The 71,523-nt window shown below is 43.0% G+C and overlaps 4 protein-coding genes and 1 pseudogene across 7 annotated transcripts; all 5 read right to left on the reverse strand.

Moving 5' to 3' along the window:
* Positions 1 to 5,390: 5,390 nt before the first annotated feature.
* LOC147821055 (uncharacterized) lies at positions 5,391 to 6,431 on the reverse strand. Of its 4 annotated transcripts, none has more exons than XM_087202634.1 (2): positions 6,201 to 6,431; positions 5,391 to 5,795 (listed from the first exon to the last, which is right to left on the reverse strand). In XM_087202634.1, exons 1-2 carry the CDS (start codon positions 6,389 to 6,391, stop codon positions 5,465 to 5,467), a joined length of 522 nt encoding a protein of 173 aa, XP_087058760.1. In that variant the 5' UTR covers positions 6,392 to 6,431; the 3' UTR covers positions 5,391 to 5,464. The 4 variants fall into 4 exon arrangements, with proteins under 4 accessions (XP_087058760.1, XP_087058759.1, XP_087058758.1 ...); XM_087202633.1 differs by having other exon boundaries at positions 5,391 to 5,825; XM_087202632.1 differs by having other exon boundaries at positions 5,391 to 5,755; positions 6,101 to 6,431.
* A 9,156-nt stretch (positions 6,432 to 15,587) lies between these two features.
* Positions 15,588 to 16,799, reverse strand: LOC147821056 (uncharacterized). Its single transcript, XM_087202638.1, has one exon. It carries the CDS (start codon positions 16,681 to 16,683, stop codon positions 16,048 to 16,050), a length of 636 nt encoding a protein of 211 aa, XP_087058764.1. The 5' UTR covers positions 16,684 to 16,799; the 3' UTR covers positions 15,588 to 16,047.
* Positions 16,800 to 24,670: 7,871 nt separating this feature from the next.
* LOC147821057 (uncharacterized) lies at positions 24,671 to 25,773 on the reverse strand. The gene has a single exon (XM_087202636.1). It carries the CDS (start codon positions 25,599 to 25,601, stop codon positions 24,936 to 24,938), a length of 666 nt encoding a protein of 221 aa, XP_087058762.1. The 5' UTR covers positions 25,602 to 25,773; the 3' UTR covers positions 24,671 to 24,935.
* An 18,627-nt stretch (positions 25,774 to 44,400) lies between these two features.
* LOC147821058 (WW domain-binding protein 11 pseudogene) lies at positions 44,401 to 46,393 on the reverse strand (annotated as a pseudogene).
* An 8,167-nt stretch (positions 46,394 to 54,560) lies between these two features.
* Krtap4-1 (keratin associated protein 4-1) lies at positions 54,561 to 55,581 on the reverse strand. Its single transcript, XM_087202635.1, has one exon. The coding sequence runs from the start codon at positions 55,539 to 55,541 to the stop codon at positions 54,864 to 54,866; it is 678 nt and encodes a 225-aa protein (XP_087058761.1). The 5' UTR covers positions 55,542 to 55,581; the 3' UTR covers positions 54,561 to 54,863.
* Positions 55,582 to 71,523: the final 15,942 nt, after the last annotated feature.

The following is a 71,523-nucleotide window of genomic DNA, read 5'->3' on the forward strand; positions in this document are numbered from 1 at the left end:
AACAGTATTTGAAAGGGGCAGAGAATGTGACAGGGCACAGGGGGAAGATTTAGGTGAGGGCTGTGTTAGAGGAAGGAGACAAATGCCACTCTAGAGAAGTGACAACAGCTGTAGAACAGGGTGCGTTAGACACCTCAGAGGGCCGGGGATTTAGCTCAGTGGTTCCGCCGCCTGCCTCACAAGCACAGGGTCCCAAGTTTGATCCCCAGTTCCAAAAAAAAAACACATCTTAGAGAACTGAACCCGAGACAGTTTCAAGATGGACAATAGAGATAATGAGAGAACTCATCATCAGAGAAGATTCTTAATTTAATATGCTTTTTATGCATATGCATGCATACTTTTTACAATTAAGCTCCTCCTGATAGAAAACAATTACTTGTCATTTTAAAACATGCATGATAAGATACCATCCCAAAGTAATAACCCAAATGACTAATTGGAACCAAAACTTCTCAGAATTTATATTACAAAGGATTAATATTTTATAAAGGACTTCTAAATACTATAGCTTAGAAAAAATATCACCTGCTAATGGGGAAAAAAAGTAAATATTCCACATAATGATGCCCAATTTCATATACAGCAAGTGAAATGAAGTTACATGGGTTACTGAGACGACGTCTCATCTGTCAGATTGACAAACACTAAAACTTTGTCAGTGCCCTCTGATAGTGAGGCAGTGGAAAGGACATATTTGTACCTTTCTTATGGGAGCTTAACTATAATGAACAGCGATATTCTTTGACCTAGATATTCCAGTTCTATGAAGTATCTCAGTGATACTCAGGCAGAATAGGAAGAAATGTTCCACAGAGTTATTTATCAGAGTTCTGTTTGTAAAACCAAAACAAAATTACAGCAATAAAACTCGACACAACGTGGTTGCCCTGCAGTAGGACACTGATTCCTATATCAGAGTACTATACAGTTAAGAAAGGAGGACATAGCTCTATACGCTACTAGAAAGTAATCTCCAGGATACACCCATGAAGCAGATGGAGAAAAACATATATCATGCTCTACAATATGTCTAAAAGGCCCAAGAGACAAATATGAAAATATATCTCTTTACATTTAAAAATGATGAAGAATAAAGAGAGAGATGAAATGAGGAAATAAGAAAAGGGGACTTCCACTTCAAGATAGAGAGCAGGACTGATTTACCTCCTGCGTAAAGCAATTGAAAAAGCAGGCAAAATAAGCAACACACTGGTGGTTAGACATTGGCTGCCAGAGAGGGCAGGATAACGACTTCTGGGAGAGAAGAAGCACATGGTGTGATGTCTACGCAGAAGGAGCACTCCTTGGCACTGACACAGTTCCCCAAACAGCCCGTGTCCCCAGGGCCAGTGTGAAAGCCTTGTAACTCGTGTGTCATGGGTTAGTGTGCTCGGAAGAGTATCACCTCAGGAACAGGCCATTTTGCCCTCCACTAAAGGCCAACTTGATCCCATCTCTCAGAGCCAAGAAGCAAGTCTGATAATCACAGGCAAAGTGTCAGTGAAATAAGATTAGGAAGAGCTGCAGACCAGCTGGAAACCTTGTACCTACTGTCAGCGATGCTGCATTGTACACTACACTTGCAATTTTTGAAGAGGGTGCACCTCATAGGAAGTGTTCTTATCTCAGTAACATAAAATTCACTTTAAAAAGCAAGTCTGAAAAAGACTCAAGCTGTTAGTAACTTACTTGCAACCTCAAACAACCAATTAATTTGGACTAATTTATTGCATTGTGGAAGATTATTTTTTAACTTGTAAAGACACTTTTTTGTTTAATATGTATTTTTTAAACATCTCCCTGGTGACTGAATTCTACTTTTGCCATTGAAATTGACTCGAATGCCTCAAAACAGGTAAATATTGTAAAGTGCACATCTTCATCTCTCATGTGGACAGAAATGTACAGGGCAATTAAATTATTTTAACACATACAAATGCCCCTTTCTTCTGCTTTGTGATTTTCACCCTGTTTTTGTTTATTAAAAGCTTTTTAATTTTATTATGCTCTGCAATCTGCCAAAAAGTCAGGTCTTTTTAAAATCGTCATAGTTGTTTTTCCTATCTGATATGACCAGTCCTTTTAAAATAAGTTAAAATTATTTCTGATTAACAAAAAAATACATTATTTATAAAATTTTTTAAAAGGTAAATCACAAACTTTGAGAAAATACAGAACATTTACCCACAAAAGGCTTATATAGAGAGCATACAAAGCACTCTTACTACTCAGTCAGATTATAGACACCCCAGAAATGGGCAAAAGATTTAAACATGTACCCATCAAAGAAAGAAAGACAGTGTCACTTGAGCCCATGAAAAGATATCCAACATCATTAAAAATTAGGAAAATGCAAAATATACCACAACGAGGTAACAGCGTACACTCTCCAGAATGCTTAAATTCAACAAACATGGTCATACCAAGCACCAGGATGGTGTGAATCCCTCAGGGGTTTTGTACAAGGTGGAGATAGAAAGCCGCACTTTATAAACAGTTTGGCAGCTTCTTGAAGAGTTAAAGTTACACCTGCCATATGCCCAGCCATTCCCTCCAAAGTAATTTCCCCAAGAGAAATAAAAGCACATGTCCATTCAAAGATTTGTTCACAAATATTCATGGTAACTTTGTTTGTAATAGAAAAATCTGGAGACAACTGAGCAGGCAAATGGATAAGCAAATTTGATATGTCCTTGCAAGAAAATTCTCCATGATGAAAGAAATAATTATTGCTAATACGCGACAGCTTGCACCTCAATATATTTTAGTGAGTGAGAGGCCAGCATAACAGTGTACATAATGTACTTAATGTGTGCTTCTATTTATATAAAATTCTAGAAAACGCAGGCAAAAGGAGAGTGCCAGCAGATCAGTAGCTGCCTAGGAGTGGGTGTGGGGAGGGATTTTGCAGCAGGTGACAAACGTTCATTATCTGGGTGACAGGGTTGCTTTCCTGAGTATGTACATATACCAAAATATCAAGTTCTGCACCTTTAGTGCACAGTTTATTGTAGATCACTTGTAACTTAATGAAGCTGAGAAAAGAAAAAAAGAGAATGAAAATATCAACCCTAACATTTTTTCAGAAGGCTGACACACAGAGGGTAGAAGCAATGGGATGGAGAAGATAAAGATGGAGGCGGATGTTGCATTCTTGAATATGCCACGTTCTGCAGCTTTGACTCTGAATTCATGTAAATATTTTGCCTAATCATATGACAAAATTAAACTGTAAAAATCTCTCAAGATCATGTAAACAACAACCACCCCCACAACAGAACCTCAGTGTAGATCCAGGCATTACCTCGGAGAAAGGAATTAGCTCAAGACCAAAATGTTCTTTCAAAAACCTGAGATACAATCAAATCTCTTAAGTTGTTTTCCACAATCACATTGTTATTTTCAGTATTGGCAATGTTAGACCGAGATTGTTGTGCAAACATGGAATGAAGAAAATGAGTCATTCCATTGAAGAAGTGTTGCTTTTGCCATCCGAGAAAGAAGATGCGAAGGTAGGAGATAGAAAGTTACATAAAAACCCTGTTCTCAGTAGTTCTCAGTAGAAACTTCATGAAGTAGTGTATCTTTTGAATACATATTTTGTAACTGTGGCTACGGAAAGAGCTGGGATGGGACAGTGTTTAACTTGGAAGTAATGAGCATTCTTTCATTTCAATGTACGGTTTCCAATACCATGCTCCTCAAAGGAGCCAGGACTCCTGATTATGTCTGGGGGAGGAAATGTACACGGAAGTCTAGAGTATCTCGATGTATCCAAATGATAAAACCTTCAGCGTTTACTACATTCAGATCAAAAGGACTCAGAGGCCAGCTTCCATAGGGATGTAAGCTGTGCACCATCAAATGCCAAAATCCGTGAGTTCTTATTGGTAGGAATTTTTAAAAAGGAGGAAAACCTCTCTTTGGTCACATTTGGCTCATGCAAGCTGGTAAATAAATGGAGAGAATCGAGCATTCTTTTTGACTTTTCTGGAATATTATTCATCAGCATAACCGCATGTTCTCTATGGAATTATCCCTTCTCATCGACGGCAAAAAGGGATAATGGAATTGTAGGATCACAATTTTCCATGCCTCATGAAATAATGGCTCTGGGTGATGAATCCTGCTCACGTGATAGAGAGGTGAGCAAGTGGACAGTATGTGCCACCTGGTGAGACGCACACCACCACCCACGAGCAGTCATGGAGTCCTGCAGGCCTCCGGGGGTTGGGGGTCCCCTTATCAGATTCATCATCAGAGTGAAGTACCTTGTAATGTTATTGATGTGTGGCAAGGTAGGAGAAGAGAGTGCAGGAATCCTCTCTGATTTGCCTTTGAAGACTGAGGCTTCCGCATCATCTTTAAGGAAAGGGTGGCCCCAGGCTTAGTAAGGGAGACCAAACCATGTCTGCAGGTGCAGAGGGTTCAGGAAAATTCAGGAACCCATGATCCTCAGCTTCACCAACTCAGACGCTGCCATCCCACCTCTCAGGTCCTAGCTCCCTCCCCGCTAGGGCCTCGACCTGGGCATGGCAGAATGTTCCACGCAGAGGAAATAAGGACTTATGGGGATCTGCTAGTCTGTTCTTGAGTCCTAGGCTTGGCACTCAGCTTCTGCTACCCTCAGTTTGCAGGTGAGGAGGTTGTGTGCTCGCAAGCCCTGACTGTCTCACGGATTCTGCTTGATCACTTTGATCTTTCCTTGTGATTTTTACCAAATCACATTTCCTGCCAGATACAAACATCCAATTGCACTGTCTTTAGTTACTATGAACTGCTTTCATGAATACATAATATCAAGAGAAAGATGTTTCAGAAAACATCTAGAATCTTTCCAAAATAAATTTTTTTTCTGATTTTTAATCCATGAATTTCTTCCATGTTGTCTAAGAACCTAAGAAACTGTTCATGAAAACTAGGCTGGGTGATACATGACGCTTGATCTGGACCAAAACTGACAAAGCTCTGCTGTCTGTCCTTCAAGTCTGGGTGAAATGCAATGGTCCAGACAGAGTAAAAACTCATAGAGAAGAATATGATCACACTGAATTCTCTGTGTGGAAAGGTGATGGTTTATTTTGGCATACAGATGTAACACAGGAAGATTTGGAGATTAAGGATTATAAAAGACAACTTTCAGTTAAGAGAGAAGCTATAAAAATCCATAAGATAGGAATAAATATTGTGGATCCCTGACCTTGACAACTGAGCACTCAAAAATTTTTTAAAAGACACTGGAGAGAATTGGTCAGGTCAGTACCACAGCTGGTGCATTACAAGGAAATTCACACTGGGTGGGAGGGATATATCCACATGGAAGATGAGACCCAGGCCAGAATGTGCTTCTAAGACCCAACTCAGCCGAGCAGCATCTAGCCCTTCGTCTGTCCTAATGTCCAGCACAAGTCTGTGTCAGTGGGGAGAGGGCAGGAGGAGGGGGTGGGCGCAAGACAGGGGCTCAGCAGCAAGGGATGGCACAGCACATGGGGCGGGGGCAGGTGGAGATGACGCAGGTGGGGTGGTAGCAAGAGGTGTGGCAGGACACCTGGCCGCACACGGGGCGCAGGCAGCAGGACCAGCAAGGGCGGCGGCAGCTGGAGCCACAGCAGCTGGAACTACCACAGGAGGGGCGGCAGCAGCTGGAGATGCAGCACTGGGGCCTGCAGCAGCTGGGCTGGCAGCAGCTGGAGATGCAGCAGCTGGGGCGGCAGCATTGGGGTCTGCAGCAGGTGGGCTGGCAGCAGGAGGGGCGGCAGCAGCTGGAGATGCAGCACTGGGGCCTGCAGCAGCTGGGCTGGCAGCAGCTGGAGATGCAGCAGCTGGGGCGGCAGCACTGGGGTCTGCAGCAGGTGGGCTGGCAGCAGGTGGGGCGGCAGCAGCTGGAGATGCAGCACTGGGGCCTGCAGCAGCTGGGCTGGCAGCAGCTGGAGATGCAGCAGCTGGAGATGCAGCACTGGGGCCTGCAGCAGGTGGGCTGGCAGCAGGTGGGGCGGCAGCAGCTGGAGATGCAGCACTGGGGCCTGCAGCAGCTGGGCTGGCAGCAGCTGGAGATGCAGCAGCTGGGGCGGCAGCATTGGGGTCTGCAGCAGGTGGGCTGGCAGCAGGAGGGGCGGCAGCAGCTGGAGATGCAGCACTGGGGCCTGCAGCAGGTGGGCTGGCAGCAGGTGGGGCGGCAGCAGCTGGAGATGCAGCACTGGGGCCTGCAGCAGCTGGGCTGGCAGCACACAGACTGGCAGCACTGGGGCCTGCAGCAGCTGGACACACAGCAGCTGGGGCGGCAGCAGGTGGTCCTGCAGCACGTGGGCTGGCAGCAGCTGGGCTGGCAGCAGCTCTCCTGGCCACAGCCCTGCTCAGAGCAGACGGAGCCACAACAGGAGTTGACCATGGTGTCCGAGGTTGGAGGTGCTGAGTGGGTTTCCAGGAGAGTGAGGTTTGTGTTTGGAGGCTCCATGCTGTGAATCCCCTTTTATACCCAGCTGAGATGTTTCTGTGTTTATGAAATGACCATTTCCTTGTTTTGTTTACATGACAGAAATGCAATTAACAAATTGTGTTTTTCTACTGAAAACTCCCAATATGTAGAAAGTAATTATTACCCTTTCCTCCAGTTTCCTGGTTGTTCCCATGTGAATCACCTCTAAGGGCTCATCCCTGGTTGCAACATCACATTGCTTTGATCTCTGAGTATCATATGATGTAGGGAAGTCACTGTCTCTTGCCTGTTTCTCACTTTGCTGTGATTTGGGAACAGCTTCTGATGTGGTGAGGGTCCCCAGTGGACAAATGCATATTTCAATTACAGGCCATGTTGGTATGGAAAAGGAAGTAAATTCCTCTTTTTGAGTGTGAAAAATGAGGAAGCTCTGATTTGTGAGTGTATTCTGGGTGGTCATCAGGGTAACAACATTCCTAGGACATTCCGAGCTATGTTCATTCTCACCACCCTGAGGCACCTTGAAACAGTTAGCAGGGATTCAGTTTTTTGAGGACTGAAGAGTCTCCTGGAATTGACCTGTGTCCATCTTCAGAACTGTCCTCTAGACTCAGGTAGGGTAATTTAAAAAATAATTTTTAAACTACCTGCTGGAATATCACAACAAGTCATCTTTATGAATTATTGACATTCTACTAAAATATTTTCTTATGTTTTGAGATAAAAACCTAGCAGTTTTCTAAATTTTACAGAGACATTAAGGAGAATATAAAAGACAAATTCCTCAGGTCATATTTGACTAGAGAAAAACTGCATCCATAGAGTTTTTAAATCAAAGCCTCACATAATTATGGTCCAAAATAAGGACTCTCGGGGCAGAAAAATATTATTGAAGAAAAGAACAAATTGGCTTCAGGATATCCCCTTGTCCTGCAGAGGGGTCACTGAGGACTCTGCATCCTCCTGGTCATCTTTCCTAGCGGTGCGAGCACCACTGGCCTTTGGTGTTTTCCTTGGCTCTGCTCAAAGCAAAGTCCACCCTCCACTGGCCTTTGCTCATACTTTATATATGCGTGGATTCTATGATTTCATTCTCTATCAGAAATACATGTATCTGCTGGTTCCTTCTACAATATAAACTCCATTTGTGGAGGGACCATGCTTTGTTCCTCTCTGCCTGCCAAAGCCTGAAATAGAATGAGTTGCTGTTAAAAGAGATATCTGCTTAGTGAATGAAGATTTTGTGGAGGGCTTCAAGGGACACACTGACCTCTGAGAATATGTATCATTCATATACATGGAGAGAAAAGGGATTCCAAGGAAGGAGCACACAACTGGGTCTGGACATATCCCTGGCCTGCTATGATGAAAACTATTGCTGTTAGGTCTCTTATGAGAAGTACTGAGAGACAAGTTAATAGAACTGGGGAGAGATTTCAGGTATCCTGGAATCCTGAGAGAAATAGTGGGGAGCTATGAAAAGCCAGGAATAGTAATTTATATGCAATGGACAATTTATTTTAATTTTTGATCTGCCTCTAAAGTCCAAAAGCACTCTGGGATTTCTGGGCACAGAGATTGTTCAAAAGTTTAAAGTCAGGCAGGGTCAGACATGCTTTCGGCATCAGGTGATGGCAATAAACATAATACACATAGCTTGCTTGTTAAAAAATAATAAAATTTTTGGCTGGTAACAAATAGAGGTACAATGAAATGTGTTAATCATCTTTCCATCTCCATAACAAAATACCTGAGAGAGTCAATGTAACAAAGAGGGAAGGTTTATTTTGGTTCAGAGTTTGTAGTTTCCACTCCAGGATCTTTTGTTTTTGTGGCTTTCCAGGCCTGTGACCAGGCAGCACTTTAGGAGGAGTATGAGGCAGAGCAAAAGCCACTCATCTGTGGCCTGAAAGCTATGGGGTCCCACAAAATTGAGGCCCCACAATTTCTTTTCCAGGCCCCTAGCGACCCAAGAGCTCTCCTGAGATCCCAGCACTCTAAGGTCCCAGCTCCACCCAATGATACCACACAGGGTTACCAGCCTTTAGCACACAGGCCCTGGGGGGACCTTCCAGAACGAAATCATAGCACAATGGCTCTTTGTAAAAGTTATTTTTAATGTGTCAGTTTTTAAAATTATCACAGTAAGCGACACATTGCCGTGAATCCCCCTGGTTCTTGTAAAAGTCCTAAAAGGTATCCCAATGTAACTGTGTGTTTCTACACTTCACACTGGTCTCTGGGCATAATTCATGTCCCCAACCTCCTGAAAATAGATGATCTGAAACTTGTAAAGCATGAGCAAATTAGAAAGGCTAAGTTGCACCCCCGCAAAGAAGAACTTGGAAAAGTAAAAGGCAACCTAGGGTTGAGGAAGGAAACTAGACATCAAAAGATGAGCATGGTGTTGGGCATGGAGATGCTCTGGCGGCATCTGTCTCCCTGGGAGCCTGAGCCACGTGGAGACGCAGAGCTGTGGTTTGATCCCTGCTTAGCCAGCACCAGGCCCATGCTCCTCATCACTTGCCTTTCTGCAAAGTCAGATAGGAAAGAAACAACTTTTTAACTCTCATGTTCCTTTTTGATGCAGTTAGATTTTTTGGTTTCCGGGGCTGTGTCAGAGTTTGAAAGGCTTTTCCAGTTACAAATTTAAACAAACATTGCCCCATAATGTCCACTAACTTCAAGATGTCATGCTTTCTTTCTTTAAGTATTTAGGAATATTAGGAATGAATAAAGATATAAGATATAGGGTCCACATGTTTTAAGATCAGGTACGACCATAGCCCAACACCATGTATTAAACAAAACATCTTTCCCATTTCTCTGAATTCCTTCATGGATGTTGTGTATCTCCAGACTCGATTTTTAACTCACTAATGATTCTTCGTGCACCGGTACCACAATCATCGATACATAGTGTTAACTTGCTCAAACACAGGGGTCCCTGCCCTCAGAATTAATGGGCAACTGGTTGGCCTAGGTTGGCTAAGGGGTCACTCTGGAAAGAGCTCCTGGTAAAGTTCTTTTTACACACTGAGGCCAGCCAGAGCAACTGCAGAAACTACCTTGTGTATTCATCCAGGGCCCACTGTCAGCCTACAGGAGCTGTCTTCCTTATACCTTGGCCAGAAAGGACTATTAAGATGGATTTGTGGGATTAAAACTCCTGTTTTTGCTACTTCCTCAATGAAAACATCATTTGTTGCTGTATTGCTTAGGATTTCTTACCTAGAAGGGCTTAAGCATCTCCAAAGATGTGTACTTAGCATGGCCAAATGAAACAAAGTGAAGAGTAGACCTGATTGTGTTTTATTGACTTAAAATCCACTACCCTCGCTCTACATTTAGGTAAAGCTGATGTCACCACAAAATAATCAACCCCAGTCACATTTCCTCATTCATATTTATCTCTGTTCTGGCTTTCTGTATCTTAACTTCTCTAGTATCACTTTTGGACCTTTTGGGGCACCATAGTTCTCCCTCAAGGCAATTATCATGCTTGAGTGCCTGGTCTTACTAAACCTAAGAAGCCTTGCATGCTGTGCCTGGGCTCTCCACCCACGTTCTGACAGAAGACTGCAGACCAGCGCTCCTTGTTGTTACGAGCCCTGGGTGCTGAGCATCCCTTAACTCATTGAAACCTATGCAAATAGTCCTCTCACCACACAGGGTGCCATCTTGTTCTCTGTCTTGTAAAAGCCAGAAATTACACTATAGCTCGTATACTATAAAATTGAAAGGGCCATGTAAAGTCCCTGTGCTTTGATTGAGTTCCATCTAACAATGCATTCCATTAAAACCAGTGTTTGTATCTTGTAATTAGAAGTTGTCAAAGAAGAACATAAAGGAAGATGAAAGATTTGCGAATCTTAATGAAGGAAAAGCAGGTCTGTACTCCGTAGAACAATCTAGTGCAATTGGAAAGGGGTAAGCCTGAAAGTGTCCGAAAACATTTGAATGATATTTGAAGCATACGTCACCCAACAATGTTGAGGTGGAACCCACGTTATGCCAGTTTCTCTTCATTTTGTCCCTTGACATATTAAGACACTTTTTAAATTTTCAAAATAAAATAATCAACTTAGTACACTTGTTATTGGGAAATATAACACTACTAGTATAAAATATGGAAATTTGAGTTTAAAGCAGTTTTAAAACTTATACAGCTAACGCTGGAAGAAGAAACACAGTCAGGTGAAATTTAGGCAACTTCCGGAAGTTCACCTGACTGGAATTTTAAAGGACGTTTAAGGCCTATATCAAAACTTAGTTTTGGTAAGTGAAACAGCTATACAAACTTTCCTGGTGTTTCGTCAAAGAGAATGCTATTCAGGCCCAAAGTAGTATTTCAACAGCAATAAAGCTACATTTGTTGAGAACTTATATGCCAGGCCCTGTGATTGGTGTATTACATGGATTAGGTCCTTAAACCTTTGAAGAATGCAATGTATTTCTCTATTTCACAGAAAAGAAACCTGATGCCTGAGGAGGTTAATAACTTCCCCGTGTCACAGGCCAAATGGTCGGTGCATCCTGATTCCAACACTGGTGACATGTATCCCCTACAGTGGGACAAAGGTGGGTCTGTGTGTGAAGTGACAGGTACACATGCACACCCCCCCACATAAACACACACCGTTAACAAATCAGGAGATTTCAGTATCAGGGAAAAGATGGTTTATTGAGAATACAAAGAAACAATGCTCTATGAGATCATCATAATTAGCATACACTTAGAATGAAGAATTGCTTGTCTAAAAATAGATGCACTTGGGGTGTGGCTTCAAAATCTTTTAACAAATGTGTTTTCATCTACTGTTTCCCAGAAGAAGTGAATGCAACTCCAAAGGCCACATTGGAAGAGGGTTTGGTAATCACTGGGAGGCTATGATGTATGTTACGTGACTAGGGAATAGTCACTCATAATGGGACAGAGATGACAGCCAGAGCTCAGCAGCAAGGGATGGCACAGCACATGGGGCGGGGGCAGGTGGAGATGATGCAGGTGGGGTGGTAGCAAGAGGTGTGGCAGGACACCTGGCCACACACGGGGCGCAGGCAGCAGGACCAGCAGGGGCGGCAGCAGCTGGAGCCACAGCAGCTGGGGCGGCAGCACTGGGGTCTGCAGCAGGTGGTCTGGCAGCAGGTGGGGTGGCAGCAGCTGGAGATGCAACAGCTGGGCCTGCAGCAGGTGGGCCTGCAGCAGGTGGTCTGGCAGCAGGAGGGGCGGCAGCAGCTAGAAATACAGCAGCTGGGCCCGCAGCAGCTGGGCTGGCAGCACACAGACTGGCAGCACTGGGGCCTGCAGCAGCTGGACACACAGCAGCTGGGGCGGCAGCAGGTGGTCCTGCAGCACGTGGGCTGGCAGCAGCTGGGCTGGCAGCAGCTCTCCTGGCCACAGCCCTGCTCAGAGCAGACGGAGCCACAACAGGAGTTGACCATGGTGTCGGAGGTTGGAGGTGCTGGGTGAGTTTCCAGGACAGTGAGGCTCTGGAGTTTGGAGTCTCCTTGTGGAACAACCTTTTATACCCTTCCCATTTTCCTGTCATTAATATGTTTTCCTTGTTTTTATTTACTGAATACCTACGTAATTATTAAACTATGCAATAGTGTTTGTACTTTTAGTTGTATAATTTGTTGGAAATGAAATCTTTGTCCAGTTGCAATCAATTCTCCTGATGTGCTTTTCCCCCTGACTTGTACTGAATGGCATCTAGCAGACCACACTTGTCACTTCTTCCACCAGGGCTGTCACGTGAGGCTTTGCCTCCACAACTCCATCCCTCACACTCTCCTCCCAGATCCCCACCACCAGGGCAATTGGCCACTCATATTTCCAGAAATCTTCCACTGACCAATGGGGAGGGAGTCCATGCACTTAGGGTGGTGTCCGCTGGGATAGGAGGACAAAGCTCTTGTGTGTGGGTCATCCCTGAGCAATGAGGAAGCTCTCCATGCATGTCATGTTGGTGACCTCTTCGTCCCTGGAATGGCTTTCCCTGGATGTGTCCTGGGCTCAGTCCTTAAACTTCGGTCAGGCAACTTATCTGTGTAGATGTGACATCAATTCCACATTGTTTCTTAAACTGCTACTTTGCTGTCTTGTGTGCTTATATCCTGTCTCTCCATCTGGCCTCTTAGATTCTGGGACATTTAATATCATTTTTACCTCTTATCTCATTAATTAAAAGTATTTCACGAGTAGAGCCAAAAAATTTTTTTTGAATAATCAAAACCTGCATCTCTTCAGAACTTACTCTCAGAGCCGGATAATCCATGAGCGCATTTAGGGTCACTCTGAAATGCCAGTGGATTTTAATAAATTCCACCTCACTGAATTCCAGTCTTCTTATCCTCTACTTGGGGTGCACTTTGTCAGACACTGGTGGCCTATGCATCCCTGAAGCGCCATTTGGGACCTTTCTGGTACAATGTAAACGTTTTCGTAAATGTTCTGTGTCTCACATCCATCTCCTGTGTCCTGAGCATCCACCCCGGTCATCTAGAGGCTTGTGAATCCACAGGTGGCTGGGCATCCCCCAGAATTTCTGAGTATTGGGGGAGCCTCGGGCCCTGGATTTCTAATGAGCACTCAGAGATGCTGACACTCGAGTTCTGAGGGCCACACCGGGAGACCTCCTGCTTGCTCTATTCATTAGATACCAAGTTCCTGCGTTGTTTAGAAAGCTGACAGATTGAATAAGTCATCTAGAGACACCTATTGCCAGTGCTGGGGTTAGAAGTGCAATTTAGGCTGGCAATGTAGCTCAGTGGCACTGCGCCTGCCTTGCAAGTGCAAGGTCCTGAGTTTGATTCCCGGTACCGGGGCGGGGGGCGGGGGGCGGGGAGAAGTGCAATTTAGTCTCCTCCTGGGGAGGAGGTGGGGGAGCAATGTCAAAGCAGCTCCTGGTTGTGCTATTTCAGTGAAAACCATTGTGCTCGTAGGCAGTAAACAAGTTAACACGTTAAATATATTCCAACATTAACATTTCTCATCAGGTTTTACTCTTCACGATCAAGTAAAATTCACATGCACTGAAATGGACACCTGCTAAGTTTATTGAATGAGTTTTAACAAATGGATACATCTAGCAAACTTCCCTACCTGTGAAGAGGCACATTTACATTTACATTATGACATTTAGTTATACCAGAAAGTTCACGACCGTCGCAGTGAACCCCTCCAACAACAGGCAGTGAGTACAACTAATAATTAGTTGTAACCTAGAATACAAACAGCTGGTACATAGTACAATTTCTTTTCTGTCTGGCATCTTTAGTCTGGCATATGTCAGAATTTCTGTGTTGATGCATAACTCCCAAATTCCTTCAGAGCTGCACTAATGAGCACCAACCCATCCATTTAATTATCTAACCAATTTCAGGGCAGGATGACCAACTATCCGTGACTGCTTAGCACTGTGGGCATTCCAGAACCCAAGGCTTCCATTGTAACAATTAGGAAGAGCCAGGAAACAACAGAGGAGTTGCTAATCCTAGGATATCATCCTTAATTTAATTAAGACCGTGACTCTTGCAATAATTGCATCACACTAAACTGCTTGGCAAATGCTTGATTTACATGTTTCCATTTTATGTGCTGCTGCTTGCAGAGCTGGAAAATATGAAAGATATCAATAGTTAGATTATGAGGCCAGGTGATACCTGGAGTGGGAGGGTCTCACTGGATTTGCTGTCGATGAGGAGCTAGGACGAAATCACAGCCTCAGGCCAGTGATTCTCAAAGTTGCTGCATGCAAACATCACCTGGGGAGTGACGGAAATTGTCTGCCCCTGGTTTCTGCCTCAGAAATCTTGATTTCTTTGGTCTGTGGTCCGGCCTGGGATCCAGGGAATTTTTTAAGCTCCTTTAGATAAATCTAATGGGCAGCCAGGGTTCGAAACCCACCCCTTTAAACTATCTGTACTGTGTGCTTTTGTATAAGAATAAATTAGAACAAAAGTAGCTAAAATAATTAAAGTATAATTGTTGGTATCTAAATAATAGAAAATGATGCAGAATTTGAAACGCAGAGCTCTGAGTATTGCAGACAGAAACACTGATGGTTATCTCCACTCTTTAGGTCACTTCAACATCCAAGTCAACAATCCCACCTCAGGGTGCCCATTCAGAAGCTCATGTGACTGCAGAGTGCACACGTCCCTTGCCCTGTTCTCCAGTCCTGTCCTCAGCTCTCGGGAGCAACGTCATCTGGAGCTTTGGGCCCGACCACACCCTCTGCTCCTGTCGCAAGTGGCCTGCAGCTGCTGGGACGGAGGAGGAGAGCAAGGCGCAGCCCCTGGCCGCTAGAAGCAGCAGATCTCAGCGGCCACACCCCAGATGAGGTAAAACCACTGAGCCACATTTTGGCCCTGATGCTTCTACCTTTCTGACTTGCTTCCTGCGGTTTCTTCCAGATTTGTCCTGTAAGGATTAACTCACGAGACTTTTGAACTGAATCCCTGTTTTAGTTTCTACGTTTAGTGAATTCGACCAAGCACACCCGCATACAACGGCAATCCTAACAGTCACCTTCTGGGTGGGAAGCACTAACAGCGCCACTGTTCCCGGCTGCGGGTGCACTAATGTGACCCAGAATAGGAAGGAGGAGGAGAAGGGAGAAGACTAGATAAGAACAGTGCTAAAGCTGCAGCAGCAGCAAAGTGCTCAGAAGATTTTCCAGGTTAGCGCACAAAAACCCAAGAGTCAATCTTGATGCCCTGGCAGCCACTGCTTCCAAACGGAACCGGGCTGGAGGGCAGCAACCCCGGGAATAGGAACTCGGGTGAGTTAGACCTCCTGTACTCAGGACCAACCCATATACAAGGGTTTAAGACCCAGTGGTTTTTTAGGAAATGAACCCTGGAAGTGCTGCAGAAATGAACTTGGGAAATGTCCAGGACCAGGAAGGAAGCCAGTGTGGGTGACACAATGAGCAGAGTGTGGGGGGCAGCTGTGGCCTAGTCCCACTGAGGACTTGTAGGAGGTGCTCTTGCTGGAGGGGAAGTGAGCGAGGGTATTTGCTCACCAACCCCATGGCACTGGGTGAGCTCTGATCCTTCACTGTCCTGCCCAGAGCTGGGTCCTCAACCAGAGAAAGTCCCCAGGCAGAGGGCAGGTGCTGCTGAAGACCCAGCTGTCCTGCTGTATCAGAGGAAGAGCACTGTGGGACACAGCTGGCCAGCCTGAACCCAACTGCCATCTTCTCCTTATTCCTTAGGGATGAGCTACAGATAAATGGACAGAGAAAGACAACTGAGGAAGGGAAAGTAAAGAGGTGCAACAGCTTTATCTTTATGTGACTGCAAAAATTAGGATTTATTGAGATATGGAAATATTTCCATGTAAGAAAATATGACAGAGCAATTTTTTTAGAGCAAATATTTTGATGAGGGTGACGTAAGAGTCGAAAGATTTCAGAGAAATTTCAAATCGTCTTCATTTGAGAGAGATTAACTTGGTGGATAAGGGACAGTATATGTGGAGCCCAAAATCACCCCAGGTGGAACTGAAGCTTTGTAAAGGCTCCACATGACTCAGCTGCCCCATGGACTGCATCGGGGCTGACTGATGGTGAAGAACAGGAGCGGGTAGGGCAGAGCACTCAGCAGCAAGAAGAGCTAGAGCAGCTAGGGTGGCAGCAGGTGGTCCGGCAGCAGGTGGGCTGGCAGCAGGTGGGTCTGCAGCAGATGGGCTGGCAGCACTGGGGCCTGCAGCAGATGGGCTGGCAGCACTGGGGCCTGCAGCAGCTGGGCTGGCAGCAGCTTGGGCGGCAGCAGCTGGAGATGCAGCAGGAAGGTCTACAGCAGCTGGGCCTGCAGCAGCTGGGCTGGCAGCACACAGACTGGCAGCACTGGGGCCTGCAGCAGCTGGACACACAGCAGCTAGGCCTGCAGCAGCTGGGCTGGCAGCACACAGACTGGCAGCACTGGGGCCTGCAGCAGCTGGACACACAGCAGCTGGGCCTGCAGCAGCTGGGCTGGCAGCACACAGACTGGCAGCACTGGGGCCTGCAGCAGCTGGACACACAGCAGCTGGGCCTGCAGCAGCTGGGCTGGCAGCACACAGACTGGCAGCACTGGGGCCTGCAGCAGCTGGACACACAGCAGCTGGGGCGGCAGCAGGTGGTCCTGCAGCACGTGGGCTGGCAGCAGCTGGGCTGGCAGCAGCTGGGCTGGCAGCAGCTCTCCTGGCCACAGCCCTGCTCAGAGCAGACGGAGCCACAACAGGAGTTGACCATGGTGTCGGAAGTTGGAGGTTCTGGGTTGGTTCTGAGATGGAGGGTCTGTGAGGTTTGGAAGCCTCCTGTCCCTGGTCCCCTTTTATACCCTGCTAAGCAGCTGTTGTCACTAGGAGCAGCGCTTTTCCTTGTTATTGTTTGTGTTAATAAACAGACAATTATCTAATTAGTTAAGTATATTTTCCTGATGAAATTTTCATGGTAGGTGCAAAGCATTATTTCCTTTTTCTGATGTGTTTTGATTCATCCACCATTCTTCCTCATTGACTTCCCAAGTTTCTTCCTTGCTTCAACTTCTTCAAAGACAGCAGACACATGAGGTTACTCTTCTTGGTACAGTACGTCCAGTGTCACTGTACAGCGCTCCGTGCCTACCCTTGAGTAATGGTGATAGATCTGTCTGGTGACTCGGGAGCAGGAAGCTGCATTTTAGTCTGCTGCACATTCATTTCGGGTTGGAGTGTGAAACATAGACCACTGGCATAGAACAAGGAGGCCATTAGGACTTGCCCCTTCCCCACTGTCAATGAGGATCCCCATTCCAGACATTTTTGGGAAACACAGGAGTATTTCAAGATGGAGACCACGTTCTGGTCCTGAGCATTTCCAATAAGGGATGCTGCATTTGTCCATCACTTTCACAGCCCTACTTTAACCATAAACCTATCACATGATTAGATGAATTTTTAAGGTGAAATTGCATAATGTCGGCATTTGGGGCAATCTCTAGGTCTAGCATCATGGTGGGGCTTCCATCCAAGAAGATGAATATACACTTTTATAATGTGAAGACACAAAGCTGTTTCTAAGAAAGAAAGAGTGCCCAGTGGCTAGCTTGTGGTTATTTACCTTCCTCCTCCTGTGCATGTTTTGTATCCTTACATTGTAAACTTCTTGAAAAAGAAACAAAAAATGATCTCCAGGTAAAAAAAAAGAGTTGAAAAAAAAAAAACCTGAATGATGGTGTTGATGTTTTTTTCTTACCAGCAACAAACCTTCAAAACTCATTTCTGCAGCCTTTTGGGGGAAAATGACTGCAGAGCCCAGCTATACAGTAGGGTGCTGGTCCCTGAATTCGGCGGTGTGGGCTTATTTTCCTTCTGTCCTTTACTTCCTGTCTCCATGGCCTTAACACCTTACATCAACTCGTGCTTTCTTTCCTCAGGGTCTATTTGAGCCAGATGACCCAGCATCTTTGTCTCGGACTTTATTCACACCTGACTTCTTGCTCTCTCTGTTGAATTACTGAGCTCTGTACCGAGATCTATAGTTCCTCACATCATTCAGGTAGTTATTAGACTTCATTCTTTAGGTTTTTGTTTTTTTTTTCAAATCAGTATAGAATAAAAGGTTAAAGGATGCAAATAGACCCATCCAATTGTCTGGGTGACTAGCATTTCAAAACAGGAAACGCTGCCAATTTACCATTTGGCTGCCTGGGGATCAAGAAACAGGCAGTCCCGGACTAATTGGCTACTGTGTGATGAATCCTTAAATGCTTAACTAAGACCATTGGAAGACCAGCTAATAGGTATATGCTTAGCACGTTAATGTGCTTAGCAAATACTTGATTGATTTGTTTCCATTCACAGGTCTATGTTTGTAAATCTGTAGAGGTGAAAGATTTCGATCACTGATGTATCTTGAGTGGGGAAGCTCTTACACTGGGCTTGCTATACAAGAAAACGGGCTAAATAAGAAAGACATAGAAGAGAGACTTTTTCATTATTAGGAGAAAGGTTTCTACATAAATGTAGAAGGATTGAGAAAACCCTGTCACCATAGCTTCCGAGGCAGAGTGTGCTGTCATTGTCCACCGGTGGAGGTGGACGCAGCCCCAGCCCCTCGCCCCGGGGCTGAATTCTCATCTGACTGTTGGGGTGAGGGCCTGGGGTCAGAAGTTTCTAATGGTCCTCAGGTTACCATGACAGGCAGCAGACTTCGAGACCTGCCTCCTTGAATTATCTACATCGTGTGCATCCGTGTGGAATTCAGTTGAGAAAGGAGATGGCAACAAAAATTAAGTTTCAATGGATGGCTTCTAAAGAAAATATCCCAAAGGAGAAACACTGAACTCTGACTGCTGGAGACTGCAACACTGATAATCTTCTTTATTTTATACCACTCTAACACCAAAACCAGTTCCCCGTGGATGAGGACTGCCCCAATGGGGCAGGAAGCACAGGGGAAAATTACTGTACCAGTTCCCTGAGGCTTTAAATAAACTCGGAACCAAGGGAGACAGTGCTCTGTGTGCTCCGGGCTAAACGCCACGCGTGATCTAGTGAAATAGGATGGCTAATTCATATTAAAGCTATGCTCACAAATGAAAGGAAACCTGTCCAAACTCTTCATTTCTTTAAACACATGGCATAGTGGGGGGGGTGTATTTTTTTCTGTTATGTAATTTTTTGTTTTCAAATTGGATGTTTTTGTCTTTTAGAAGAAGTGACATAAAAGAACTAGGTTAAACAAACCCTGGGGAAATTTGAATGGAGTGGATACATATTTACCGTCCAAGAAATGTGTTATGCTTGCCATTAACCTGGACCCATCATAATAATCCTTTTTTAAAAAAGCATGTAAAAAAGGGGTTTTATTGTCAGGTTTTATGTTAGTGCACAATTTATTTTCTAAATACCTGGTATACATTTTGCCTGTAGGGGGCCAGGGATTTAGCTCAGTGGTTCTGGCGCCTGCCTTGCAAGCGCAAGGTCCCGAGTTCCATCCCCGGTACCAAAAAAACAAAAAACAACATTTTGCCTGTAGGTAAAATGTACTATTAGTTGGTAAATTATAGAGTTTTAATTATAATAGCATGATCTTAGTAGAGACACCTGCAGTATCATCTCTGATTAATAGGAAAATTCACATGTATCAATCCAAGGAAGCAGTTTCACAATAAAATCAAGCTCAACCTAAGTATCTTAAAACATGTATTAAACAGTGTTGCCAGTCTTGGCATGAAGTGGGCAAACATCGACATGCGAGACACGGGCTGGGAAAGTCTAGGGTGAGCAGTAAAAGAACTTAGGACTATGGAAGAGTTAGGAGTTTCTGACACACACTAGGAGAGAACAGCAGCTGAGTTCCAAGACAGCACCGGGCCAAGAGGGCGACAGGGTGGGGATTCTTTTTCTTTTCTTTTCTCTTCTTATTTTGGTACCGGAGATCGAACTCAGGACCTTGTGCTTGCGAGGCAGGTGCTGGAACCACTGAGCTAAATCCCCGGCCCCTAGGCTGGGGGTTCTTAAGGGATCGCAGACCCGGGAAAGAGATAGGGCATGCAGTTATCTCAGAAACCATTTCCCAGGGCCCCGTGTGCCCTCACCTTTCAGGAGCATCTGCACAGTAACTAAGGTTGTACGTGAAGGTGCAGGTTGTTTACTTCAGCCTTGTGGAAGGGCCCTCTCTGCCTCACTGGACCCCACGGTGTTTGGGACACTGTTAGCTCATTGTCTTTCGGCTGCTTAGCGTGCACTGGGCAGATTGCTTCAATGGTGGAATTTTGCTTTTGAGAGTTTTAGCCACCACCCCCTTTTTGCGGTGATGGATAATCACCATGTGTACTGTGAGACCTAACTAACTCCATTTTAAAGTTTGACTCCATCTTAAAATAAGACAGTGAGGTGGCCTTGACATAAATTCCACTTCACTGAAGTCAACTATTCCCCTAGTCTCCTTTGTGCCCATAAAATAATGATAAAATGTCCTTGCTGTGGGACAACAGATAAAAAGACACAGCTCCTAACTCAATCCTCTGTCTGCCCAGAAAACAGATGCTCCCGAGCCCATTATCTATAGAACATTCTGTCAATGTGCTGATTGTTCCTTTTTCCTATAAACTACATGCAGCCACCCCTCAACCCCCCATGCTTGCTAAACATCAACCAATCATGTAACTGCTAAATGGAACATCCCCAAACCTTGCAGCAGCCACAATAAAAACCCTGCTGATTTGGAATTCGGGGCTCTCAATCCTGATCCGCTGCATCGGTGACGGTTGAGTGCCCCTGCTCGAGCTTGAATAAACAACCCTCGTGTGTTTACATCGGAATGGGCTCCTTGGTGGTCTTTGGGGACTTCGCAATCTGGGCACAACAGTACCGGAGCGATATTTAAAGTCAGGGAAACCCCGTCCACCACTCGCTGAATACCGTTTTGTTCTCAGATGACCTTCAGTGACCGCTTCCTCTCATCTTAAATAAGCATTTCAGTTCACTGGAAATTTTTAAAGCCTTTGTTAAGAAACACATACATAAACGATACATGAAATATACATGGTTAATATAATAAATTATTATTGAGTAGTCAAAGGCCCAGGATAAGGGCACAACTTTTTAAACACCAAGCAGACCCTATGTGTATTTCCTCGGTCATATCTCCCTGCCTTCACCCAGAAACAATCACTACAAAGAGTTTCAAAGTAGCCTTTCTTATTACTTTTCAAAATATGAACACGACCTAGGTACATATTCCTAAAAATAGTTTATTTTACATGTTTTTGGATTCTATGTAAATAGTATCTCACCATATATATATATATATATATATATATATAGACACACACACACACACATTTTATATTTATACACTGTGCTCAATGTTAGGCACTCACTGTGACAGATGATCTATAAAGTGGGCCCCAATTATTGAATATTCTGGTGTTCACAGCACGAAAGTTCTTGGTTAGCGACTAACTGCTAACCCACAGCATAGGCAGCATTCAGAGGCTAACTGACACGGAACGGTGACTCCTCTCGCTGCCCCGCTGTCTCACACGGACTCTGTCACTGTCTGTGAGGACCCCCGCTGCTGTGGGCGAGAGGTCCATGTGGCAAAGCTGAGTTCCGCCTCCACTCGACACCCAACAAGGCACCCAGACTCTCACCCCAATGATATTAGGAACCTAATACTCCCAGCAACCCCAGAACTGAACTTGGAAGTGGATCCTTCCAAGATGAGACCCAGTACCAGCCAACACCTCACTGAAGCCTTGTGAATGACCAGGAAGCCCAGGATGCAGCCAGCTATGTTGATCGTTGACTCACAAAAACAATGGCATAATGTATGTGTTGCATGTTAACTTGCTATGCTTTTTAGTAAAACAACAGGTGACTAATCCAGATTTATGTGGGCCTGCATAACCCACAGAAGAGGAGGAGGAAAGGATCAGAGGGTGCAGAGACACAGGGGCACAAGAATAGATCTGGCCCTCAGGCCTGAAACACAACACACTGTCTTTTCTCCCTGCATGCCTCAGGGATGGGGCCAGGCAGTCAGCAGCATCGCTGAGAAACTCAGTAGTGTCTTTTCTCTTAAAGTCAAGATGTGTGGTAGATACTATTGTTGCCAAATGTAGTTACCCAGGGATAATGGGAATGATAAGGTTACAAAGTAACAAAGCTTAGATTGAAGCATTTTACTATAAAATTTAATTGAGTGTAGTCCTATGATGGACAACAATTTAGGAATGGCACCATTGATATTGGTGACCCTCTCAGTAGGACCTATGAGTAGGTAGTAAAAATGGTCCACTCATGATGTAGAATCCTGTGGATCCCTACCTGTATCTGAATATTTTAAAGAGCTTGACAATGAGTGGACGAAGTGTGAGATAAGCAGTTCCAATGGAAAGCCATGATCCCTCGTCCAGATTTTGATCATAACACAGGTCTGAGAACTATGATCCATCAACTAAAAGGAAGCAAGTCCTCCAGGAGAAAGAGCCACAGCAAATCTATAGACACTGATCTCTCCAATCCAATTCAGAAGGTACCTGCAGCAGTGTACTGGGAGAGTGAGCTACATGTCTGTCGGATGGTATCGGATACCAGATCTAGGTCTACACTGACAATAGGACACCAAACTACCAACATGGCCCCATAAGAATACGGCAGTGGTTGTGATAAACTAACAGCAGTCTTGATCCAGGTGAGGCCCATGGTCTGCTCATTGGATGTACAGACACCCGGGTCATTGTTTTCCCAGTTCACAAGTGCACAACCAAGCACTTTCTTTTCTTAAGCTATGCACTAAGAAGTGCTACTTTGGAAAGTCCAAGCAAAGCCCCTGAAGATACCTAATCCACCCCACCATCCCCCAGGTAAGCTAGTAAATAAAACCCAGAGATTAACACCACCTGCAGACTTGAAAATGCAAGGCGGTGATCCTGTCATGTTTCTATGGAATGCTCTAGCTCAGTTCCCAGAAAACCAAGGAGATCCTAACAGATAACAGCAGATGATCGCAGGTCCTTCAAATAAGAGATCCAGTTGTAGCTGCTGTGATCTATGTGCAAACTTGAAGAGAACAGACTGACAGTCTGTGAGGTGGGATGTGTGGAAACTGAACTGGCAAATGGAGCCATTAAAAGAGGTCAAAAAAAGTGTGGAGAGGGAGAGGCAGAAGTGGATCCTGTTACGCGGAACCCATGGAAGTATGGGTCCATTGTCTAGCCCAGGGCCATGTAGTTCTGCCTTTTGTCACAGTAGAGTCCAAAGGGATGTAGACCTTCTGAACACTACATAGCATCACAGTGACCAAATGCTGGTGACATTGCATTAGCCACACCTGACGAACTGGAAACATGGACTATGGATTCCTCTGGACAAAATACCTGCACTCCAGGAGATAAGTCTGGCAAGGATCCCAGGGGCTGCCACATGGCATGCTGTTCAGGAGTCCAGTGTGGAGAACACTGGGATGCTGTGCTGAGCACCTGCCCTGCCCAAGGGAGCCCAACTCAGAGGCTCTAGAAAGTCACCACCCCTTGAGGACATCAGCCACTTCCTTGTTTTGGATTAGGGTAGTGTGTGTGTGTGTGTGTGTGTGTGTGTAACAGTATTTACATTAGGTTTCTGGCTGGGTAAGGGTCTGTTTTTTCAGCTTGTGGTGCCTCTATGAGCACCATTGTATCAGAGCTGAAATAGGAGATTCAGCACCAGGAAATCCTGCAAAGCTGCTCTGGAGATCCGAAGGCCTCATCTGTAACAAAGGACGAGGGACTGTAAACCCAGGGCCTGGGAACTGACAGTTCTTCCTTCATACGACACCATCCAGAAAGGGTTGAGCAGAGGGTGTGATGGCACCACTCTGGAAGCCATGACTGTGGTGGCAGCTTGGGGAGGACCCCTGTGAGGAGGAAGCCCATTCCTCGAGGTGTCATGCACACCTTAAACCGGTGGCCATGAGGTGGGGTGGTGTCCCCTACCACCAATGCACTAATACAGAAAAGCAAGGCATCCAAAGTTCCCTTTTTCACCCACATCCCCTGTGAGCCGTGGGGGATCCCACCCACCCCTGCTGCACAACCTCAGGCTCCAGGATTGAGACTTCCTGTGTCCAAGAGAGAGGCGCCAGCTCCAGGGGACAGAGGAAGGTCTGAAGGGGCAGACTGTTGTCACCATTCCTTTCTCACTCTGGGCTTCTGTGTGCTGGGGAGTCACAGACCCAAAAGAAAGAGCTATTCCCACTGGCATGCGATCTCCTCGCCCTGAGGAGGTAGGAGCTGTGCTGTACATGGGGACAGGTAGGAACATATTTATCGCTTAGGGGACGCTCTGGGGTGTTCCTGGTGTTTCCAGCTCGTTTCCGCTGCAAGGGGGCATGTGCAACCTCTATGCTTCAATAAGAACATAGCAGCCCAAGGCTCTGAACCTAGGTAATCCCACCAGGCCAGTCAACAATACTAGCAAAAGCACTGCTCAGTTGCAGTCCTCTGGTGAATCTTTCCCGTCACTGTGAGCATCTCATTGGAGTGAGCTGAAGAGAAGAAATCCGTGGATGTGCACATTGTCCAGGGTGGGTGAGCACTGTGATATCTCCCCGGCTGGAGGGTGGATGGCCCCTGAAGATGCCCATCCCAAGCTTGGGTGAGTGAGGGGCAACCACATGCAGGGACTTGAAAGTAAGTAGTTTATTTGGGAAATGATCCGAAGACAGAAGGAAGAATAAGGACACACGAAAACATTTCATTTCTATGCTTGCAAAATTTGGATTTATTTTAAATGAAGGAATATCTCCATTTGAGGAAATAGGAGAGAAAGCAAGTATTTCTGTGGGAATAATAATGACAGTTGACAGATTTCAGAGAAAATCACAACTTTCATAAAGGAAAGAAATATTAGTCTTAGGGGAGAAGAGAATATATCTGGAGGCCAAACCAATCTCAGCTGGTCTCCCGTGAGCAGCCCACACATGACCTACATCTGGAATGTTGGTTGGAGAACAGGAGCTTGCGGGTCAGAGCCTCAGCAGCAAGAACTACTGGAGCAGGTGGGACGGCAGCAGGTGGTTCTGCAGCAGGTGGTTTGGCAGCACTGGGGCCTGCAGCAACTGGAAATGCAGCAGCTGGGCCTGCAGCAGGTGGGCTGGCAGCACTGGGGCTTGCAGCAGCTGGAAATGCAGCAGGAAGGTCTGCAGCAACTGGAAATGCAGCAGCTGGGCCTGCAGCAGTTGGAAATGCAGCAGCTGGGCCTGCAGCAGCTGGAAATGCAGCAGCTGGGGCGGCAGCACTGGGGTCTGCAGCAGATGGTCTGGCAGCAGGAGGGGCGGCAGCAGCTAGAAATACAGCAGCTGGGCCTGCAGCAGGTGGGCTGGCAGCACACAGACTGGCAGCACTGGGGCCTGCAGCAGCTGGACACACAGCAGCTGGGGCGGCAGCACTGGGGTCTGCAGCAGATGGTCTGGCAGCAGGAGGGGCGGCAGCAGCTAGAAATACAGCAGCTGGGCCTGCAGCAGCTGGGCTGGCAGCACACAGACTGGCAGCACTGGGGCCTGCAGCAGTTGGACACACAGCAGCTGGGGCGGCAGCAGGTGGTTCTGCAGCACGTGGTCTGGAAACAGCTGGGCTGGCAGCAGCTCTCCTGGCCACAGCCCTGCTCAGAGCAGACGGAGCCACAACAGGAGTTGACCATGGTGTTGGAGGTTGGAGGTTCTAGGTGAGTTCTGAGGTGGAGGGTCTGTGAGGTTTGGAAACCTCCTGTCCCTGGTCCCCTTTTATACCCTGATAAGCAGCTGTTGTCACCATGAGCAGCACTCTTCCCTGTTGTTGTTTGTGTTAATAATTAGGCAATTATCACATTAGGCAAATGTATTTTCCTTGTTAAGTTTTTGAGGTGATGGAAAGCAGAACTTCCTCTTCCTGGTGTTTGTAGGATTCCTCCTGACCCACCTCCAAGGTGTCTCTCTTTTTACTGTGTGCCCTCAGGAAGCAGTGTCTCCTGCAGGCCTCAAATTCTTTTCAAGGCTCCACTTCCCTCTGATGACTCCTCCATCATGGGTCAGGTGGGCTGAGGTTTTGTGGAACACAGACCCCTGGCTGAAATGAGGCCACCAGACATGTCCCCTCCTTGCTGTGAATCATGGTTTACTTCCTAGGTCATTCTGTGCAATATACTGAACTCAAAGGTGTGAACCTAAGTGTTGGACATTTGTTTGTTCATTTCCCCCAAACAGTCCTCCAGAACTCATTTTAGGGCCTCATCTGAGTGTGGGAAGGGTTAACTGCCTAGATCACTTGTACCATGAGGTTTAGATCCCTCAGCTCGCCACCTTGTGGGGAAGTATCTCCTTGTGCCTTTGGCCTCCAGCCTTTCTGGCTTTAACAGACCCTATTGACTCAAGTCGTCCATCCAAGATTCAGTGGCTGACCCAAGTAGACGGTTAGTTGTCACCTAACCATAGTTCACATCCTTCCATCTCACGCCATTGAGTTGCTGGGCTCTGAAGAGGCAACACACATTCTTTCCTCATGAGTCAGGTCAATGGTTTGGATCTAGGTTCTCTTGTTTGGATCTGGAAGTTCCTCCCAAACTCTCATGCTTGCAGAGGTGGATCTTTTGAAGGGTGGCTGGATCAGGAGGTACTGTACTCATCTGTGCGTTCATCCAAGTTCAAGGGGTGAGGGTGCTGCTGGAGCTGGGCCCTGGTTGGAGGCAGGTCACTGGGAGCGTGACCTGGAAGTGTTTATCTCCCTCCCCAACTCCTTCCTTCTCTCTGCACTTCCTGGCTCCCATGGCAGGCACAGTCCCCCTCCCCCTGGGCCCTTTCACCATGCCACTTCTGTGTTGGAGCCAGCCAAGCATGGACTGAAAACATGAACCAGATAGAGGTCTCCTTTAAGTTGCAGGTGCCGGGCATTTTGTCGAGCAATGAGGAAAGTGACGACAAGTAGTTTCATTTTCCAAAATATACAAATAGAAACCAAAGAAAATCAGGGAGAAAAATGGAAAAAGGTGGAAACAGATATCTAGCTCAAAGACATCAGCTTACATGTATCCATAGTGAGGATGGAGTAAAAGCCTAAAGCACGCGTCCAATTGGCTATGCGATGCCAGCTGTTTAAACAGGAGTTGGTTTTCCTGAGGGTCAGAAAACAAGGTGAGACTGGTTGGCATAGATGACGCCATCCTTAAATGTCTTTGTAACACTATTTAAAGACCTCAGCCTTTGCCATATTTTTATCATGCAAAGTTGCTTGGCTAACACCTGATTTTCTTGTTCTTATTTTATTTGCGTATATCTTTGTAAACTGGATAACAGGGAAGATTAACCACTCTGTGTGCTTTTGGGGGGACAGTGACACTGGATTGGCTTCCAAGAGAGGCAGAGGATGAAGTAGACATAGAAGAAAGACTTCTGGATTATTGGGAGCTAGCTTTCTGACACAATGTACCCTTGAGTTATGACCACCCTCACATAAGAACAACTTGGGTTACGACTGGAATTTTAAAATTCTTGAGTTACAATCTGAATGCCAGTCTTTCCTTTGTGGGGTTAATTGAGAAATCCTGAGCCAATGTCTCTAAGGACACTGAGATCTGTCTGGAAGAAAGTGTAGCCTAAAATTATGCAGGAGAGAGACTTTGAAGGCTTTGTAGAGGAGCCTGAGCCTTCAATTGACCCTGTGGTTGATGACATTGTCACTATAGCAGAGTCCATAGGCTTGTTGGTAGACAGTGGTGATGTTGAGGAACTGGTGGAGGAACACTCAGAGGAACTGTCTACAGAGGAACTTCAGCAACTTCTGGCTGAGCAACAGTGAATGGCAGCTGAGGACCTTTCTGAGGAAGAGAAGGAGTATCAGCAATCAGTGCAGCAAAGTTCTTCTTCTGGAAGAAAGGAAATCCTGAAAAAATGGACAGAGCTACAAACATTCGTAGAGAAGACCCACCCAGACAGAGGAAAAGCCAATTGTTGCAATCACTTGCTTAATGACAACATCATCTCATGCTATAGAACAGTGCTAAAGAAAAGACAGAAACAGGCAACCTTAGACCATAGTTAGTTCTGAAAAGGTTGAGACCTAGTGAGCCAGAAGCAGGTCCTAGTGGGCTACAGACTCTCCCAAGGAGAGAAAGGAGACCAGGGAGCCAGATTCCTGATGTTCTTATGGAAGGGGACTCTCCTTCAAAACCTTCCACTTCATCCTCCCCTTCTCCAAGCCAAAGATGTCAACTTGAATGTTCAGTACAGTATGAAATTGTTGGTTCTGGTAAACTCGGCACATTTTATAACAGTTTGGTGAATATACTAGGAAAATTATTGGTGCTTTTGGTAAATTACGCACATTATACAACCCTTTTTATTATGAGAAGGTTAGTTAAGGGGTGCTTTGGGAGGTTCAGAATGCATTATGGGTATTTCCATTATTTCTTAAGGGATAAATAATCTTGACTTGCAACCAACTTGAGTTACAACCAGCCCTTGTGAATGGATTGAGTTCATAAGTCAAGGGTCCACTGTAAATTTAGGGAGATTAAGAAAGCCCTTTCACTGAAGCTACAAAGACAGAGTGTGTTCTTCCTGTAGACCAATGTATGGAGCAGTGATGGGGAACCTTGTAGAGATGAGTGCCCAAGCTGCAACCTCAAACCCATGTATTTATTGCAGAGTGCCAATACTGCAATTAAACCTGAATACTGAGGTTTAGTTTAGAAAAAAAAACCTCATACATTAACATCCCTTGTCTTAAAAGAAAAACACAATAACAGAGCTTTCAATGATACAAACGGCTTTTTATTGAAAGGTAAAAGTTTGCATTTGGTGTGCTTTTGCACAAATCCTGTGATCTTCGCTGCTGTGTGCATGCTGATCATTTGTCAAATCTTGTCTAGAGCGACTTGGCTTGCGTGCCAACAGAGAGGGCTGTGCATGCCCACTGTGGCCCCTGGGCAGTGCTACTAGCTGCCAGTACTTGACTCCTGCGTGGAACAGTTCTGATTTAACTGGCATGGTACAGGGCCTGGGTCAGAAGTTTTTACTTGTCCTCAGGTAACCATAACAGGCAGCAAATATGCAGAGCCATCTCCTTAAACTGTCCTTATTATGAACACATATTAATTTCAGTTGAATACAGAAGGCAACAAATAACTAAATTTCAATTAGTGGTATCTAAATAATAGAGAAAATGATCCTGAAATGGAATCACTCAACCCACAGAGTAAAACATTGGCAATCCTCCTTACCATTTTAGTTCACTCTAACCCCAAAACCAACAGTCTCCCCTGGAAATGACTATGGACAGTGCTCTGGATTTTGTAAAGAGGAAACCCCAAGCCAGGAAAAATATTGTTCCATGTTCTCCTCACTAAATCCTACTCAAACTCTAAAGAATTAGAATTGATGATTAACATCTAGACAGTACGCACAAATTATCTAAAGTTGACCCAAACTCTCTTTCTTTTATTACATAGAATAACAGGCGGATTGTAATTTTTGTGTCATTTTTCTTTTTAAACTGTTTTTTTTTTTAGAATCCTACCAGATAAAGAAACCAGGAAGTAAACACCAAGGAAATTTGAATGGAGTGCATCCAGATATCATTCAGGAACTGAGTTATATCTGTCAGTAACTTGGACGCATCATAATAATACATCCCTCAAAGGGTGGCATGACCAAGGCTTATTGTCTAGTATCACGTATTATGCATAATCATTTTAAAAAAACATTTGGTATGTATTTTGTCTGGAGCTAAAATATACTACTATTAGGTAAATTATAGTGTCTTGGATATAATAACACGATCTAAGTTGAGATACCTACAATAGCCATAGCTAATTGATAGAAAAGTTAACGTATTTTTGTTTCAACCAGGTTAGTTCACAATAGAAATTAAGCACATTTAAATATATGAGAGTGTATATTGAACAATATGATGTCTTGCTATGACATGGGATATGCGATCAAAACAATATGAAAGTAATAGAAACATCCACCTCTCTTTGCTGGAATTTCTCATTTGTCTTGAAATCCTCTAATTTATTGCCTATTTAAATAATTTTGAGGTCTTTGAGAAATATTTCAGTTCACCTGAATATTTTTAAACTACTTGTTATTATGAAAAATCTGTATATAATGAAATGTGTATAAAATAAAAAGATATTAATAAATTTAATGAATAATTCTGAAGCAAGTGTCTATGTATCCAAAACTCAGGTCCTAAGCTGTCATCGTGGTTTTGGGTTTTTTGGGTTTTTTGCGGAGAGGTTTGGTGCTGGGGATTGGACCTAGCGGCTCACGCATCCTCAGCAAACATTCTGCCACTAACCTGATTTTTTTTCAAATAAAAGAAGACAATTTATTTGAAGGTGGGAAAGGGAGGAGAGAGAGAGAGAGAGAACAGATGTGGTGGACAGCTGCTCTGGACGAGTAGGGAGTATTGGAAAGTCTCCTGGATTCTTGCCTGCAGATCCTTTTTATGGAGACCCTTGTCCCCCGTAGGTGCCTGGAATCTGATTGGCTCCCTGGCTTATCTGTCATCCTAACCTTGGCGTTTGGGATATGGCTTTTCCCTGTCCTTTGGAGGCCTCATAGAATAGCAGCTTAGGCTTAAATAACCTGATTGGGGGGAGGGGGTACCGGGGATCGAACTCGGCTCCTTGTGCTTGCGCAGCAGGTGGCAAAATCTCTGAGCTAAGTCCCAGGCCAAATAACCTGATTTTTAAAGTTGTTTTCTTATTGCCTCTCTTTATACTTCAACCACCTCGATACACAATGCTAAACCATAACGGTTAGTTTCACAGGTTTTTGAACTTCTATAAATAGAATATCACTATGTATCTTGTATTTTTATTCTTTTGTTCAGTATGAGCTACTAGCTGAGATGGCCAGTCTACAAAGCGGATGCCTCTTATCTTTTTCTTGTGTTCATAATATGTTTAATTCCTTATGTTTCAGCAGCTTTCTTCTAACCCATAGCAGAGGCAGTGTTCAGTGGCTGAGTGACATGTGATGATGACTCTCCTCTTGCTGCCCCACTGTCTCACACAGACTTTGTCACTGCCTGTGAGGACCCCCGCTGCTATGGGCGAGAGGTCCATGTGGCAAAGCTGAGTTCCGCCTCCACTCGACACCCAACAAGGCACCCAGACTCTCACCCCAATGATATTAGGAACCCAATATTCTCAGCAACCCCAGAACTGAACTTGGAAGTGAAGTGGATTCTTCCAGGGTGACCCTCATGAGACCTAGCCAGGCAACACCCTGATGAAGTCTTGTGAATGACCAGGAAGCCCAGGATGCAGCCAGCTGTGTTGATCACTGACTCACAAAAATGGTGACATAATAAATGCGTGTAGTTTTAAGCTGACAAATTCTGAAGCAATTACATAAAAATAGACAAGTCCACAATTATCATGGGATGAAAAACTCACAGAAGAGGAAGAAAGAATCAAAGTGTGCAGAGAGGTGAATATGCTGGGTTGTACCTTGTCACAAGACCTAATACTCAGCCTGACTGTGAGCCTTAGGTGTCCCAAGTGGTGCTCGGTTCTCTAAGGTTACAGAAAGGTCCAGGAAAAGGGGACACAGAATCACTGATAATTTCAGTAGTGCCTTTTCCCTAAAGTAGTAGGAAATATTGTTGCAGAACTTAGCTCTCCAAGGCTTATGGGGGTATCAGATCATGGAATAGAAAGGCTCAGAGAAACCATTTCATGATAGGGTTCCATGTAGATATAGTTGTGTGATGGGCAGGAAGTTAGGAATGGTAATGACGGTGGAGTAGTGTGAAACTCATAGGGGTCTGTGGATACTGATGAGAGAATTAGGTGTTCTCACAGTAGGATGGAGAAGCCACAGTTGTGGGCTCTATGGATATATCAGTGTTTATGTATGCACGTAGATATAAATTTAAAAGAGTTCAAAAAGCAATGCCGAAGTAATTGAGATCAGTTGCTGCAATGGAAATCCATGATCCCTCCTCCAGATTCCAATCCTGACACAGTTCTCAGGCCTATGACTCATCAACTGTTAAAAGAGACAAGTTCTGCAGGAGAAAGAACCACAGCAAAAATACACAGCACTGGCATTTCCTGTCCATAGCTGAAGGTGCCTATCTCCAGCAGGGGAATATCAATCTATTTGGATGTGATTGGATAGCAGATCAGCGCTGAGAATGAAAACTGACTATCAATATGGCAATTATTTTCAGAAAACAGAAGAAGTCATAGCACTTCACTGGGTTCACAGTAACACTTTGTCATCATCCACCTACTGGAGAAATATAAGATCCAGCATAGTCTTTCCTCAAGTGTAGACTAAGAACTATCATACTGAAAAGGCCAAGTGAAGCTCCTGGAACTGCATAACCTTCACCACCATCCCTCAAGAAAGCTAGTAAATAAAAATTAGAGATTACCACCACCTTCAAAGAACTAAGAAATTCACCAGAAGTGTATGCCATTATGTTTTCATGGACTTCACTAGTTCCAGATGGGTCATAACAGATAATGGATAACCACGAGGGCTGTTAAATAGAAGATCCAACTGTAGCTGATGCGATGGGTGTAGGAATCTTGGCTAGAGCAGATTCATGTAGCTTCTGGTGTGGATGAGTGGATACTAAATGGCAAATGGAGCCTTGGTAACACTCAAGGAAGGAAAGGGCAGAGGTGGATTCAGTTCACGTGGAACTCACAGCACTGTAGATTCCCTGACTTGCCCCAGGGCTATGTGAATTCTTCTGCTCTTTGTCACCACATAGTCCAGAAGGATGTAGGCCTTGTAGACATGCTACACACATCATGGTGACCACGATGTGGATTTCATGGTAGTCAGATCTGCTGAACCAAACACACGAATCATATGGTTAAATAATTAAAACATAAGAGGTGTGATCAAAAAGTACAGTGAATGGTTTAAAGTTATTACAGTAAAAGACACATTGCTATGAATCCCCTTCAAAAAATGTGTTCCTTGGAACACATCATCCCATGATCCTTGCCACTGTTTTTTTGCTTAAATTCTTTTATTGGTACCTTTTAGGTATACAATAAGTTTACACTTATCACTGGGTGCTTGTACCTGTACATGATGTATCTTGGTTCTTATTTTTTTCCCATTACCTGTGCACCCTTCACCCCTCCACCCTTCCCTATTTACATAGATTTCGTTTCCATTTTTTCCTTTTCTCATAATTTTTCCTTTCCCTTCTTTCCTTTCCCTTTCCCTTCTCACTTCCCCTACCCCTTTGGAACTTTTCTTCCTATTTCAAATTATCAATTATTCATTTTAATCATTTTAATCCTTATTTACACTTTCAGTTTCGCACACTAGAGAAACTATTCAGTATGTACACCTGTGTGTCCTATTTATTTCACTTAAGAATATGGCCTCAATATGCATCCATTTAGCTATAAATGTCTCTAGTTTCTCATTCTTTATGGCTGAGTATTACTCCATTTTATAAAAAAAACCCCACATCTTCTTTATCCAGTTTCCAGTTGATGGGCACTTGGGCTATTTCCAAGCTTTAGCTATTATGGACTGTGCCACTATAAAAATGGGTGTACATATATCGCTCTGGTATGATTCTTTTAATTCTTTTGGGAAGATACCCAGCAGGGGAATAGCTGGGTCAAATGGGACCTCTAGTCCTAGTTCTTTGAGGTATCTCCACACTGATTTCCACAGTGGTTGCACCAGTCTGCACTCCCACCAACAATGGAGAAGGGTTCCTTTCTCCCCACACTCCCACCAGCATTTGTTATTGGTTGATTTCTTGATAGCAGCCATTCTTTGTGGGGTGAGGTGGAATCTCAGTGTTGTTTTCATCTGCATCTCTCAAATGACCAGTGATTTTGAACATTTTTCATATGTTTATTTGCTGCTTTTACTTCTTTGTCTGAGAAATGTCTGTTCATTTCAGATGCCCATTTTTGAATTGGGTCTTTCAATTTGAGGGGGTCTGATTTTTTTTAGTTCTTTATATATTGTAGACAGTAGTCCTTTGTCTGAGTTACAGCTGCTAAATTTTTTTCCCACATTGTAGATTGTCTCTTAGCTCTGTTGGTGGTTTCACTTGCAGTGCAGAAGCTTTTTAATAAGATGAGATCCCAGTTGTTGATTCTTTGTGCTAGTTCCTGTGCTACTGAGGTTTTGTTCATAAAGTCTTTTCCTATACCAATGTCTTTAAGAGTTCTACCTAACTTATCTTCCAGCAAGTTTAGTGTTTCTGTTTTAATATTTAGATCTTTAATCCACTTCGATCTTAGTTTAGTGCATGGTGATAGATATGGCTCTAGTTTTAATCTTCAGTAGGTTGAAGTCCAGTTTTTCCAACACCATTTATTAAATAGGCTATCTTTCCTCCAATGAAGGTAGTTGGCTCCTTTGTCAAAGATGAGGTGGCTGAGTATGTCTGGAATTGTTTCTGCATCTTCTAATCTATTCCACTGGTCCTCCAGTCTGTTTCTTTACCAGTACCATGCTGTTTTTATCACAGTAGCTTTGTAGTATAGTTTCAAGTTGGGGTTTGTGATACCTCCTGCCCTGTCTCTGTTGCCTAGAATTACTTTTCCTAGTCTAGGTCTCTTCTGGGTCCAAATGAATTTTTGGATTGTTTTCTCTAGTTCTGTGAAATACATTGTTGGAATTTCAATTGGCATTGCATTGAATCTATACAGTAGTTTTGGAAGTATGACCATTTTCACTATATTTATTGTTCCTATTCTGGAGCAAGGGATGTCTTTCCATTTTCTTATATTCTCTTCTATTTTTCAGAGTAGTGTAGTTTTCAGTGTAGAGGTCTTTTGCTTCCTTTGTTAGATTGATTTCTAGATATTTCATTTTTTTGGATGCTATTGGAAAAGGAATTGTTTCCCAAATTTCTCTCTCAATGAGTCTATTATTTGTGTATGAAAAGGCTATTGTGTTTTGAGTGTTGACCTTGTATCCAGCTACTCTACTGAATCTGTCAATTAAGTCTACAAGTCTTTTGGCAGAGTTTTTTAAGTCTTCTATGTAAAGTATCATATCATCAGCAATTAATGACAGTTTGATTTCTTCCTTTCATATCTTTATTCCTTTTATTTCTTTCTCTTTTCTAATTGCTGTGGCTAATGTTTCCAGAACTATATTGAACAGGAGTGGTGATAGTGGGCATCCTTTTCTTGTTCCTGATTTTAGTGTGAAAGTTTTCAGTTTTTGACCTTTTAGTATGAGGCTGTTGATGTGTCATAGATAGTCTTAATCAGGTTGAGATAAAGACATTCTATTCCAATTTTCTGTAGGGTTTTTATCATGAATGGATGTTGGATTTTGTTGAATGTTTTCTCTGCAACTATTGAGATGATTGTATGGTTTTTGTTCTTCATTCTGTTGATTTAGTGTATTACATTTATTTTCCCCTCCTTGGGAAGTTTTCTGCCATCACTTCTGTGAAGAGTTTTTTTATGTCATCTGCACTCTCTCCTCTTTCTTCATTGATTCCAATCAGTCTTATGTTATTCTTCTTTGCATCGTCTAGCAGCTGCTGGATTGATTTCTCGTGTTCCCTTACAATTTTAAAGCAATTTTTCTTTTCCTCCTCACTAATGGCAATCTTATCTTCTACATCTGAAATTCTATCCTCACATTGGTTCATTCCGCTGTGCAGACTTTCAGTGGAGTTTTTAATCTCTTGGAAATCTGTTTGTATCTGTTTTATGGATTCCATTTGTTTCCTATGTTGGGATTCCATCATATTCCTCAGATCCTCTATTTGTTTATCTGTGTCCTCTCTAGATTTATTAATCATGTCTTGCACCATGAGCAAAATCTTTGCTGTTATCTGAATAATTATTTCTGATTTCATTTTTCCCAGATCCTCTTTTGTTGCCATTTCAGAGAGTGCAGGTGGTTGAGTATCAGAGTGTTCCATCTCATTTCCCTTTGGGGTTGCTGTAGGTGATCCAGAAGTCTGTTTTTGAGGCTTGTTTATGTGTCTTCTCATTTCCATGGCGGGGGGGGGGTCCTTCTGGCGCCCATGCGGCTCACCTTCTCTGCCCTAGGAGCTTGGGATGGAGGCAGGGAGCTTCCTTCTGGGTGCTGGGACTGGCTGAGCTTCTCTGCCCTAGGAGCCTGGGATGGAGGCAGGGAGCTTCCTTCTGGGTGCTGGGACTGGCTGAGCTTCTCTGCCCTAGAAGGCTGGGATGGAGGCAGGGAGCTTCCTTCCGGGTTCTGGGTGGCTCGGGATTTTTATAAGAGTCCTCTGTCAAGAACTAACCAGGATCCCACAAGATTCCTTACTCCCTTTCAATGGTATGGCCCCAGTAGATCTGAGACTTCCCTCTAGGCCCTGTCATTGGATACAATCTCCTGCCTCTAGCACCCTGGGGACCAGGCCCCCAACACATGAACCTCTGGGAAAAAAACAACATCCAGAACCCCAGGAGTGCTCAGGATTGTGATGGTATGCAGTACAGAGTTTATCTCCAATCCTGTCCAATTCCAAAGTCAATGGGCCATCCTCTGTATAGACTCTATCTGTTCAAATTCATAATGCTTTACTAAGGACTTTTTTTTGTTGACAGTTGCAATCCAAAGCTCTCACATTATGTGTTTTAGGATAAAAGCTTTCTCCTTTTAAACCTTGTTTTCTCTGTTTCTGCTGTGAGAATAAATTCTACTTTGGATCAAAATCTATTTTGGATAAAAATCTAATTGGCATTCACCAATTTAATCTTTTTGATTCTGAGCTCCCCTGATAACTTATAATCTAAGTTACACAGAAGAAGAAAAAGAATGAATAGATAATTTCATTAATAATAATAATGAGAGATGAGCTCTTTTAGTGTCTTTGGATGCAAAAAAGTTTTATTGGGAAACATCAAGCAATTATGAGTGAAAATAGATTCCACAAAACAACACGAGAGAGAAAAAATCTACAAGTGGAACATTTGGGGACTTTTGTATTCTGAGTCAGAATTGGGAATCCTAAAACAATTAGATGCAGAATTTGACTATAAATTCTGATTCTTCAATAATATTTCTATAAAACTTCATAAATAATATAGAGGCCAGAGTTTTACAGATGACTTCATGTATCTGCTTGTAAGTTCATGCCATCAGAAAGTCCCTGAGTTCCATAGATAGATGCTCTCTTCCTGGACCAAAGGATAAAGGCACGAAGATTTGTGGACCTAGATTGGTATACTCAGCAGCAAGAACTGCTGCAGCAGCTGGGGTGGCAGCAGGTGATCCTGCAGCACGTGGTCTGGCAGCAGCTGGGCTGGCAGCAGCTCTCATGGGCATAGCCCTGTTCAGAGCAGATGGAGCAACAATAGGAGTTGACCATGGTGTCAGAGGCTGGAGGCTCTGAATGGGTTTCCAAATGAGTGTAGTTCTTGAATCTGGAAATCTCTTTCCCCAGGTCTCCTTTTATACCCTGCTGTGGGAGCTCTTCCTTGTTGTTATTTATCCTAAGTAAGCAGTTGCTGAATTGGGCAATTATGCTTCGTGTTTCCTCTTCCAAATGTATTAGGCTTTATCCCATTGACTCTTCCCGCAGCACATCCTAAGTGTCTTCCTTTGTGTTCACATGCTAGCTAAATATTGCAAGCTAAATGCATCAACTCTCACCCCTCTGCTCTTCTTCCTGAATCATCTCATAACCCCTTCCTTGTGAACATTCTAGGTTTCAGGTACTCTATCTTCTTAGACAGAGTAGAGGTCATGTCAAGATTGACAGGTTGTCTGGGTGTTATTTTTCCCTATTTGTGGGTCAGACCATATCCACAGGTTCTTTTGAGTGTTTCTTGTGATTAACAATCTAGTTGCAAGTTCAATAAGACAACGACATCTCAGGAGTACAGAATGTTAGCATGAAAGGCAAGGTAAAATTCCATCAGTGTGGTCAGTTGTAACCAAAAAGAGTGGACAAAGATAAAAAAATTCCCCAAACACCCAGACTATTACCATCTCATTTCCTACACTGGAATATAGTGACAGATTTCTTCTTTTTAAAAGGCAAATATGTACTGGGGATGAACATAGTCCTTCAGGAATCACCATTGGAATTGGTAACAGTATTTACGCTACTGAAAACATGTATATTTTATTAAAAAATTGAATAAATAGTACAATGTTGATTATTTTAAAATTACATAGGAAAATATTGATGTGAAATAGTATTATTAAGTAATTAATAATTGGCAGTTAACTCTGGTTGGTAAGATTATGAAATTTAATTATTTCTGAATCTTTCTCTTTCGGTTTTGACCTGTTTTATAATGATTTGCTTTTTCTTCTATAAAAAAACTTTTGTCATGTTTTGCAGCCTTCACCATGGCCTAGAGCTGGGGGTTGGGGTGTTACCAGTTTGGGGGATGCTGGAATCTCCTTCTAGAGGTGGTTTTTAGGTCCTTTCTGTCCTGAGCAAAGAATTGGTCAAGACAAGCGCAAATGGTAACAAAGTTTAATTAAAGAAAGGAAAAGAAACAGGCTCTACAGAGCAAGTTTGGGCCAAGTAAAAGTAGGAAAAGAAGTACACGCTGCAGTATGAGGGTGGCCACCATGCAAGAAAGAACACGGGCAAAAACTCAATGGTGACTGTCCTTTTTGTATTACCCACTCCTCAGGCTGATGTCAGGTCCAGGCCATCCAATGGAAAACCCTGTCCAATTCTCTGAAGAATTCCACATGCAGGGCTTTGGGGACTGTTCTGTGCAAGTGTCCTTGTCATGCCTCCTTTCCCAGCCAGTTGTAGCGATGCCCTACCTTCCTATCTCAGTGGCATTGTAGGCCAGCCTGATACTCAGCCAGCTCCATCAGTCCAGCTGTCCTGGGTGAGATTGTAAAGCTGGGTTGGTAAACAGCCTCATCCTAAGTTCCCTGAAGATTTCCTTCACACCACATCCCTGGGATCCAGCAAGAGTTAAGGCCAAGAACCACAGGGGAGTTTCAGGCCACTGTTCCAGAGCTAAGCCTGATGCTCATTCTAAGTAGTTGGTGCTCTTAAACTATTGGTTTTTAGATATATTGTATCTCACTCCTGCCATAAAACCCTGACTCACAAATCCAAGGCTCCCCACTGGTGCGTTTCATGAGAGAGTATTCTACAATGACACATACATTTAAACTACTTAGCACACAAGAAAGTGGCTGCTAATGATGTAGCCAGACACCAGAGGACAAACCCTAGGGCTTTTAGCCTGTTACACATTGAGAGCATAATTTGTGTTTTCTTCTGAAGCAGTCAGGGACTTAAAAATGGTTTTTGCTTAAAAAACTAAACAAAACAAAAACACTGACTCTTCACTGAGCAGAACAAAGCTTGGCCTTCACCTTGTATCTGTCTCCTTTATTGCCTTAAAACTCGGGGTCAGATCCCTCACAGCTCTGCATATAGCTACGTTAATCACTTAGCATGTATCTGTCAAAAAGTTGGCAAAACAATGTCGATTAGTCCTGCATTCACATAGCCTGTGTTATCTTCTTTCAAGACCAAGGTGAGAGATTACAGGGATACTCAGCTACATGCAGAAGTCTCCAGTCATTGCTCTAAACCAATGGACACCTTGGATTCCAGCAGAGGTTCCTGAGACTCCCTCAAGCAGAGACAGTCACCTCAGGGAGACTGAATTGTCCCCTCCAGTGTAAGGACTTCTCCTTGGAGCGATCTTGAGAAAGCAGAGCTGAGCTCATGATCAGACTCTAGCCCACTGCAGCAAATCCACAAAACCTGGCTTTGTTCTGTTATGAATGGGCCAATGTGATCCCCTTCATCAGAAATGTGCCCTCTTTGGGTGTATGAGCTCAAGTCCCTTCCCAGTTTTCTCTTACTTTCTGCCTAATAAATATACCTATGCCTCTCACTGATCTGTCCTGAATTGCTTTTTATGACAAAAGTCCACCAACCTACTCCATTGGTGATGGCGGAACTGAAGTCTCCATTTCCTCTTTGGGAGGAAATTTCTCCCATTTTCTTGGACCCTGTCTGGTGACACTGGAGAGGACTCCACAGTCTCAAGAAGGAGGCCTGACTCAGGTTGGAAAAGCATAGACCTTCCCTGTTCTTCATTTCTGTACTAATTCCAATGCACAGCTAGATTTTCATGTCCAAAGTTGGAGATGGAGCTGGAGCAACTGGACAACTTAAAGATGGAAACAGAGATACATGTAAACCGTCAATATATGGAGCAAATCGACCCGGGAGTCAAGAGGACAGGATTAGTAAGACCTCAGGGAGACTGAATGTGTACGTGGGCGCTTCCCCAGCCCTCTCCTCCCAGCTCACTCCAGCAATGAAAACAAATCTCCAAGCTCTACCAGGGAAGACACTGTGCACACACAGAGCCCTGGGACTTCTACAGTTCCCACCAAGGGAGCTGGCTCCTAAATCACATGACTCAGGGAGTAGCCAGATCTGTTCGCCAGTGCCCTGGGGCCAAGTGGTGGCTGGAAATAGGCAGACAAGCCCTCCCTACTCCGCCCCCAGCCCCACTGAGTCAGCCCAAAACCGACAATAACAGCAGGTCCCAGTTTCTCCCTGGAAGGAATCAGATCACTTACTGTGCTGGCTGTCCTCCCAGGCTCAGGCTTCCAACTAACCTACTTCTGGGAAACAACCAGCAAGGTAGGTAATTAAAAGGACCTCTGCTCCCCCAATAACAACAAGTCTCCACCCTCTCCCTGAGAGTTTGACCACATATAAGCACTCTAACTTTTATGGCTCCTGTCAAAAGGAATGGCTCCTAAATCCCCCAGCTCTGAAGTGCATGGAGCTTTCCATTTGAGTCTCCGTGGACCACAAAGATCAGAGGGAATTTTAAACAGGCTATTTCCTCCAGCTCAGTGCAGAGCTAGCAAATAAAAATACCCCGCTGCCTACTCCAGAGCACTGTGAGGCCACGCCTTCCGGTCCTCTGCTTGGGCAGCGTAAGAGTCCTGCCCCTGAATTGCTGTCTCCTACGTGCTGTGGCATAAGAACAAAACGTTGTTCCTGTGTCACTGGGTATCTACCTGGTTCTTCTGATAGAGAATGTGAGAACCCATGGAATCGGGGACACACTTACTATTCTCTCTTGAGCCTCTCACTGCCACACAGCCTGCTCCATATTCTTTCATGGTATATTTAATGTTTTCAACATCATGTGAGTGTGAGTGTGTGTGTAGTAAAATCTCCCAATTTGGGAGGGAGGTGTCTGCCAAGTAATGAGTGATGGCCTCAACATACACATTCCCCAGGAATGAATAATGCCCTTAGGATGGAGTCACTTGCCTAAGAGTGAAAGTGACCACTGACCCCACAGTCACCAACCTTTGAATGTTCACGGGGTCCTGAAGGGATTGGGCTGGGGCCTCAAGGATCCCCAGTGGCTCACAGGTGGGATCATAGGAGAAGGCACAGGTTTGCAGATGAGCTTTTTGTTGGTCATAAATGATCTTAGAACATCTTTGGTGTGTTTGACAGAATCCTGAGAACTCTATTATTCACTCATGTAGTCAACAAATGGTGTCTGAGACTCCGCCTCCCATTCAACTCCAGACACAACTCATGAGTCTCCTACTCCTGTTCTTCAGGATGTTCCCTCCTCTTGCAAACTTTCCCCAGTGCTGTCTCTCCAAACCACCCTAACCCTAACCCTGTGCGATATCCTGGTAGCATGCTCCTTATGTATTTCATATCGTTGGGGGAAATTGTCTTGGATTTTTTGATATATCATTGTCAAATAAAATTGTAAATATTCACAGCATATGTGATGTTCTGATACAGGTATATACTGTGAAATGATTACCACAGTCAAGCTAAATAACATATTTATTCCTCACATAATTACCTTTTTATTTATTGCTTTTATGGTGAGAATATTTCAGATCTTCTTTTTTAACAAGCTTCAAATATACACTACCGTATTGCTAACTAGAGTCACATTGTGGGCATTAGATTTCTAGGACTCAGTCATCTTGCATAACTGAAACTTTACACACTTTAACCAATGTCATCCCACTTTCTCCCCTCCCTATCCCTCCATCCCCAGCCAGGCACCATTTTTCTCTGGCCTCCAGATTTATCCATGTTGTCAAAAAAGACAGAATTTCCTTCCTTACTAAGGCTGAATAATATTCTGTACATGTTACATTATACACATATCACATTCTCCTTACCCATTTCACACCCATGTATGGACACACAGATAATTTCCATATCTGGGCTTCTGTGAATTATGCTGCAGTGAACAAGGGTGAGCACATAGGTCCTGAAGATAGTGGTTTTGAGGCAAGAGATTAGGGTGTAGCAAACCACCTGGCCAAGGGGTCATGACCTGCCAGTCACAGAGCTCCAGGAGAACGTACTAAGCCCTGCACCTGGGACTCATCAGAAAATACTCTCTCCAGTTCTCCTCAGAGAACTCAAACAGATGTTTGATAGGACTGTTGGAGTGGGAGATACAAAAGATGGCAGCCACTGAGCGCAGGGCGTCTGTGAGTCTTCACTGTCTGGCTCTCAGCCTGTAGAACATACTGCTTTCCTACTTTTGATTGGCCAGCACTCACTCTGCAGAACATATTTCTTTTCTTATCTTTAACAAATGTAAAACCTCACTATGTATTTCACTCGTCTTATCCAAGTCTTTATTCAGGACAGAAGGACCCTAGAAAGCACCTCTAGAAAGAGTTCCCAGCACCCCAGAACAGTTTTATTTATTTTGGATCCACACCCAGAAGTAAAATTCTTGTATTATTTATTTTTATTGTATTATTTTGTATTATTTATTTTATTATTTATTAAAATTCTTGTATTATATCCAGTCCTATTTTAATTTTCTTTTTATGTGGTGCTGGGGATCAACCCCAGGGCTTTGTTCATGCTCAACACATGTTCTACCCCAGCTCCTATTTTTAATATTTTTAAGGAGCTGCCATACTGTTTTCCATTATTACTGTACCGATTTACATTCCCACCTATAATGTATAAAGGCTTCTTTTTTGCCACATCTTCGTCAGTACTTGTTATCTTTTGACTTTTTGGTAAGAGCCATCTTAACAGATGTGAGGAGATAGCTTGTGATTTTGATTAGCAGTTCCCTGACCATGAGTGACAGGGAGCACCTTTTCGTGTGTTACTTTGACAGCACTTTAGAAGTCTCAGGTCAGTTGAGTAGTTAAGCCCAGGGCAGGTGAGGGAGGGATGTGGCAGTTGCTTGGGGTGAGATAGAAGAGCTAAATTTTCACTTCACATGACAATGGGTCAATAGAGATAGAAATTCTCAGAGTGAAGAAGTAACAGTGAAAGTACAACCTTAGAATTTTTTTCTTTCTATTTTTTTTGTTTTGTTTTTGGTACCAGCGATCCAACTCAGGACCTCGTGCTTGTGAGGTAAGCACTGAGCTAAACCCCTGGCCCCTCTTTCTATTTTTTTAATAGGGGCTCTCTCTCCAAAACCTTCCATCTCACTCTTCTTCCCTCCATGGCTTGCTTTCTAGGCACACTGTGAAGCTGTCATTCATGGATTTACCTTCAGTGCAATTTCTCTTTTCTGATTTGACCTCCTGCTTTCCAAATCTGTGTCCTCCTCTTTGTTGTCCTCATTTTGATGGTGCACATTCTGTATATGTCCCTTTAGATAGATGAGTGTGCATTAGCTTTCTCGTTGCTGGGACACAGTATCCCACACCCACAACTTGAAGGGCGAGAGGCTTAGTTTGACTCATGGTCCAGTGGATTCAGTCCATGGATGGCTGGCTCTAAAACAGAAAGGCCATGGTGGAAGGGCGTGGTGGAAGACAGCTGCTCACCTCACGGCAGCTAAGAAGCAGAGAGAGAAGAGAGGATCAGCTGGAGGAAACTATACCTCCAAAGGTACACTTTGAGTGACATACCTCTTCCAACAAGGCCCTGCCTCCTGTCAGCACATTTAGCTGTGAATTTATCAAGATTTCAGTCCACTAATGAACATAGTGCCCCATTCAATCACCTTCTGAAAGCCCCCACCTTTGAACACATGAGACTTTTGGAGACTTTTTTGTAGTACGTTTATTTATTTTTTCCATTAAACAAAGTTTAGGTCAGTGAGAAATAATTTTAATCAAAGAATTGTACATTTTCTCCCCACATATCCTACTTTGAATTAGGAAATGACATTGTGATCCTTTTCACTACCAGTAAAATATTAAAAAATATTTACATGAAAATATTTAAAATAACTCAAACACAAAAAGATGAAATAAACTGTTTTTTTGAGAAATCTCTATTCCAGGGCCCATGGCACACAAGAGAGTCAAAACAAGTAAAAGCTGTGCCTGGTCACAAATTTCAAACAAATTGGAGGAGGGGAAGAAATGGGATGCAAATGGCGGTGTGGAGAGAATGGGTATTAGCAGCACGGCTTCGGTAACCAGTCTTCTGGATGAAATACCCTCTCTCGTGTGCAGGACATTCCAAACAAGGCTGGACTCTAGGATATTCCTTGAACTGAAATTAGAAAATTCCCTGACAGTGAAGCAGCTCTTTCACCTAAGCTCTAATGTGAGTGTCCTGCTCCGTGAACCGCTGCTGTGAACAGAAGCCTGTGTCGGCCCCCGAAGCTGTCCCAGCAGCCCTTCCATCTCTTTCATGAAAGCTTCATAAACATCATCCTTGGTTTGTACTGAGACAGGAACAGAAGGACCAGATTTGGGGGCTGCTTTGGCAAGAGGCACAGCAGAATCATCCTCCGACTTTCTCTGGGGGCAGCCGCGGCCCCTTTAGTCCCCCGACGTACCCTCAGTGCGGTGGGCACACATCGAGTAATCTCCGCCTTGGGGTTAGTGGTCTGTGGCTTGGCGCTGATGGTCGCTGTGGCCTTCTTCTCGCTGGGGCTGCACTGGTGTCATCCGCCTTGGGTCGCTGAATCAAGTTGGGGGCGGGAGGGCACGCAACACGCCTGGGTTCGGCAAGGGGGCTGGGGGGAAGAGCCCAGGTGGGGCAGGTCCCAGTGGAGGCACCAAAGGCGGGGACATCCTGCCAGGACGGGGCGGGGGGGATACCTGGAGGTGCAGGGGGAGGTAGCCTTGGTGGGGGCCCCAGGGAGGAGGGCCGGGGGGGAGCCCTGGAGGAGGACCAGGGGGAGGGCCGGGGGTCGGCCTGGTGGGAGGTAAAAGTCGTGGCAAAGGCCCTCGGAGTCCTAGCACCCCAGGTGGCCTCAGAAATGGAGGAGCCCCTGGCCGTGGCCCAGGAGGGAGGCTTGTAGGTGGTCCAGGAGGCCGCAAAGGTGGAGCAGGGGGGTGGCCCCAGAGGAGGCGGGCCTGGTACAGGCGGTGCTTGAATCTGAGAAGCAGGAACAGACTGTGGGGCCCCTGCTGCTGGGAAGAAGCAGTAGCCGTGCCATCAGAATGAAGATCCCCTTTGTGCTGTTTCTGTGATTGCTTCTCTACTTCAGATCATCAGAATCATCATCGTCGTCGTCCTCTGAAAATTCCTCTCCTTCCCGCCCCTCCTCGGGGATTTCCTGACCCACCATTCAAAGCACCATGGCTTGAAGGGGAGTCAGCTCCTTCATGTTCTTCTTTTTCTTTCTTGATTTTCCAGGCAGATCTGCAAACCGCACACTCAGACCGGACTTCTTCTCTTCGGTGTTGTCTCGCTCGTTGTCATCGTGGTGCACAAACTCGTCCCCCTCGCTTTCTCCTTCCGTCCTGTCTGTGTCACTGTCATCGGTGCTGTCATCGTGCTTGTCTTGATCCACGTCCTCAGGGTACCCGTCATCTTCACTGGTGCTGGGAACAGCATCGTCCTGACCACGCTGAGCAAGATCAGGACCGTACAACATGTCCTCGTCCCCCCTACGAGGAGGAAGATCTAGAGCAAAGCCCACTTCACGGCCGTACAGCTGCAAGGCTTGGGGCGGAGGTGGGCCAGGGGGAGGACCAGGAGGTTTCCTGCTGGGGGGGTGGGTGGCAAACGTGGAACACCATGTCCAAGAAGAGGAAGGATGGAAGCTGCTCGAGTTGGCGGTCCGTAGGCTGAGGTTTTCTTAAGAACGGAGGGTGGCTGGGCACCAGGAAGTGGAACGTCCTGGATTAAGATGTTGGAAGGAGCATGCAGGATATCTGGCAAAGGAAGACTCTCTACTTCCACATGCTGAGCGTTCTTGACAGCATCAAAATATTGACTAAGTTGAGCCCTTTTCTGTTCATATTCTACTTCTAGCTTTCTCAATTCTTTATAAATACCTGGATGCTCTTTTTCATAAAGTCGTAGGATCCATTCAAAGGTTTCACGAAGCTTTTTACGTTTGTCTTGGAGTACTTTGTCACTTAACTGTGGTTGTTGCACTGGGTTAAACTCCATTTCATCCAATTTCTCCATGTCCCGGATAATCTGTTTGGGATCTTTCATCTTCAAAACAGCAGCTCGAACCATCATGCCCTGTTTTTTGTTCTTCTTTAATTCTCTCTCCTGGGCTTGGTCAGTAGTGTCCCTAAATTTTCCACTCTTGGTGGATGATGTTGATCACCGCCCCATATTGGCAATCTATAATGGTTTACTTATTCTTTAAAAAAAAAAAAGAAAAAAACGCTTCTGCTGGGCTCCCAGAACTGTCAGATGCGGGGAGGGGACGATTCCTGGACTCCTTTACTCCGGAGGGGCCTTCACCTCTCCTCCTCGGTCAAACACCCAGCCTCCGCCATCTTGAAACCTCACGCCCCTCACTTTTGGAGACTTTTGGAGGACATTCTAGATCCAAATCACAACAGCATGCAGAACCGATAAGGCTTTTCTGAGACCTTGCATGTCTGAAAATGTTACACTTCCTTCAAATCTGTTTGATGGCTTGGCTGGGCATGGGATTCTGGGCTGAGAAAAATTTCACTGAACAAATTTTAAAGCATTTCCTATTTTCTTCTGACTTCCATTGTTGATGTTGAAAAGTTTGATTCCATTTTGCTTCTTGAATCTTAATATGGAAACAGCATATTATTTTTCTCATTGTAAGCTTTTAGTGCCTTTTCCATGCCCCTGATGTTCTGAGATTTCATAGTAATGCATTATCATGTGAGACTATGCATTCACTGTGCTCAGTACTGGTGGTTTTTTAATCTGGAACTCCCTTTTAAAGGAAATTTATTTCTTTGATAATTTCCTCCCCATATTTTTTCCTCTTTTCCTAGAATTTCTCTTTGCTGGGTGGTAGACATCCTGAATCCATCCTGTATGTCATATTTTCTTCAATTTCCATTTCATGAACTTCTTATTCTACTTTACATTCCAAACATTTGACTGAACATTTTTTCCTACTTTTGTCTACTATAATCTAATTCTCAAGATTTCAATATGCTTCTCTGAGTGCTCCTTTTTCATAAAATCTTTTTCTTATTTCAAGGGTAGAATTTCTTCTCTATCTCAAGTATTGCATGTATAGTTGTTTTTGTTTTATAAATTTTAAGTGCTTTTCTACTCCTGGTCTTATCTTTTTCTTCCATGTTCATTGTTGCCTTATTGCTTCTTTGTAAACTTTAGTGCTGTTATGGTAGGCTGAAGACATTTCTCAAATGTCTGCTGCATATTAATTGACATGGAACTGAAGAATCAACTGGAAGTTCCATGTGGGTGGTGGGACTTGGAGAATGGTGGGCTTTGAGAGTTGATCCCTTCATCTCACCCCTCTTTCTTCCTCCAAAAGAAGTCAGGATTTATACATCCTTTTTTGGCTCCCCTAAATTTCTTTATAGAAGAATCTTTCAATATCTTGGTTGGAAGGTTTATGACCAGCAGAATATTCTGATTTTTACTTCATTGTCCTGTTGACCTCTCTCCTTCTTGACCTTTGTCCTCTGCAGTATCTCCAAATCTTGAGTCTTCCTCATTAAATTCTACAAAGGAAAGTCTCCTGTTGTTCCTGGTGGGAAGTGGGGGTGGGAGAAGACTCCTAGGTGTCTAGCAGTTCTTTTGCCCTGCCCTGCCTTCAGTACTAGCCAGTGCTTCCCAGTCTTAAGTCTTTCTGAGGATTCAAGACAAATCGACTCTGCACTCACTGAGCCTCTGTTTGCACTGCACAACACACTGAGCTCCCTTTGCTATGCTATGTTAGCTACCACTGCACTCTAAACATCCGTCACTGTTCCTTATCAGTGATTGTCCCCTGTCCTAATAAAACAGAATTAGTGTTAGTATGTTCATTCTTCTTTATTTATAATCACGGGCTCTAAGAAGGACATAAACAGTTTATTTTCTGACTTCTTAAGGACCTATTATTTCTAAATTTTAAAAAGTCAGCTTCATGTGTATGCAGGAAAATACCACTTGAATCTCACTATCTTGTAAAAGAATAGACCTAATAAAATATATTTTAAAACTTCAGCTTAACATTTTATATATCCACTCACCTTTAAAGTGTCCCTGGAAGTAGTCAGCCTACCCCAGATATTGTGAGGCTCTTTCTTTATGTTTCTATAGCAATGTTCAGAGACAGCAAGCAGGGGTAATAGTTTAAGACTAACATGTTTCTCAGGCCTGGGCTTTTGAGGGTTGCCACTTGAGAGGGGCATCTTGTGAAACTGTAACACAGTTATTGTCTTAGAATTAATTGAGAAATAAAGTCTGAGTTGAAAGATATGACTTGCATTGCATTAACATATATTAACATATATTTCTAAATGTGCATTTTAGGTTTGTGCTGCCTTTGTTTTCCTTCTATTTTTCTTCCTAAGTGTTCACCTAGAGTTAACACATTAAGCACTTAAACCTACTGATATCATTTTGAGATGGAAATAAAACTCTCGAGAAAACACAGGAAGTAGACTAGGAACAGAACTCTGGGTGGAAACGGCAATTTCAACATGATAGGGGCAACAGGGCATCTGGGTAATGTCATCTGGGTCCTGCTGAGCAGGTCCAAAAGCCTTTGCATGTAAACCCTGCCGTTGGAACCTCAATCCAGTGTGAATGGATGAAGGCAGTTAACGCGTCGATCAAACAGCACAGGAACAGGGCTCAGCCAGTGTCTCCTTCTCAGCTTCCATCCCTTTCCTTGCCTGTTTCACCCATCATATTTGCTGCCTTTCCCACCACTTTGGAGGCTTCAGTCTAAAGTCCCTGGCTTTTTGCTTCTCAGAGGTTCCATCCCAACCAGTCCCATTCCGTGGGAAGCTTTCCGTATCTCTTCTCCCCAAAGGGGAGAATGTTTTTGTGTCTTCTTAATAATAATTCCCTTCATAACGACACAGTCAGCTGTCATCCAGTTCTCCTTCACTGTGTCTTGTCTCGGGTGTCAGTGAGCATCGATTCTCCTGCTGTGTTAGACGCCGCACATTTGATTTCTGTGAATCCATCCTTTCAAAGTACTCTTCTCCCATAGAGTCCATCCCTCTCGGTCACTAGCATCACCAACACACTCAAGCAGACATGTGTCTCTATTAAATCCAAGACTGCGTGGGGGTTACCTGAGGGATGGGAACTGAGTCCACTTGCCAGCCAGGCCATAATTCAAAAACAGTGAAAAGGAAGTCCTTATTCTGTTTCAATAAACTTGATGGCAGATAAGTGGGCAATCTGGTTTGGGGGAAAAAACTAATGATTTTGTGTCTTCTGTACTATAGGCATTGATAGATATATACAATTTTTCATTGTTCACATGACAGAAACTCAAACTTTTCTCCAGATAAATCATCAATGCTAACAAATGATTAAAGAACAAACATGTTTCTGATACAAAGAGAGCAGTGTTTATTGGGACATAGTCACCCTGTCACACATAGTTCCTCATGAAGGAAGCTGAGCCATGAGCTCCAGTCACAGGACTGGGGGGCTGGCCTAGGGCAGTAGCTTGCAGCATCTGGTCCTCTTCTGGACCACCCAGGTGACAGGTACAGAGCTTGGTGGTTCCGTGTGGTATTAGTTCAACTTGTTGCTTGGTGTCATAGCGTGACTGATGTGATGAACAGACATAGTGAGGGATCAGAACCAGGCCAGGTGTGGTGCACAAAAGATACATGAGGAAAACGGACACTGACAACTTGGCAGTTGGCCAAGGGCTAGTGGTCAGAAGTCAAATTCAACAACAAGATCCACAGGAGATTGGGCGGCAGCAGGTAGTCTGGCACCAGACTGGACGGCACACACAGCAGCTGGGGTGGCAGCAGGGGGTCCTGCAGCACGTGGGCTGGCAGCAGCTCTCCTGGCCACAGCCCTGCTCAGAGCAGACGGAGCCACAACAGGAGTTGACCATGGCGTCGGAGGTTGGAGGTGCTGGGTGGGTTCCAGGAGAGTGAGTGTTCTGAATTGGGAGCCTCTTTGCCTCATGTTATACCCTCCTGAGAGAGCTCTTCTCTGCTATTGTTTATCTTAATAGGCAAGCAATTATCAAATGAGAGAATAGTAGGCATTCTTTCTTGCACTGTGAATGCATTTTTCCTTTCTGCAGTACATTTTCAGTCTAATCTTTCCAAATCAATTCTTAGGTTTCTTCCTTGTGTGTGTCATCTAATTTCCAAGTCTGAAGCTCCCCAAATGTCTGCCATGAGACTGGCAGTTTGTCGCTAAGTGTCAACCTATTCCTCTTACCACCGTGATTCAACACAGACCCATGCTGGTAGTCTCATGAGTGCAGGACACACCAGATGGGACAGAAGCTCGAGGATGTCAACCAAGTGAAATAACTCTCAATTTAAAATGACTGAACTGGGGTTTGCCAGGAGTAGTAGCTCCATTGCTGAGTCACTCATGAGCAGCCAGGAAGGGAACAGCTCGAGGCATGGGCTGGCAGTTAGTGAATTGGAAAAGGAATTCCAAGCAGTGCCTTTTGAGATTTCCTTATGTCATTAACCTGTTCTAACAGTCCAAGTCACCCTAGGAATCAAAGTTGCTTACAAAGTTATTGTATAGCATTTTTCTAAAATAGCCAAGTAACACACAATAGCTACCTTGGACCAGAAGGTACCAGTGACCAGAATTCAACCATGGAAATCTATACTTTTTAAATTTGAATGTAATACAAGTAGATATTAATAAAGAAAAGATAAAATCAGTTCTATAGAAAATAGTTTTCATAACAAAAATAATTAGAGAATAACAATGGTAAATGCATGATATCATGATCTTAAAAGAATATATTTCCAGAAATGAATGAGAAATCTATACTTTTAAAGGACTGCCCAGGCGATCTGGGAAGATACCTGGGAAAGTCTAGGGCAGTGAACTTCTCTTGCTGGTGCAATCCCACCTGTAAGAATATGGCCTAAAGTCAAATGTGCTTGAGACTTCATCCTCTTGGGAAGATGGGACAGGAGTATGTAAACGACAGCATAATTTTACAACAAAGTGGGAAATATCAAGGACTGTCATAGTTACTTTTCTCGTTGCCAAGACAAAAAACCTGACACCCAAAGTTAGAAGGGGAAAGGTTTATGGGCTCACAGTTTGTAAAGGTTTCAGTCCATAGTCGGCTGGCTCCAAGGCGGGGTGGCTTGGTAGAAGGGCATCGCAGAGGAGAAGTTTATGGCAAGCGGAAGACAGCAAAAACAACAAGGGGAACACAAGGCTCTCTCTATTGTATCCAGGCTACTGGGATTAGGGTGGTGCCAAACCAATCAGTGGACTGTTTTAGTAACCACACACCCTTAATCCCAGCATCACACACTCTAGATCCAGCCACCTGTGAAAAAGCCACCTAGGGCCACATGAGGCTTTGAGGGACACCTAGACCCAAACCCTAACAAGGACTCAGTGGCTTGACAGGAAATCAGTAGTTCTGGTGGAAATTGCATAGGTCAAAGACCACTCACCCTGTTACCGGATGAGGGAGGCTATTTCTCTGAGCCATATAGAGACGGAGAGGACTGGGAGAAATGCAGCCATCTGCCTGTTTTCTTCAGTTCTTCCAAAGTTCACTGACCTCAAGGGCCTGTGAAGGGAGGGGCACTAATAGATCTCCCTGTTTCTCTTTCTCCTGATTAAAGAACTAAGCCTCCCAGGCCACACAAAGTGGAGGATATTTGTTCTCGCTGAAGCGGTCTTACCCCTTCCACCCATCTTGTGCATATAGAAGAGGCTGCACATCAGGAGAGGGAAGCTGAGAAGATGTGAAGGGAGACCCATCAGAGCGCCCTCTAGTGGAGCTGGAGGACTCCTTTGGAAAAGGTGGGTCCTCACCCTGGTCCCATACAGAGGTACAGGGCTTCGGCCCACAGGGAAAACAGGCCATAGGACCAAGAGCTTCACACCTCTGCCAGAAGATACTGGCTTATTTGGGTCAGAGCATGGAGAACCCCATGACTAAGAGCAATGGAGGTCGGTGTGGAGAACAGTTTAAATGAGGCTGATAGTTGCATAATACAAGCATGATACAACAGAGAATCCAGAACTTTAATAAGGACATGCAGGGGAAAGGCAGCCAAAAGATTGCAGTCAACCCTGAAGGTCAGCTGTGCAATTGAAGTGTATATATTTGCATGTGTCTTCTCCTTTCTTCTATTAACTAATTTTAAAAGCAAATGCATAAAACAGTAGGAAAAGAATTGTATTCTGGGGCCTATACCAACTGGAAATGCAGCATGTTTGACCAAAATAAAAAAGTAAGAAAAGAAAATAGCACAAAGGAAACACAGACGGGAGCAAAGCTGTGTTAGAGTAGGGCAGTGACATCAGACGTTAACTTGAATTTACAGGAAGACACAAGGAGAAGCAGAAAAGTCACCTGAAAGGTTAATATACTCTACAGGTAGATACATGTTCTCCTTTCTTAGCTTAGCTTGTTTAAAAGACAAAAGAATATATAAAATAATTATTATAACAATATTTCATTGAGTTTTGAACATATAGATGTAATATGTATAACAATAATAACACAAAAGGGCAGTACTAAAACTATATGGGGGTAAAGGTTCTAGATGTCACAAAAACTAAATCAGTACTGATCTGAAGTATATTCTGATCAATTAGCACTGATGGTGAACTTTTTAGAGCTTTCAAAGATAACAGCCCACTGTGGCACGCATGCCATAGGTTCATCACTACTTAATTAGGGTGAATATCTTAACCCTTAGAGCACACATACACACACATGTACACTTAAAAGAATTAAAGTGTTATGCTGCAAAATGCCTACTCAATATAATAGAAAAGAATACAGAAGACATATGGGATAAGGAACTCGTATCTACAATACATAAAGAACTCTTACAACTCAATAAATGACAAATAACCCAAGAGAAATGAAAATATAAAGTAGAACATAAATGTTTATAATAACATTATAATAGTCCCAGAGAGGAAACAACTCAAATATCCATCAACTGATAAATAAAATGTGATATGTCCATATCATGGAATATTATATATTACTCACCAATAGAATGAATGAAGTGCTGCTACATGGTAGAATATGGATGGATCTTGAAAATGATATATTAAGTGAAAGAAGTCAGTCCCAGAAAACCCATATTCTATGCATCTATTTATATGAATGTCCGGAGAGTAAGCCCATAATACAGGAAGATGACTAGTTGCTGCCTAAAGTTGAGTGGAGATAGGAGAGAAACTAGAAATGACTTCCTATGGATATGAAATTTCTTTTCAAGGAGACAAAAAGGGTTATGAATTTTGGTGATAGTTGCATAACTCTGTTTATATAAAAATATATGTAAAACCCTGTTTTATAAAAATAATAAATTGTATACTTTAAATAGTAAATTAAATGGTATGTGAATTACATCTCAATAAAGTTCTTTTTTAAAATTGAGGATAAATACATTGGTTAGAATAAATCTAGAGATAAAATCACTAATCAAAAGATAATAATGACTCAGAACCTGCCTAAATATGCCCAATCGATTTTCCAATCTTTCACTTTTTATTAACGTGTGTTAATTCTACATATTAACGGAGGTCAGTGGAGAGTACCTGCATATAGATTTACACTGATCAAAAGCAACCCCCCTTTACCCACTTGTTCCCTTCTCATATAAAAGTTGTATGTGTTTACAGGGTACCGTGTAATGTTTTGTTACATGTATACACTGTGTAGTGTTCAGGTCAGCGAAAGCATATTTATCTGCTCAAATATTTGTAACTTCTTTGTGATGAAATCATTTAATATCCCTTCTTCTAGTGTTTTTGGAAATATACACTCTTTTACTATTCTCTTAGTTACTTTACTATGCAAGTAAACACCAGAACTTACTTCTCTCAACTAATTATAAGTTAGTATTGTTGACCAACCTTTTTCCATCTCTCTTCTTATTCTCATCAGTCTTTGGTAACTGCTGATCTACTCACAACTTCTATGTGATTAACCTTTTTAGATTCCACCTTTGAGTGAAATCATGCAGTATTTTTCTTTCTGTGCCCAACTGATCTCACTTAACACAATGTCTTCCTGTTCTGTCCACGTTATCCCAGTGATAGGATTTCACCTCTTCATGGGTGAGTAGTATTCTCAGGTGTATATGTACCACATTTTACTCATCCATTCATCAGTTGATGAACACATAGGTCAATTACATATCTTAGCTAATGTGACCAGGGGTGTAATAAACATGGGAGAGCAGATGTCTCTTACATATGGCAAAATAAGTTTTCTTTGCTGGCCATAGAAACCCAAATTTCACTTTATTTTGAGAGAAAAAAAACACTAGAAAATAAACTGAAAACTGACTCTAAATAATAATGAAAGATACAAGAAGTTTGGATATAAGGTAATATTTATTGAAAAATAATTAACACATAATTGTGAAGGTCAAGGCAAGGGAGGACAAGGCAAGTCAGGGACTCCAGGGCTTAGTATAACTGCACCATGTATTTGAAGCCTGGATGCAGGGGAGAGGCCCATGGGAGAGGTGAGTGGTGTTTAATGTATATAAGGAAGCCCTTTTGCAAATTTCTGACTGGTATCTAAATAACGCTTGTGGCCACTTAGGACATGGTAAATTTGATTTGAATGATACTTTCACATTGGTATGATGACAGCCAGCTCATGGTTGGTAGTCAGATACAAGGTTCAACAAGAGGGGCGGCAGCAAGTTGTATGGCAGCAGGTGGTCTGGCAGCAGACTGGGCGGCAGCAGCTGGACACTCCACAGCTGGGGCGGCAGGTGGTCTGGCAGCAGACTGGGCGGCAGCAGCTGGACAATCCACAGCTGGGGCGGCAGGTGGTCTGGCAGCAGACTGGGCGGCAGCAGCTGGACACTCCACAGCTGGGGCGGCAGGTGGTCTGGCAGCAGACTGGGCGGCAGCAGCTGGACACTCCACAGCTGGGGCGGCAGGTGGTCTGGCAGCAGACTGGGCGGCAGCAGCTGGACACTCCACAGCTGGGGCGGCAGGTGGTCTGGCAGCAGACTGGGCGGCAGCAGCTGGACAATCCACAGCTGGGGCGGCAGGTGGTCTGGCAGCAGACTGGGCGGCAGCAGCTGGACACTCCACAGCTGGGGCGGCAGGTGGTCTGGCAGCAGACTGGGCGGCAGCAGCTGGACACTCCACAGCTGGGGCGGCAGGTGGTCTGGCAGCAGACTGGGCGGCAGCAGCTGGACACTCCACAGCTGGGGCGGCAGGTGGTCTGGCAGCAGACTGGGCGGCAGCAGCTGGACACTCCACAGCTGGGCCGGCATGTGGTCTGGCAGCAGCTCTCCTGGCCACAGCCCTGCTCAGAGCAGACAGAGCCACAACAGGAGTTGACCATGGTGTCAGAGGCTGATGGTTCTGGGAGGGTTTCCAAGAGAGTGAGTTTCCCAAATGTGGAGTCTCTTTCTTCCATGTCCACTTTTATACCCAGCTGTTGTCACCATGTTAATGGCTATTTCCTTGTTATTGTTTGTCTTCATGCATGAGCAATTATAAAGTTAGTTAATTGTGGAACAATCTATATAAAAGTTGAATAGAACACACTGTTTCCTTTCTCAGAATTAGGGTTTATTTAATCCAGTCTTCTCTTCTGAGTCACTTCTTATTTTCTTCTTTAGGTGTATCATCTAATTTGAAAGACTCTAAACCAGACCCATCAGATTGTTGTCATCTAATAGATCACATGAACTTCAACATTCTATGAGTCATCCTGAGGATTTTGTGTTTTATACCAATCCTCTAGTGGGGCTGTTTCTTGTTTTTTAAAGATTACTTAGATAAATAGACTGTGAAAGTACTAGAAGAAAGCTTGGAAATTATTTTCTTAAAACATTTGAAGTAGAATAGCTTTTCTAAGACAGAAATATTAATATCAATAAAGAAAAAATATTTAAATATTTTATAAAAGACAAATTCTAAATAGATGATTTATTTAAAAAAGGTAAACAAAACCAAAGATTAAAAGACAAACTGGAATAAATAATAAATACCTTATCCACCCCCCCAAAAAGGAGCTAATTACCTGAATATATGATTATCTATTACAACTTAATGGGAAAAAAAGACCAATAACTAATTAGAAAATTGAGTAAACATCAATTGTCATTTCACTAAAAAACAATTTAATGCCTTTTGAAATTTTGAAAGATATTCAGTTCCACTGATAATTTTTTAAATATTTTAATGAACAATTTATTCATCAGATTATCTATTGAATATCTACTATTTGAATAGGGGCACAGGACCTACCCTATGTGGTATACAACAGTGAATAGTTGCTATCTGTAATGACAAATATATAATATATTCAAGTTTTAAAACTTAATTCATGAAATTATAAGGGAACAGACATTTTCGTATACAAATGGTAAGGGTCTAAACTGGGGCAAATTCTTTAGATAAGAATTTGGTAATTTAGCAGTATCTTAAATTTAATAGTGTATTAACAGTATATTAAATGTGATAATATCTTAATTAATTTATCAGGTTTTTAAATGTGCATGCTATTGATGAAAAAATTTCACTTGAAGAAATATGTTCAATAGATACATATATGCTCTGATATGTGCTTTCAAGGAAAACAATTTCCAAGTTTTCTTCTAGTACTTTCACAGTTTACTTATTTCTCTAAGGGATCTTTTTTCTTTTAAGGAATCTTTAAAAAACAAGAAATACATAGTCATTGCAGCATTGTTGGTACAAACAAAGGCTTGATTTCGAATTCTATTGTGGTTATGGAGGAAAATTCCTTGATGTAGAAAACACACTCCCTAGTCTTGTGAACAATGATTTTGTATATATAGAAAGTGATGGAGTATCATTTTATCATAAAGGGAAAAAACTCTCTAAACTGTAAAAAACTCTCTTTCAATTTTTCTGTAATAGGAAATGGGGCAATAGGGGGTTTTTTGCAAAAAGGAAGAGGACCAAGAGATGGAAGGGGAGTGACAAAGGGAGGAAAGGAATACGAACAGAACTAAGATGGGTCATGTACATGTACCAATCAACCACAAAGAATGTAATCATCGTGGATTACAAACATGCACTAATAAAAGAACTACTGTGGTTAAGAAAAAGAAATAAAGAAGGCCATTTCTTTAGATCATTTGTATTCCAACTTTCCGTTTAGACTGAATTATTCAAGGAGGGAAGAATGGAGATAAGGAAAGATACAGGAAATGTTTGATTCTTCTGTTTTTCTGCAATTGAAAGCTACTTTGGGGAAAATTTGAAGGCATTTTGGGAAAAGGAAAAAGATTATACTATTCCTGCTATCAGTATTTTCTTTGTACTCTGGTATATTTTGTAAATATTCTGAATATATATGGAAATTCAATTTGTTTGGCATAAGATGGTGTATACAAATTCTTGCATCTAAGTCAGTTATGATCCTATTCAAATTACCTGTATCCTTGTTTATTTTTCTTCTTCATTATTATCACTTTTTGAAAAAGGTGTTAAGGTCTGTGCTACAATTGTAGTTTTATCATTTCCCCCTGTATAGATAGCAGTTTTTTGCACTTAGTTTGAAGGTAGCCCAAGTGCTCATAACTGCAAAAGTTAACATTTTTGGAGATTTAACTAATATATCACAAGGAAGTCACTATCAAGGTCAAAGCAAGTGCTTAGGATTCCGATCTAACTGAACCACAATTCTATGGTCATTTCTTTAGACACAGGTGGCCCTCTCTGTATGAAGGAAGAGGACATCACTTAGAGATACTGCCCTTAAATGATGGCAGTGTTCTCTTGGGGGCCTATTTTGTAATAATCCCTGTTATAGGGATATAAATATTTAGCAGTCATCCGATTCTCCTTCACTTCACCTTGTCTTAGGGGCACGTCAGCTGTGCCCCTGAATTTTTAGACTTGCCTCATTTGATTTCTATGAATCCATTCTTACATATTACTCTTATTCCATAAAACACATGCTGGTTCTCACTATTATCACCAACTCACTCTGCCTCCTATTAGAGGCAAGGTATTGTAGGGATGGGTACCAAGTCTTCATCATCTTCTACACTTCCCAGAACCCAACAAGCTTGCTAGCTGGTCCATAATTCAAACACGATGAAAAGGAAGTTTTTATTTTGTCTCAGTAAACATGGTGGCAAGTAAATGGGCAATCTGACTTGGAGAAAAAAACTAATTATTTGGCATCTTGATTGTTTGGATTCTTTGCTACAGAAATAGTTTTCATTGTTCACATAACAGAAGCTCAATTTTTTTTCCAAATAAACAACCAACACTAAAAAAATAATTAAAGGTCACAAATGTTTCTGCTACCAAGAGAGTAAGTATTTATGGGACACAGTCACTCCATCACTCATAATTCTTGCAAAGGCCAATCCATGCACAGCAAATGTAAGTTTAGGACTTCATTCCAGTGAAGTAGAGTGAGGCATCTGGCCATCTGACCTATTGCCATGGCAACAGGCATAACACAGAGGGTCCATGTTTTATTGGCTTAAGGAGTTGTTTTTTAAATAGCTTCCTGGTGGCATGCCCCTTGGGATGACTAGACAAGGTGGCAGATCAGCACAAAGCCATGTGCAGTGGACAAAGACAATGAGAAAGACCGACACACCAGAGCTTGGTGGTTGACGGTGGGCTCATGGTCCGGAATAAAGTTCAAGAACAAGAGGGTCAGAGGAGGTTAGGTGACATCAGGTGGTCTGCCAGCACTGGGGGCCACAGCAGATCCTCTCCTGGGAGAGACCTTGGGCCCACCCGTGGTCAGATAGGTGGAGCCACGAGAGGAGTTGGCCACAGATTCACGGGTGGAGGTTCTGGGTGGGTTTCTAACAGTTTAATTCTTTTTCCTGCTGAGCCTCTTTCTATACCCTTCTGAGTAGTTACCTTCATTATTTTTATCTTCTCACCAGTGTTTCTGAGAAGTTCTCAGACATTCTGGTTGGTGGCTCAGCATTGACACAGTTAGCCCGGGTGCTTTAAATGATTCTCATTTCCTCAGCCCTTTATCCCTTAAAGCACCAGGTTCTTTTTTATTTCAGCATTGTCTCATCCATCTCTTCATGCACTTTTTCAGTATTTCTGTTGTCTCCAATCATTTGATGACCTATTTCTGAATGGCACTGGGACCCATAGTCCCTTCGATTTGGGTAAAGTTAAAGCAGATGTAAACATGGATATGTTAACACACAAAAAGCTGCACCTTAGTGCATTACAGCAAAACAGTTGCTAATAAAATCAACACAACACACTTATAAAATTATGACAATTCCAATAAATGCAACTGGGTTTAAAGGATGTGGCTTCAAATGTAACTTATTCACAGTACAACTGATCATTGTCCCTTTCTCCATTCAATATCCAAATTCTCCAGTTCTATTATAAACTACTGCTAGTCTCCTTTTGCAAGTTAGTAAGCTTATTTCTCCCTGATTCGATAATCATGCATTGTTTCCCACTATGTTGCAGACCCCATGCTCAGGAGGCAGACACAAATACTACGCCATCCTGTCCTTTCCCATTATGACTCCATTCTGGTTGGAGGCTCCAGCAGATCTTTGCCAGTAGGGGCCACAAATGCTGTGACTCACGTGCTGGACAACAGAAGGGGTCAGGGCTCCACCTCTGCAGCCAAGCTCGAGATGTGCGGGCGAGAGGCAGCGGAAACTCTTCACCACAACTCAGAGTCGGTGAAGCTGTGTCCAGAAATCATTTTGTTGCTAGTGAAAATAAAATGCTCTCTCTTTCAAAAGATTCCCCAAATATGGAAATTGCTAGAGACCCAAAATATTGTGTACCCAATTCTCTCTTTGTCCCATTGATATGATGCCCTCAATGTTGTCCTTTTTGTTCCTGTATTTAATACACTTACTGACATTTTTATTTTTAAACTTGGATTCAAAACAAAATGTTTTAATTGTCAGACATACTGCTCCTAAACCATTCTCTTCAGCACTAAATGTAAGCATGGTGTCCCCAGGGTGAGTCCATACTCAGACCCCTCAGTGATTTGGAGCTCAGCCTGGAAAAGATTGTTGATTAGAATCAGGCTCAGTCCCCAGCTGCAAGAAATGAGGTGCCGAAGCAGAGTCACTTGCTGTTAGAGTCACCATCAATGACTCTGTATGTGCATGACACTGATAAAACCTGCACAAAACATTATCTTAACTCGAGTGTCAAAATATGCTTCAAATTCATCACCTTAATCAGCAGCATCTTCTATCTCCAGAGATACAGCCAAGGAGAGGTCGAGCATCCCAAATCTGAAAACCTGAAATCCAAAATGCTCCAAACTCCTAACCTTTTTGAGCACCAACATGACCGTGAGTGGAAAACTTCACACCTGATCTCATGGGGTGGGTGGTGCTCAGGTGCACTAAGAATGCTCTGTTGTCTTTTAAAGAAGTACTCTAAAAATGAAAAGAAAAGTCCCAGGTCAGGAGAAAATATTTGCAAAACACACATCTGATGAAGACATGGAAAACAGAACATACATCTGAACATGACCAACAACCCGATTTTTATTTTATTTTCATTAATATATTCTTAGTTAGCAAATAATAATTCTGTATATTTGTGGGGTGAAACCGATGTCTCAGTCCATGTTTATATTGTAGAAAGATGAAATCAATCTAATTGACATGTCCAATATGTCTCTAACTCACAGGATGTTTTTTTAAAAATCCATGTTTTCAGCAATTTTGAAATATGCAATACATTATTATAATCAAGCACTAAAACTTATTCCTAACTGAAACTTTGCACCCTTCCGTCAACATCTCTCCTTTTGCTATCTCTCTCCTCCTCACCCCACCCTCTGGTAAACACCTTTCCTCTCTCCGTTTCTATGAGATCAGTTGTTTAGACTCTATGTGTAATTAAATTCGTACCTTATTTGTATTTCTACGTATGGCTTATTTCACGTAGCATAACATCCTCCAGTTCCATCTGTGTTTGCATGAATGACAGAATTCTCTTCTTTTTAAAGGTGATGTAGTATTCCAATGTGTTCCAATGCACGCCACATTTTCTTCCTCCACCATTCTCAGGTGGACCTGTAATGGTTAACTTGAGGTGTCAACTTGACTAGATTGAGGGATGCCTAAGGAATTGGTAAAGCATACACCTGGGTGTGCTGTGACAATATTTCCAGAGAAGATGGGCATGGGGGTCAGAGAACTGAGTGAGAAAGACTTTCCTTGAACATGGGCAGCACCATCAGAGAGGTCGGGACTATGATGGAGCAGGAAAGCCAAGGGAGAAACTCATCTCTCTCCCTGTTCTTACGCCACCCCGTCCCTTCCCAAGCAGGTCTGTTTGCTGCTGCCACCACCGCCCTTAACATCAGACTCCAGGTTCTTCTGCCGCAGCCTCTGGGCCTTGCACCAGCTACTCCTGGGGCTTTTAGGTCTTTGGCTGTGGCCTGGTCTCCAGCATCACCTCTCATTCTGCCATCTCCCTGGCTCTGCAGAGACTGTTGCTGTGACACTTGGCAGCCTGTGTGCTTATGAGCCAGGCCAATAAACCGCTCTTCCATAAATATCTGTTCTGTGGGTTCTGTTTCATAGGAGGACGCCCAGTAACCCAGACCCTCCCATGGCTCCTCATCTTAGCTGCTGTCACCAACACTGTCATGGACGCAGTGAGTCAGCCCTTCAACGTGGCCACTTCAACTCCTTTGCATGTATGTCCAGAAGGGAGATTTCTGGATGGTGGGGTAATTCTATTTTTAACTTTTTGAGGAACATCCCTACTGGTTTCCAAGTTGGCCATTCTAACTTACATTCCCACCAGAAGATTCCCTTGGTCCACACCCTGGCTCATGTTTTGTTTTGTTCATCTTTAATAACAGCCACTCTAACAGGCGGGAGGTTATCGTGGTTTTAATTTGCATTAAATTATGGTTTTAATTTACCTTTCCCTGATGACTAGAGATGTAGATTTTTTTCTTTTTTTCTCTTTTTGTGTCTCTTCTTGTGAGAAATGTCTATTCAGACCCTTAGCCTATTTTTAAATTGTGTAATTTGCTTCCCTTGCTGTGGCGTTATCTGAGTTCCTTATATGTTTTGGAGATTAGCCCCTCATTGGATGTAAGGTTTGCAATTATTTTCTCTCAACCCCCAGGCTTCTCTGCACCTTGCTAATTCTTTCCTTTGCTGTGCAGACTTTTTTTTTTTCTTTTGGTTTGACACAATCGCGTCTTTTTTGGCTTTTGTTGCTCTTGCTTTTGAAGCACCATCCAAGAAATCATCAACCAGACCGAAGTGGTGGAGCTTTCTGTCTTGTGTCTAATTTCAGTTGATTTTTGTAATCAAAACAGCATGAGACTGACATCAAAACAGACACATTAGCCAGTGAAACGCAATAAAATGGACAGAAATAAGTCCAAAATCCAAATGTTACGGTGAATTCTTTCATTCACCCATTCTTTTCTTTCTTTATTGTGTTCCAGGACCTCCATCCTGAACTACGTCTCCGCCTCTCTTTTCCACTGTTATATTTTGTGACAGGGTCCTGCTAAGTTGCCCATGCTGGCTTCAAACTTGCAACCCTCCCACCTCAGCCTCCCGGGTAGCCAAGATCGATTTTTGGCAAAGGTGTCAGGAACCCATGATAGGGAAAGGACGGTCTCTTCAGTAAGTGGTGTCAGGGGAAGTGAATATCCAAATTTTTTTAATGGGTGAAAGATTGGAATAGAAACGACACCAAAGACGTTAGCTGAGGGGAAAGCAGCGCGCAGGATGTGCTGGTTCGGAAGCTACTGTCTTGAGCCCAGATCCGCCCTCTGCATTCTGCAGTGGGTGCTAAGGCAGGGACTCCCTGCACCACATTTTCCACCCGTGGGCTCTGGGTGCGGGGAGGACTACGAGACCTAGAATATGGAAAGGCTTCTCATTTGCTTCCTTCGGTGGACGCTTTCCCCTGCAGCAGCTTTTCCTCAACACACCAGTGTCTGCAAGGTCCAGGTAGCAGAAGTTCTTAAAACACGGAGAATCCTCTTTCCACCCCCTGGAAGACGCCCGCCCCGGCAGGCAGCAGCCCGTCTCCAGAGGCCTGGAGCGCGGCTCCTCGGGTGCCTCCCCGAGCCCCGGAGCCCAGGCTTCCGACCAGGCGCTGCCCCACTGGAGAGATCTTCATTCCCCCTCTCCCCAGTTCTAATAATCCCAACCTTGAACCCAGCTTCTTCCAGCCCTGGGGTGATAGTTGCTTCCTGTAGCCACCACCTCTGTCTTTGTCTTTTCACTGAATTCACCAATACCTAATTGACAGTTATTTATAGCAAATTCTCTCTTACCATAACTAGTGAGGTTTCTGTGTCCAGACTGGAAGCTGGCTGATGCAGGAAACTCCCGTGGATTTAATAATCGGTGCAGCTTCACAGCGAATGAGTGGCTATATATAGGGATATAAATACTCATTATATTTTATTGCATTCCCATACCCAAGTCCTACACTCAGGTGTCTTCTGACCCACGGAGGAACATGTGGGTGAAAATAAAAAGGGAGATGATTCCAGGAGCTGCCATGGAGGGGGCTTCCTACAGATAACGCAGTCAGAGACAGCAGGTAGAGGATACAACCTAACCAAGCCCCAACCCCAGGTCCCAGATGTATTCATGAAGAAATCATTGGCCATGCTGTCGCTTCGTGGGGTCTCACTCTCTAAAACAGATTAAACTGTGCAGTAAAAGCACTCTGAACTCAACTCTAACAAAGCAGACAGTGTGGTTGGCACGGTCAGAGATAAAGACTTTGGGAAATAGTGCTCATCTTAAAGTCCTTGGCGGTAAGGGAGAATGAAGCAGTACCTGGTTAAAGTGCAGTCTGCTCAGTGGAAAGGCAAATGTCAAAATTTTGTCCAAAATTCATGAGATTTCACAGAAATTCACTGGGTAGAAGATGGCTAATAAGGACAAGGAAGCTCACAGGGATTCCACTGAGCTAAGAACTCACACACACAGAATGGAAAGAACTTGATATAAAAATTGTTCTGAGCATGTGAGTTCTAAATACCACAGGAATTCTCACACTGGATGGTTATTTACCAGGATATCACACTAAGGAGTCACAGTTTCTGCCAACTGGTTATTACTACTGGACATTTGGGGTCACTTCAGTTCTTGGTATTCTTCGAAGTTGCTAAAAATGTTCTTTGTGTGCTTCAACAGAGGCTACTTGGAAGCTTCTCTTCTCCAAAGTCCATGAGCAAATAAACACACACAATTTTAAAGGAAGCGTGAAGTACCGTGCATACTTACAAGGCACTCCCTTGGGGAGAGCAGAGAGGCTGCCTTCTCAGAAGCTCTGAATCTCTACTTCAAAACATTTGCCAGGCTCTGTCTTCAGCCTTGCAGACCCCAAACACCAAGTTTGCTACATCCCCAGTGTGAAAACACCTCTTGAGGATGGATTCACTTTCACAAAGCCCATAAAATGAGCATGTCACTTTATGAATCCATGGGAGAAATGACTTCAAAAGCAGCTGGCATTGTCACAGGTCTTTAGACTAGGGTATTTTCTTCTGATGGGAGTACCAGCCTGAAAAGGTAAATCTCAGCCAACGGTTATTTTCTGAGCAGAGACTTAGACCATGGTAATGCTCCCAAAACTCTGAACAGACTATCAAGTGTCTTAATGCATTTGTCTCAAAATAGATTTTTGCCAGTGAGACTAAGAGACTCAAGTGCCTACATGGTTTGCTCTCCCTTAGTCAATTTTGCCAATATTCGCCACAGTGCTTCTTTTGGCCTAAACTACCATGGTTCACCAACCCCGACCCCGATGAGAGAGTTTTATGTTCTTGGTAAAGACACATTCAACCAGCTTAAAGTTTGCAGACTTTGAAGCTTCACCTCCAGCATTCCCCAGCTTCTGATACAACTTCATTTATGCCTTTGCTCCATGATCGTCTACAATGAAATTGTAATTCTGTACACTTCCACCATTATATTTATTGATCATTTCTCAAGGTTCAAGTCACAGGATTCTAATTCTATTTTAGCTGTCTTGGGCTTTTCTTTTTTTTCCCAACTTCTGTTTCTTCAAGATAAAAAAATATGTAATTTAACCATGCAGGCATGTCTTCAGAAACCGTCATTGGCTCTATATTAGTCACTTTTCCCAAGTATCAGGACCCAATACTTGATAACAAAACACAGAGAAGAGGTTTACATTGGCTCACGGGCTTAGTCCATGTTCGACTGGCTCCAGGGAGGAGACTATCTGTTCAACCCACGGCAGGCAGGAAACAGAGAGAGAAGGGAGGAGCCCAGGACAAGAATACATACTTCAAGATCACACCCACCGTGACCACTTCCAGCCAGGCCCACTTCCTGCCAGCACATTCAGCTACGAGTCACTGATGAGGAACATGCCCCATGACATAATCACTTCCAAACATATGAGATTTGGGGGATGCATTTTAGATCTAAACCATGCCCAGCTCTTTGATGTGAATTGGTGGTAATATAACATCATTGGATACTATGAATGAACATCCACCTCTCCAGGGTCCCCTCAATGAGCTGTGATGGAGTATCATACAGTCCTCCAACAATTTCCTCTCTTTAAGACTTCTCTTAAACAGAAAAGACAATTCCACATCTCAGTCATCTACTAAAATATATTATGAACAGGACCAGGTAATACTTTCAAGAATTTGTTTTGTATTCTTTTCCTCCGTCCAACTACATAACAAAGCCCACCTCTTTTCCACTACAGAACCTCAAGACCTCAACCTCAAGAGAGACATCCAATGGGTTTTAGGTGTGTTACTGTGTTGAAAATCAAAAGAAAAATGTCAAAACCTTGCCTAGGTAGTTTATATGAATAATTTGGGGGCCTTAGGTAGACAAATGTCTCCTAAACAAGGCCAAAAATGTATTTTTATTTAGGTATACAATAAGTTTACATTTATCATTGGGTGCTTGTACCTGTACATGATGTATCTTTGTTCTTATTTTTTTCCCCATTTCCTGTGCGCCCTTCACCCCTCCACCCTTCCCTATTTACACAGATTTTGTTTCCTTTTATTTTTCTTTTCTCATAATTTTTTCTTTCCCTTCTTTCCTTTCCCCTTCCCCTCCCACCATCCCCAAACCCTTGGACCTTTTCCTATTTCAAATTATCAATTATTCATTTTAATCATTTTCATCCTTATTTACACTTTCAGTTTCTCACACTAGAGAAACTATTCAGTATTTACACGTGTGTCCTATTTATTTCACTTAAGAGTATGGCCTCGATATGCATCCATTTAGCTATAAATGTCTCTAGTTTCTCATTCTTTATGGCTGAGTAGTACTCTATTTTATAAAAAAAAAAACCCACATCTTCTTTATCCAGTTTCCAGTTGATGGGCACTTGGGCTGTTTCCAAGCTTTAGCTATTACAAACTGTGCTGCTATAAACATGGGTGCACATATATCGCTGTGGTATGATTCTTTTAATTCTTTTGGGAAGGTACCTGGCAGGGGAATAGCTGGATCAAATGGGACCTCTAGTCCTAGTTCTCTGAGGTATCTCCATACTGACTTCCAAAGTGGTTGCACCAGTCTGCACCCCCACCAACAGTGGAGAAGGATTCCCTTCTCTCCACACCCCTGCCACATTTGTTATTGGTTGATTTTTTGATAGCAGCCACTCTTTCTGGGGTGAGGTGGAATCTCAGTGTTGTTTTCATCTGCATCTCTCGAATGACCAGTGATGTTGAATATTTTTTCGTATATTTATTTGCTGCTTTTACTTCTTTGTCTGAGAAATGTCTGTTCATTTCAGTTGCCCATTTTTGAATTGGGTCTTTGAATTTGGGAGGTCTTTTTTTTATGGTTCTTTATTTATTCTAGATAGTAGACCTTTGTCTGAGGTACAGCTGATAAAATTTTTTTCCCACATTGTGGGTTGTCTCTTAGCTCTGTTGGTGGCTTCTCTTGCAGTGCAGAAGCTTTTTAATATGATGAGATCCCAGTTGTTGATTCTTTGTGCTAGTTCCTGTGCTACTGAGGTTTTGTTCATAAAGTCTTTTCCTATGCCAATGTCTTCAAGAGTTCTACCTAACTGATCTTCCAGCAACTGTAGTGTTTCTGTCTTAATATTTAGATCTTTAATCCACTTAGATCTCAGTTGAGTGCATGATGAGAGATATGGGTCTAGTTTTAATCTTTGGCAGGTTGAAATCCAGTTTTTCCAACACCATTTATTAAATAGGCCATCTTTCCTCCAGTGAGGGTGGTTGGCTCCTTTGTCAAAGATGAGGTGGCTGAGTATGTCTGGAGTTATTTCTGCATCTTCTAATCTATTCCACTGATCCTTGGATCTGTTTCTTTCCCAGGACTATGTTGTTTTTACCACAGTAGATTTGTGGTATAGTTTCAAGTTGGGGATTGTGATACCCCCAGCCATGTCTCTGATGCCTAGAATTGCTTTTGGCATTCTAGGTCTCTTCTGGTTCCAAATGAATTTTTGGATGGTTTTCTCTAGTTCTGTGAAATATATTGTTGGAATTTCAATCGGCATTGCATTAAATCTACATAGTAGTTTTGGAAGTATGGCCATTTTCACTATATTCATTCTTCCTACCCAGGAACAAGGGATGTCTTTCCATTTTCTTATATCCTCCTCAGTCTCCTTTTTCAAAGTCCTGCAGTTTTCAGTGTAGAGATCTTTTGCTTCTTTTGTTATGTTGATTCCTAGATATTTCAATTTTTTGAATGCTATTGTAAAAGGAATTGTTTCCCTAATTTCTCTCTCAATGAGCCTGCTATTTGTGTATAAAAAGACTATTGTTTTTTGAGTGTTGACCTTATATCCAACTACTCTACTGAATCTTTCAATTAGGTCTAGAAGACTTTTGATGGAGTTTTTTGGGTCTTCTATGTAAAGTATCATATCATCAGCAAATAATGACAGTTTAATTTCTTCCTTTCCTATCTTTATTCCTTTTATTTCTTTCTCTTTTCTAATTGCTGTGGGTAATGTTTCCAGAACTATGTTGAACAGGAATGGTGATAGTGGGCATCCTTGTCTTGTTCCTGATTTTAGCATGAAAATTTTCAGTTTTTGACCATTTAGTATGATGTTGGCTGTTGGTTTTTCATAAATAGCCTTAATCAGGTTGAGATAAAGACTTTCTATTCCACTTTTCTGTAGGGTTTTTATAATGAATGGGCATTGGATTCTGTCAAATGCCTTTTCTGCATATATTGAGATGATCATATGGTTTTTCTCCTTGACTCTGTTAATATAGTGTACTACATTTATTGATTTATGTATGTTGAACCATCCTTGCATCCCTGGGATAAATCTGACTTGGTCAGGGTGTGTGATCTTCTTGATGACCCTCTGTATTCTGCTTGCCAGTATCTTGTTGAGGATTTTTATATCATGTTCATTAGCGAGATTGGTCTGTAATTCTCTTTTTGGGTTGGGCCTTTCTCTGGTTTTCGAATCAAAGTAACACTTGCTTCCAGGAATGAATTTGGGAGTCTTGCTTCCCTTTCAATTTCCTTGATGAATTTAAAGAGTAATGGCAATAGTTCTTCTTTAAATGTCTTGTAGAATTAAGCAATGAAGCCCTCGGGACCTGGGCTTTTCTTTGTTGGTAAATTTTTTATTATATTTTTCAATTTCACTCTTTGCAATTGGGGTGTTTAGAATTTCTATATCTTCTTCATTTAACTTTGGCAATTCATATGTATCTAGGAATCTGTCCATTTCTTCTGTGTTTTCCATTTTATTAGAGTATAAATTCTCAAAGTAGGTATTGATGATCCTCTGGATTTCTGCTGTGTCTGTGGTGACTTCACCTTTCTTGTTCTTAATTGCATGGATTTGAGCCTTTTCTTTCTTTTTTTTGATAAGGGTGGCTAAAGGTTTATCGATTTTATTTATTCTTTTGAAAAACCAATTCTTTGATTCATTGATTTTTTTTGTATCTTTCTCTTAGTCTCCACTGCATTGATTTCTGCTCTGATCTTTATAATTTCCTCTCTTGTATGAGCTTTGGGTTTGTTATGCTCTTCTTTTTCTAGGGGCTTGAGGTTCTGCATTAGGTTATTTATCTGATTTCTCTCTGTTTTCCTAATATGGGCAATTACTGCTATGAATTTCCCCCATAGAACTGCTTTTATTGTGTCCCATAGATTCCTGTATGTTGTACTGGCATTATCATTTACTTGAAGAAATTGTCTAATTTCTTCTTTAATTTCCTCTGTGACCCATTGGTTGTTCAGGAGGGTGTTATTCAATTTCCGTGTGTTTGTGGGAGTTTTGGGGTTTCTTATGTTATTGATCTCCAATTTTATTGCACTATGGTCTGATAATATACAGGGGTAACTTCAATTCTTTTACATTTACTTGAATATGTTGTGTGAGCTAGCATGTGGTCTATTTTGGAGAATGACCTGTGTGCAGCTGAAAAGAATGTGTATTCTGATTTTGTGGGGTGGAATACTCTGTAAACATTTATTAAGTCCATTTGTTCAATAGCTTGGTTTTGTATATCTTGTATATTTGTTTTGTATAGTTGGGGGTATTCATATTTGGTGCATATATATTTATGATTGTCATCTCTTCCTCTTGGATTGTTCCCTTCATGAGGATGTAGTGACCATCTTTGTCTCTCTTAATTAATTCTGGTTTGAAATCTACTTTGTCTGCAAATAAGATTGCTACCCCTGCTTTTTGGGGGGTTCTTGTTGCATGGAGAGCCATTTTCCATCCTTTTACTTTCAGTCTATCAATTTCTTTTTGAGTTAGGTGCATTTCTTGTATACAGCATATTGCTGGATTTTGCTTCTTAATCCATTCTGTCAGTCTATTTCTTTTGATTGGTGAATTAAGGCCATTAACATTGATAGTTATAATTGATAGATATTGACTCATCCTTGTCATGATGCTTTACTGTTGTTGGCTCTTTTATTTCTTATTTTTTCTGGCTTTCCCTTTAGTTTCTTACCTTGCCTGGTGGCTTCCCTCTGTTGGAGCTCATGGAGTTGTGACCTTCATTGTCTTTTTCTAGGATATTTCTTAGAATTGTTTGGAGTGCTGGTTTGGTATTTATGAAATTTCTCAGGTGTTCTTTGTCATGGAAGTATCTAATTTCCCCATCAATTTTGAAAGATAATTTGCAGGATACAACAGTCTAGTTTGGAAGTTATTTTCTTTTAGGGCTTGAAATACTTCACTCCTGGCTCTCCTTGATTTGAGGGTTTGCATTGAGAAATCTGCTGTGATACTGATGGGCTTTCCTTTGTAGGTGATTTGTTTCTTTTCTCTAACTGCCTGTAGAATTTTGTTCCTTTGTTAGGTTTCTGGGATCTTGACTATTATATGTCTTGGTATAGATTTTTTTTGATCATGGCTAGTTGGAGTTCTATATGCCTCACTTATCTATATGTCCAATTCTCCACCCCTGTCTGGGAAGTTTTCTTATATTACTTCTGTGAACAGATTTTTTTATGTCAATTGTACTTTCTCCTGTTTTTTTGTGGGCTCCTATCAGTCTTATGTTATTCTTCTTTGCATCATCTAGCAGCTACTGGGTTGATTTCTCATAGTCCCTTACTATTTTTAAGAAATCTCTGTTTTCATGGTCCTTAACCACAATCCTGTCTTCTATATCTGATATTCTATCTTCAGATTCTCTTAATCTGCTCTGCATGCTTTCAGTGGAGTTTTTAATCTCCTGAATATCTGTTTGAATCTGTTTCATGCATTCCATTTATTTCTTATGTTGGGCAATCATGGTTTCCATTTCTTTCTTATGCTGGGCATTCTTGGCTTCCAGCATGTTTCTGATCTCATCTATTTTTTTATCTGTTTCTGTTCTAGAGCCTCTAATCATGTCTTTCACTGTGCTCACCATCTCTGTAGTTATATGGGAGATTATTTCTGCTTTGAATTTTTCTAGAGCCTCATTCATCTGTTTTGTTACTTGCTGTGCTATCAGTTCAGGGTGTCCAGATGGTTGATTATCAGACTTTTCCACCTCATTTCCCCCAGGATTTGCTTTCTGTGGGGTGGAAGTCTGAGTTTGTGACTTGCTTAAATGTTTTCTCATTTTTGTTTTTGGTACTCTCCTTGGTTTAATTCCTGGGTTGATATTTCAAAATTGCTCATTGCAGGTATCTTTGTTGCTTGTGTTTAGTGCCCTGGTAAAATGATTGCTTCTCAGAGGTGTCTTCCACATATAGCTGCTCTTTAGGTTTTGAGACTCTAATGACTCTAAGGCTATCCCATTTTCATTATACCAGGAAGGCAATCATCTTAGCCCAAATGATACAATCAGCAACACCATAGCATCAAGCACAGCTTATAAAATGACAATTTGTGGTAGTTATTAATCTATC

This window comes from Heterocephalus glaber, unplaced genomic scaffold (assembly GCF_053883595.1).
Source record: "Heterocephalus glaber isolate CG9 unplaced genomic scaffold, H.glaber_assembly_v1.0 deba00001773, whole genome shotgun sequence".
Lineage (NCBI taxonomy): Eukaryota > Metazoa > Chordata > Mammalia > Rodentia > Bathyergidae > Heterocephalus > Heterocephalus glaber.

Coding starts and splice junctions, on each gene's coding strand:
- LOC147821057 (XM_087202636.1), bottom strand. CDS start 25,601: ATGGTCAACTCCTGTTGTGGCTCCGTCTGCTCTGAGCAGGGCTGTGGC.
- Krtap4-1 (XM_087202635.1), bottom strand. CDS start 55,541: ATGGTCAACTCCTGTTGTGGCTCTGTCTGCTCTGAGCAGGGCTGTGGC.
- LOC147821055 (XM_087202631.1), bottom strand. CDS start 6,391: ATGGTCAACTCCTGTTGTGGCTCCGTCTGCTCTGAGCAGGGCTGTGGC.
- LOC147821056 (XM_087202638.1), bottom strand. CDS start 16,683: ATGGTCAACTCCTGTTGTGGCTCCGTCTGCTCTGAGCAGGGCTGTGGC.